General features: G+C 36.8%; 3 protein-coding genes across 5 annotated transcripts; all 3 read right to left on the bottom strand.

Moving 5' to 3' along the window:
* Window positions 1-13,663: 13,663 nt before the first annotated feature.
* Window positions 13,664-31,537, bottom strand: LOC129427225 (inter-alpha-trypsin inhibitor heavy chain H3). 3 transcript variants are annotated; one of them, XM_073876289.1, is made up of 21 exons: window positions 31,385-31,474; window positions 30,507-30,533; window positions 30,248-30,411; window positions 29,922-30,026; window positions 29,661-29,823; window positions 29,449-29,559; window positions 29,211-29,339; window positions 28,986-29,102; window positions 28,479-28,647; window positions 28,287-28,397; window positions 26,252-26,433; window positions 25,982-26,161; window positions 25,744-25,871; window positions 22,670-22,851; window positions 15,785-15,820; window positions 15,646-15,699; window positions 15,367-15,483; window positions 14,484-14,658; window positions 14,234-14,382; window positions 14,044-14,119; window positions 13,664-13,969 (listed from the first exon to the last, which is right to left on the bottom strand). In XM_073876289.1, exons 1-21 carry the CDS (start codon window positions 31,457-31,459, stop codon window positions 13,855-13,857), a joined length of 2,565 nt encoding a protein of 854 aa, XP_073732390.1. In that variant the 5' UTR covers window positions 31,460-31,474; the 3' UTR covers window positions 13,664-13,854. The 3 variants fall into 3 exon arrangements, with proteins under 3 accessions (XP_073732390.1, XP_073732391.1, XP_073732392.1); XM_073876290.1 differs by having other exon boundaries at window positions 15,367-15,480; XM_073876291.1 differs by lacking the exon at window positions 30,507-30,533 and having other exon boundaries at window positions 31,385-31,537.
* A 2,625-nt stretch (window positions 31,538-34,162) lies between these two features.
* Window positions 34,163-46,336, bottom strand: LOC129427221 (inter-alpha-trypsin inhibitor heavy chain H3). The gene is given in 28 exon segments (XM_073876299.1): window positions 34,163-34,467; window positions 34,544-34,619; window positions 34,734-34,882; window positions 34,981-35,155; window positions 35,659-35,775; window positions 35,950-36,018; window positions 36,106-36,147; window positions 36,750-36,776; window positions 37,327-37,344; window positions 37,732-37,758; window positions 37,952-37,978; window positions 38,469-38,495; window positions 39,321-39,347; window positions 39,592-39,609; window positions 39,725-39,754; window positions 40,176-40,356; window positions 41,209-41,340; window positions 41,450-41,629; window positions 41,709-41,890; window positions 43,377-43,487; window positions 43,569-43,737; window positions 44,076-44,192; window positions 44,302-44,430; window positions 44,517-44,627; window positions 44,720-44,890; window positions 44,990-45,086; window positions 45,295-45,458; window positions 46,178-46,336. Coding segments are annotated over 28 exon segments (2,763 nt in total). The 5' UTR covers window positions 46,253-46,336; the 3' UTR covers window positions 34,163-34,352.
* Window positions 46,337-56,770: 10,434 nt separating this feature from the next.
* Window positions 56,771-58,480, bottom strand: LOC141369509 (uncharacterized). Its single transcript, XM_073876298.1, has 5 exons — window positions 58,300-58,480; window positions 57,447-57,621; window positions 57,198-57,346; window positions 57,008-57,083; window positions 56,771-56,929 (listed from the first exon to the last, which is right to left on the bottom strand). Exons 1-5 carry the CDS (start codon window positions 58,463-58,465, stop codon window positions 56,815-56,817), a joined length of 681 nt encoding a protein of 226 aa, XP_073732399.1. The 5' UTR covers window positions 58,466-58,480; the 3' UTR covers window positions 56,771-56,814.
* Window positions 58,481-60,125: the final 1,645 nt, after the last annotated feature.

Here is a 60,125-nt window from a genome sequence, read left to right as displayed (position 1 = left end):
TATATTTAACCACACACATATGTGACCAGTCACAGAAAGTAGGGACACAAGTCGGATCTGGGGCATTTTGAGTTATTCACAGATTCTGAAAGTGCAGTTTCTAAGCTTTCCAACGACGTGTAACACATGGAAATCTGATAAGATTTGGAGAAGTTGTGGCCATTTAAATATAACATATTCAAGAAAGAGAATACCGAGAAATTTGAGAAAGAAAAGTTAACACTTTTCCCTTTTCCCTGCCTGGAGAGACAATAGGGCTCATTTACATCTCATTTAGATGAGCCATACCCCCTGTAAAGCCGTTTTGAGTTACAGATGTTCTAGCATTATGTAGTATTTTGTGACAGAAGTCCGGATAACAACATGCAAAAATAAACAGGGCTGCGTTCCCGAAACCTTCTTAGCTCTACGTCGTTCTTAAGTTGTACCTTAAGCTGTACCTTATCGTTAATACGTGTTTCCCGAAACGTTCTTAGTTACGTATCACTTCTGTAAGTCGTTCGTTCGGAAGGTTGGTCTGGAGCACTCTTAGCTATAACTTATCACACTTGACTCCGCTAGGGGCCATCACTGTGATAAAAGCTTATGTAGATAAAAAAAAAAAGTTGAAGTACACTCCGTGTTAAATTAGGCATTTATTTTATTTAAAGAATAAAATATTCACATAATTAGACATTATTACACTGATGGTTGTTAGATTTTTAATCTTCAAAGGAACATCAGCTTCGAACTATTATTACAGGCCTAAGAAACGATTAAAAAAGAGTTTGGGTGGAGGAGTTGGTGAAACTATGGCAGGCAGCTACACAGCGAATCTTACTAGTTCATTTGTGCATTTCAAATCCGTTAAATCTTTAGTTTACCGGCTATTTTAGCTGCAATAAAACAAATCAAGTAAAATCACAGACCATGGGAGCACATTCATCATGAAATCATAATTGTTGATTTTCCTAGCTCAAACTGATTTTACCAAGTGGCTGATGTCCTCAGGGCAACATATTGTGTTGACCCAAGGACAACATTTTTCTAAATAAAACCTAAACCTACCCCAAACCCCAACCCTAACCATAACCAAAATAATAACTAAAATCAGAGGGACATGATAAGTGAAAAACAATGGTCTAGAAACAGCTAATCCTTGTTGTAAGCTTAAACTTAAAACAAACTGTAAACTTATTCCTGAAATCTGATTGGTTGATTGAAATGTTGTCCCAGGGTCAACATAATGTTGCCCTGAGGACATCAACCACTTGGCAAAACCAGGAGAGCCGATTTTCCTAAATATTATTATTGATGTTAAGTCGACTTTGCATCGAAGTTTTTTATTGTTTTCTAACTTTGAGGCAGCTGCATGCCATATTCTTTATAAACACTCAAAAGAAAATGCTCCACTTGATTATTGCTTGTATAAGGTCAACAAACAGACAGGCTGGCCCCTAGCGGGTCCAGAAATGCGTCCATTAAGCATTATCCGCATTGTAAACGCGCTGCTTGCGCAGTGTCCAAGCACATAAACGCGTGAACTAATGAACAACAACTTGTTTTTATATATTTTTAGTGTAATGCCAAGCCAGGTGACTTGCACGACCCACCTTATTCCCCTGTGCAACGCATTTATTGGGAACCCCTAATATAAATTATCCTTTAAAGTGAAGGAATAATGGATGCATTGGAGCAGTTTATGCATTATACTTTTGGACATGAAGTTGTGAGTTTTGCATGGGTTTGATATAAAATAAAATATACAAGGTTTATATTTAGTTGTTTGCAATTTAAAATATTTTTACCAGATATTCCTAATAAATGTAACTTGAACTATTTCTGAAATGTTTCTTTAATAAATAACACCGCTCTCTCATAACGCAGCGAAACCTATTACATAAAGTGAACAATTGATTGTCGAGCAATCGATATCAACCTATTCAGCACCATCGCCATGGACAGCACCTGGTAACGTCATACGTAAGAAAATATACCTTAAGAAACCCGCTAAGGTACAGTTCGGGAAACACGCCTAGAAAAGGTAAACCTGTAGTTAAGGTTTAACTTAAGAGTCTTCGTAGCGTGCCAAGAGAGAACGTTATCGGGAAACGCAGCCCAGAACTTTTTACCTTTGTGGGGATCACAAGTCGAATCCAGTCTGTTTCAGATGTGTGAATCACTCAATGACCATATTTGTCCACAAATGCATATAATCTGTGAAATATAGATATATAGTATATTGCTTACATCAGATTTCGCATGACGGTCTGGTAATAGAATAGAATATACAATCTGAGGACTATTTACATTGTAACATGTAAGGGTATATGAGATAACACTCCGGTAATTTACCTTCCGTTAAACACATGAACCCGCCTTCAAAGTTTGTATTTAAAATAGGGCGGTAGTATAATAGGTAATCCAAACAGCACCATCGAAAATGTGATGTCCTTTAGAGACATTACCAATCGCTCGCTCGTTCCTCCATCAGCCAATGACTTCGTGGAAAATATTGATAGACAAAACATGTAGCCAATTATATAAATAATTCAACAATCTCTGGGTAACTTGTATGTGTTTGACTTCATGCTGCGCTGCAAGAACTGACAGACAGATGACGTCAAAGTACCGTGAGAGCAAGTCAAAATTAAACTACTCCGTAAGATTTCTTGAAGAGCTCTCGCGGTACTTTGACGTCTTCTGTCTGCAGCGCCGCATAAAGTTGAGCAAGCCAGTGACGCGGCTGACTCGGTTATTTGTTCCGGCCAACTTCTTTTTTTTCTTTTTTTTGTGCGTCCGAGTTCATTTACAATCTGGGGGGACGCACACTGTAAGTTTGAAAAAAAACTTAGCAAACATGTCTGAAGGACAGGTCAGCCGCATCACTACAGTCACGTGACTTCACGCGGTTCACAACAGAACGGAAAGAGAAGACAGATTAAAGTCGTAATTCTTGCTATTTTCGACCAAAATGTATTTTTGATGCTTCAACACATTCTAACTGACTCACTGGTGTCACATGGACTACTTTGATGATTTTTATTAACTTTCTGGACATGGAAACCGTACATAGATTTTCAGTGGTTGGGACAAAAGCTCTCGGACTAAATCTAATGTTAAAACATCTTAAACTGTGTTCCGAAGATGAACGGAGGTCTTCCGAGTTTAGAACAACATAAGGGTAAGTCCTTAATGAAATACTTTTCATTTTTGGGCGAACTATCCTTGTTTAGTAGTCACGCTGTTCCCTTTGGGGGCGGAGGCGATAAAAACAAGCTGCTTATACAGTGTGTAAATATACACAGACCATGACAGCCCCCGCTGCACGCTAGAATCCCCTGAAAAACAAGCCGATTTCAACCGCAAAATGTACACTTTTAAATATACAAAAACTGCTATCTCAAACATGGAGAGGCTTCTTTGTAATCTCAACTAACAGATTCCGCAATAAACGAAAATCACAAATTTTGGAAAAAACACCTTTCTTTCTCATTTTCTTGAAAGTTGTGCTTCCGACTTGTGTCACTGGTTTCTGTGACAGGTCACATATACATATATATACATTTAAGAAATTAAAATGTATTAATTTATATATATATGTATAAATTATATATATATAAGGGGTGGCACGGTTCATGAAAAAAATCCAAACCGTTCGGTTCACTTGTCTCGGTTCGGAGCGCGTGTGCGTCACACGGTTCAACGGTTAATGGCATGCGCAATGTAACCTCGTGCCCTATATGTGACCTCAGATAGCGTGTTTCCCTTTCGCGCGAAAGAAGAGGTAACTGGTTTGGAGTGTAAGTACTGCAGGTTATGTTACATGTAGAAATGCACTGAAAAAACGAACTTTTTGGTGTAGTAATATTTATTAGATTAACTCTCATAATTTCTACATAATAATATTAACATTTATTGAGAACTAGATTTTCCTAAGTAAAATGATGATAAATACACAATTAATTCATGTAAAAAATGAACTGTGTGGGAATAGTAAGTCTTATTAGATATTTTCTTGTATTATTTAACTGTTTTATAGTCACTGCACATAGTCCTAAAACAATTAAGTAAATTTTAATCAAAAACTTTAGCTTATCTTAGTTCATTTTACTTAAAAATATTAAATCCATTACACTAAAAAAATCTAAGTAAAATTTACTTACATTTATTTGCACATGTTGTAAGGAATACCCACAATTCTTTGCGCCTGAATATTTTTATTTTTTAAGCTTTATCACAGAATAAGAACTGATAAGAACTTTAACTACTTAAATATTTGTTAGCAAAATGTCATAAAGGTTTAAGCTCTTATATTATTGATGATGTTTTGTTGTAAATAATAATTTTGTGAAGTCACCGTTCAGGTGATCAGTGTTTCTTTACATGAACCCTGTTCAGAACAGTGTATTGTAATTCTTTCAACAGTGCTGATAATGCATGTCAGAAACACAGTTTGTGTGCGTTTCTGTTCCGAATCAAGTTTATTCAATGACTGACTTGTTGTCAGTCATGAATTGTGTGTTATAATGCCATTTATAACACTTAAAAGAACTATGTCCATATTAATATGTTAAAGAAAATAACAAACAGAAAATACGATTTATTTAATATTATTAGGACAGAAATGCTTCAATTTTTAAAAAAAAAACTAATAGACTTTACCTAAACGATTAAAATAAATCTAACTTCTAAATAAAATAATTAAGTAACATTTAATTAATTATTTAACATATGTTTTATCATGCAATTTTAAGTAAATTTTATTTGATTTTAGTAGGTAAGTTTTACTTATAAAAAAGCAGTAAATTTTACTTAAAAAAAGTTCGTGCAAATTGTTACGAGGATTTTTTTAAGTAAATTTTACTAGTTGTTTTTTTCAGTGTGGCAAGTGGGAGAGAAAAAGAAGGTTGCCCGGAGTTGGAGGATGCACCAGCATCGTATAAGTTTGGTGTGTGGAAACATTTTTTATTTCATGTTACCTATGATGACAGCGGAAATAAAACAACAGACAGAACTGCAGTCTATGGGTTGAATGTGTTCAAACAGCCAGAGGAGACCGCCTTCTCTCAGACCATTTATCCAGCGCTATTTTTAGCCTTTCATTGATAAAACTAAAGTGGCTGATTTCCGCGTAGTTTTATTTTGCTACCGTGTGAAAGTTTCGCGATCTTATTTTATAAATTGCACTTCAAAATAATCAGGACAGAAGTGGTCAATAGTGGACAAAAGAGACGGATTTAAATATTACAGGTGTAAAGGTTACAGTATGTTTCTATCTCGTCCACATACTCTCTACAGTATTTAAGCAGCCTCTCAGTGATAAATCTTAGAGCTACAGTTGGCAGTTTGATAAATGCAAGTTATCTTTGTGTGCTAAAAATGCACATAGAGTTCATGTAGATGGCAATACACATTCCCTTTTTTGCCAAATAAATGAAAAGCATGTTGAAATCATCAATGTCTTCCCTCTTGCTGTATCAAAATCTCACCTGGCTTTTCTCAGGGATGGTCCTAATAATGTGCTTAAAGTCAAATTCAGTTTGTGCATGATTACATGATATAACTTTTTAATACTGTATCCTAAATTATGAGAAATATATATATATATATATACCAGGGCCGTGCACAGACATTTTGAGGGGCAGTGGCCCAAACCAAAAAGGGGGCACAATTTATATGGTTTTAACAATATGATGTGTTATAGATTAGTATCAAATAATATAAGTGATTGTAATGGAAAATAGACTTTATAAGAAGATTTAGAGTGTGACAAAACTTCTTAATATTCTATATGATTTACATGCTGAAGCTTTGAATCAATGTTTGCAATTTTGAACAGCTTGTGCAGCCTCCCTTCCAACTCTGTCTTTTTTTTAAAACATTGGTTTTTATTTTTTTGTCGACAAAGTGTGCCAACAACAGCAAATTTGGTGTTTTTTTATATTAGATCTCATCGGGTACATTACTCATTAGACAATCACTGTAATTCTAAAAATGTTTGCTAAGTTGTTAGCACTTTAAGAAGACAGAGAGCAAATCATCCACAGAAATACAAAAACATAGGAAAGCCGAGAGAGGTCATCCATATTTTCATTTTTGCTGCTTGTTTTCTCATGATCTCGAGATAACAAAAGTTGTTTTCTCGCTATCCAGACATAATAATCCAAATGCCATAATGTAATTTCCAGTCCATAATATTTCATTTATTTTGATGTGGACTGCTGATGCATATGGAGTCTTCGCCGTTACCACGGGTAGCTAATTGTCGATAGACTTAATAAATAAATAAAGTTTGATGTTCGTGAATTTAGGGACCATCTCTAAAGTGCACTGTACACGTTTCTATCTTTAATAGTATTTAACAGTTTATTTGAATAAATATAAAACATCTAAAAAAGTGTGCATTATAGTTGACAACCACGAACACTTTACAGTTGGTTTTGTGACTGTTTGTTGACTTTAAGTTATTCCATTTTAATGCTGCTTAAAGTAGAAAAATTGAGTACTTTAAAGACGTATATGGAGTACTTTAAAGACGTATATGGAGTACTTTAAAGACGGTCCCTAAATTCACCGCGCTATCAAATTGTCAAATATTGGCAAAACTGTTTCATCTTGAACGAATCCCTGAAGTAAAATCTCATTTGTTCATCCATGCTAATTTGCTAAATATGCTTTTGCTGTCTAAACATGATGTTCTATTGAGTACACGTAAGCTTTAATCACATCACAAGAACACAACCTTTGTCATGTCGAGACCACAGCAGCTTGTTTTCTCGTGATCTCGACATAACAAAAGTTGTATTCTTGTGATGTGATTAAAGCTAAAAGATAACGAGAAAATTAAGTAGTGATCACGAGAACACAACAAGCAAAAATAAATCTAGAACACGACCTCTCTTGGCTTTAAACTACCAAATTACTAATTGAGCAGCTTAACATGTGAGGTAATGTAATGAATCTACCTGTTAATACAACAAACTGTCGTCTTCGCCCTTCAAAGAGTGGACACAGAATGTGAGAGATGCTGCTGAGCGGGCGGGAAATCACGAAGTGGATTACCAGAAACAGTGGATCTTTAGAAGAGCAGCAACAGAACACTTTGACTGGGGTTGGCGAGAGGGGCATCTCAGGCGATTAGGGCAGAGGGGCAGTTGCTCTAGCCACCAGGCCACCCCCCTGTGCACGGCCCTGATATATACACACATGTAATTGTTTCTTAAATACATACATGAATGTGTGTGTATTTATATATACATAATAATTACACACAGCACAAGCTCATATGTTATGCAAAAAATTACTTTTATTTTGTATGAGATTAATCTAGATTCATCTATGCCCAGCCCTAATTAATATACATTTCATATATAAAAAGCATTTACTTAATGCTTAATGCCGCCCCCTTAACGTTGGCCAGAGAGGAAAGCTACTTTAAAGCTCCACTGTGTACTTCTTTTAGTTAATTCTTAGCAAAAACCCATGTTTTCTTTCAAAAGTATGTGCTCATTCATGTGTAATTACTTCCACCCCACTAATCAAAGTATTCTCGTAAGTGTAGAATCTGCTATTTAAAATGCATACCGCCGTATCGCTCTCTGGCTGAATCCATGTTGTGCCTCCATCTTTGAAATACATTCGCCGACGAGGGACATTCCTGAAATTCAAGCTCCGCCTTTCGCGCTTTCAGACAACACTGACGCTGGTTGCACGGAGGTTGCATGTGTAGGCGGTATACGTCATCAAGACAGACTTATTTCAGAATATTAACAATTATAAAGCTGACAATTATTCTTAGTTAATTGTAAATTGATGTAATATGCTTATGACTTGCGAATGTAATGCTCAGTTAATTTAAATAGACCAGGCTTGATGACGTATGCAGCCTGCGACCTGCGTAGACTGAATCCTTCGGCCGCACGCCGTGTTACCTGCGATCTAATGCTTTGATTTGAAAGCCTGTTGAAGAACTATTCTCGAGGACATTAAAACAAGTCGCCAAGGAAGCGAAACAGGGATTTTAAACAACAACGCGACAGGAAAAACATCAAGACCAAAGTCAATATTGGAGTTAGTTTTCCAAGATGAGCCTCAATGGACACTGAAGTTGCTAAGTTACTTTATATCTTCACCACAGGTAATTCAGCATATTTGTTTACATCTATACAGTCTATGTTGTAAACTTGAAGTTTTATAGTTCCTTGGCTAACTATAGCATGGTTATGAAGTTAGTGTAAACACGCATGTGGTTTTGTGCTCGAACAGCCACACGCCGTCTCTCCGCCCATTTCTGTAATCTGAGGTACTGAGATAAATGTTTTTCAACTTTTCTGACCTCTAACACAAACACACGGTGTACAGCGCTATTTTAAGCCTTTCATTGATAAAACGCCGCTGATCTGCGCGTCGTTCGTTTCATTTTACAAGCGTGTGAAAGTTGTGCAATCTTATTTCACCAATATCAGAGAAAGCTCTTACATATACACGGACATGTAACGTGTACTTAAAACATTAGCATTGGACTCTGACATATTAGTTTCGCGTCCATGTGATTACTCCAGCTCATAATTAAATGACAGGAGAGGGACTCGTCCACAGACCATCTCCTCAGTAATCTGGAGAGAAGCGGTCGAAATAAAGAGACGGATTTAAACACCAAGTGTAAACGTAATGTGTCTCTCTCGTCCACTTGTGATCTGATCGACGAAAACACATCTAAATACCAAGTGTAACAGCCCCTGTGATATTTTTCCTCGCGTGGATGAAAAAGGAGTGTCTAAGCTACGTTTATGGTTGTTTTTGTATGTGATTTTAAGCGGACATATCATGACAATCAGACTTTTTACATGTTTAACATAAATCTGTGTGCTTTGACGGATCACACGATTGCAAATTGTTCATTTTTTTCATTGCTTTAGCTTTAGCTACTGGAAGCCATGTTAACCTTGACATGACAGGGCCACCGTACTAGTTAAAACGCGTTCCGAATGGTGGGGGCTAGAGCGTAATAATCAGTTGGTTGTCATATAGATTAACATTAACATTTTACCAAAAAGTTAAATATATGATGCAAATTAATACAAAATAAAATTGTGTAGTTGCACTATTTCACTGCTAGTCATGTTATAATTTATTTTAAAAATTAAAAATCAAAACTGAGTTCACTGTGTGTGTGCCATAATGAGTGTCTAAGTAGGTCAGTAAAATGGGTAAAAACACGTGACCTGAGGTTGAGCTCTAATTGGCTGGTTTCAGATCCGACCTGGGGCACAGGACTGTGTGCCCCAAATCCTCCCACTTATGTTGTAAGCGAATCAGTATTGTTTTTAATGTTTTTTACCTCCTGTGATTGGACCGTTCTCAGAGTCTCATAACCGCGTTGCAGATTGCTGTGTTAACTTATACAGTACTGATCAGTGAAAGCAAGTGAAATATCTTGAGATGAAGAAAAAAATGATTTTATCATTACAAAATCACTCTATAGAAGGTAATTAATTGATGAATAAATAAAGGATTAAGAACCTTGGACCAGATCGACCAACGGAGTCAAATGATGGCAATCTGTGTGCTCCACCACTTCTCATGGCAAACGGAGTTGGCTAGCTGGATATCATGTAAGTCTTGAGTTTTAATTTTTTCCCTGTTTGCAGTTTTAAAGTCTGAATGTATTATAGACGTGCACGACATGACATTTTGTGGCGCGTTTGAGCTTGTGTTGCGTGGACAAAATGAGAATGAGAGCTCATATATAATCCGGTATATTCCGTGGCTTGGTCAACTTTCTTGTTGTTCGTTTTGTTGTTGTAGAGTTTAAAAAAGCACCCACGAGAAAACCACTGTTTATAAGGGAACTTCATGAACCGTGCAGATTGAGCTGATGGACTGTATGTACTTAGTCTGTTTTGAGGGAAAAATGTGCTTGTGCTATTGCTATAAAAACAAAAAGAAACGTACAAGCCTGTGATTAGGCAACTTTAGTGTCTCTTTTTGTGTGTGTTTGGTTGCATTAAACGAAAAGTCTTTGACATACTAGAGAGACACAGAGCAAGCTCTGCTAAGGGAAAACGCCTAGATTAGCTCCATGGAAAATACACGTATAGGGAACCTCAAGGGGGTGCTATACGGGGGCCTAGCCAAACACAGGTTTTCAGGAATGCAGCTAGTGAGAGTGCCGATGCTCCGCAATATCAGCCCTTAAGGCGGTGGAGGAGAACAAAAACAGTTTTTGTGACGTTTTTGCACTAAAGGCCTTCCATAGTGGTGCAAATGTGCAGCACCAAAACAGAGGCGGCAAGCCAACACACGAGCCGACCTTCTGTGTTCTTACTGGTTTGAGGAAAGAACCCGAGAGGATACCAGCTCAATATGAACACTATAAAATCTATTGAACATATTAGGTGTTGCCCAACCAGCAGCTCTACAGATGTCTGTTAGCGCACGAGCCAATGCCCAAGCTGATGCAACACTTCTCGTAGAGTGTGCTCTTAGATTAAAGGGGCAAGGAATACCCTGTCTTTCATAAGCAAGGGCAATAGTGTCTACAATCCAATGAGACATCCTCTGCTTGATGACAGCTTTCCCTTTCTGCTGACCACCGTAACAAAGCTTTAGGACTTCAGAGCAGTTCTTTGTCTGAGTTCAATCCACATACACACGTAGTGCACGTACAGGACATAACAAAGCCATGGCTGCGTCTGCATCCTCCAAAGGCATCGCTTGCAAGTTTACCACCTGATCTTTAACCCTTTAGGCGCCAGAGGTTTTTTCCTAAAACATTTAATTTTGACATGTTACTTTCAAAAGGCTATATCTTAAACGTGATAAGAGATAGAGACTTTCTGTAAATTAGAGAAATATTAAGGATGAAACACTTTATGGAGGGAAATAAAATTTAATTAAATTTAATCATTAAATTAGCATATTATGACGTCATATGTGGCAGCCATCTTGAATTTTCATGAAAAGTCACATGTTTGAATGATAAAATGCAGCACTTCTTTCCCCCCAAAATGTCCCTCACCTTCTGTATGCTATATTGCACAATACTGAATGCTCAGGTAAATAGTAGGTAGTAAACAAACTGATCTGCGCGCCGATAGACTAACGTTATGCATAATGGCTCCTCTGCCCCGTGTAATGTAACTCCGCCTCTGCTCCTGCTACGAGCCGCATGGCCAGTAGTGATGGGCAGTCCGGCTCTTTCCATTGATTCGGCTCTTTCGGCTCAAGCGCTGGCTCTACATTTTAGTGATGGCAGTCCGGCTCTTTTAATAGATTCGGCTCTTCTGGCTCGGCTCCCTTAGAAGAGCCGGCTCCCCTGCATGCGTCTGAAGATTCGGCTCTGCTCGTTCGCTACAAAGAATCAGCTCTTAGAGCCGCTCGTTCGCGAACGACCCATCACTAATGGCCAGATCTTCCTCGCATGCGCCCCGAGTGGAGAGAATTTGCACAGCTTGGACTATTGCCTTTACTGTCGCCGTGATTGTGTGCACGGGACGGAGCACTGGAAGTCGTCCGCTCGCCCGACAGACTCCCAGGGCCCGTCGGGAAGACGCAGCTCGCTCTACATTGCTTGCACGGTAAAAAGACTGGACGCGCATATTACCTCCAGCCTCATTCCCCACACCTGTAACACGCCCGCTAACCCGATGAATTCTCCGACCCCGTGTAACATTCCCACCACTGACATTGGGCAAAGGATTCATCATGTGCTTGGTGTATAACTTAGCTACACTTTCACTTTGTCCAGCCGCACGATTGCAAAGCAGGGGCGCGTCTGAATCGTGGTCACTAAATGAATCACCAGCATCTTCTGAAGGCAGATATTCCCCTTCATAATCATTGTCAGCGAATATAAGACCCAATACTTCATTGCAGGTAAGCTTTTTTGATGCCATTATATGATCATGTATTGAAAAAACTCGCTGAGGTTATCGCTCTGATAAAATGACTCACTTGCACACTAGCTTTGCTGTTGCGCACTTCAATGCGCTCTTGCTCTAATAGTTTGTATAGAAGCATGATGTTTTTCTGAGTCGGGTATAAAGTATGACATGTCTGCCATCTAGTGGAGGGGGGATGAACGAAATTTGACACCCTATGTGACAAAATCGGCAGTTACATTCAGTGACGCATCTTGTCGACAAAAGTCGACCGTGGCGCCTAGAGGGTTAAAAGGAGTGGTGGGAACTTTAGGCATGTAGCCGGACCTAGGTCTCAGTGTTATGCTGGATTCAGCAGGTCCAAACTGAAGGCACAAATCGTTGACAAAAATGCATGAAGGTCCCCTATCCTCTTGACAGAAGCCAATGTGAGTTAGAGTTTTCATTGTAAGAAACTTAACACTCACAGAGTGCAGAGGCTCAAATGGGGCGTCCTATAAGGCGATATCGAGGTGGATATCGACGCAACATCTATTTTAATAGTAGAGGGTAACAGCCTTTTCTCCAAACAGTGCTGGAAATATAACAGCACGACTCTGATGGGCATTCTCGTTGAGAAGTACACCAGTCAACAAACAGGTTCCATTTAAGCGCATAAGCCTGTCTTGTAGCGCTGCAAAAATAGTGTTCCAGAGATCGGGACCAGGGTGCCATAATGTACCCCCTTCTTGAGAAAGAAGGTCCTTCCTTAGGGGTATCTTCCAGGGAGGGGCTGTCGCAAGGAGCATGAGTTCTGCAAAACCAGTTTCCGGTTGTCCAGTATGGTGCAACTAACAGAATGCTCTCCTCGTCCTCCCTGACTTTGCACAGCGTCTGTGCGATAAGGCTCACTGGGGGAACGCATATTTGCGCATACCCCGCAGCCAGCTGTGCGCCAGTGCGTCCATGCCGAGCGTTCCCTCGGTCAATGAATAAAACACTCTGGTGGGTGGAGTGGTGCCTTCACCATCTCTCGAAGAGCGATCCCGACCATCTCTAGGTTGCCCGTCACAGGGCCCTTTGAATTTTCTCTTTCCTACTTTTGCGGTGGGCCAAGCGGGCGGGGCGGGAATCGGAATCGTTTGCCGAATCGTGACCTCCCTCATGCAGGTCTCTCAGTGCTTCATCAGGCGATGAACATGAAGCAAGGCCATAGCGTGCAGGGCAGAGGCTGCCTCCCCACAGGCCCTGTAAGCACTCCGAAGAGTGTCTACAGGCCCGTGAGGGAAGGATTGGTCGGTCCCTCCAGGTGGCAGCCACACAGGCCGAACACAACTGCATCGAGGCCGGATGTAACCCTTAGCGGCCCCGCCGTGGTGTGTGTGTGTGCGCGTGCGTGCGTGTGTGTGTGTGTGTGTGTAAATGCATGTTTTACATTCATTAAGTAATCGTGTTATCTTGTTTTTCCCTAAATCATTTACATTTTAATCATTAACATTAAAGGCACACTCTTTTTATGACTAACAGTAAAGGGTAAAAAAATGCCAAAAATTAAAACGGATAAAACGGAATTTGGGAAAAAATAAAACGGAATTTGGGAAAAAATAAAACAGATTTTATAGGGTCCTAATAAAGTAGTATTTGAAGAATGTATAATGCGTGTCGAGAACATTAATATCATTATCTCATTATTGGGAGAGGTGGCTTTGCATTTAAGCTCCTCATATTTAATTTAACCAATGTAAATATAATATTGCTAGAGATTTACAGTAGAACATCTATAAAACTCCAGCAAACATCACACAGATGGCTGGAGCACATTATTGCTTAGTAGATTTTATTGTGATTTTTTGAATACAGTAAAATATGTGTCCAACAGCAAGAGGCATTGGTTTGACTTCAGTATGAAGACAGAAAAGCACATGGATAAAATCAAGCAGATTTTTAAAAAGCAAAGAGGCAAATGGTTAAGGTATGCTCTGTATTATATCACATACACATGCTGTGAACTCTACATGTGAGTAACAGTAAAATCAGAAATCTCTCCGTTCATCACAGCCTGGAACGGCACAAGCCAACATCTGACGACTGGAGCTGAAGCACTTCTGTAGTCTGTCATTTCATCCCTACAATTAGCAGATACATTTTTCTATTAGATAAGTAAATGACAACATATAAAAACACATGAATATTTACGTACCATGACGCTTTCACATCATTGTCCATTATCTTTAGAGTTGACCCTTGAATCTCCTCATAAGAAATTTTGTCTTTTCCTTAAATATTATCCACAGATATTGTGATTAGATCACAGACATGTTGGTTATATTCATACGTGTTGTGTTTGAATGTTAATGTGTAATTATTTACACAGTGTGTTACTTTCTTACCTAAAATACCTGCCAAAGTGACATCTTTTGGTTGTTGCCGAACCGCAGGCCACAGAAACACATCCTTACGTTTCTTATGAAGTACAATAACAACACTGATGTTTCCAAACGTAACATCCATTTTATTGTCCCGCAGAATCAATATGATACTGTTGAGATAAAGTAATTATAATACCTCTTCATAGACTGAAAATAGAAAACTGAATATTTAGTAAAACACTTATTTTGGTGGAACTGTTGTAGTATTTACCCCTCATAATTATGTAGGAAACGTTTCTGGCCCCACAGATACTGAACATTATTCTGGCCATCATTATAATTAATAGACTTTGTATTTATTGTCAGGTGATGGTTTGTTTTGTAATGAATGGTGATTTGTTGGAATCCAGCTTTAGATGCCATAGACTCTCCATTCATAGAGAACCCTAAGACGTACACAAAATACCACAGTAAAGATCAGTTGTTCAATAATGTGTGCTCATTTTTAACCCTAATATTAGGAGGATCTAATGATTGGTAAAAAAAAACGAAAACTTTTGACAACATTGTCATCAGTAGCTGGTATTTTCCAATTTGCATTTGCAAAACATTACAAATGCTAATTAAGAGTGGCCTTTTCAATATTCAAGAAGCTATTTTGTCATCATGACAAGAAAACCATAAAACAGAGCTGAGCTTAATTACCCTGTGTATAAAGCTAAGTTACGTATTACACGTTACCTTAATATTAATATTATTATTAATATTAATAATAATAATAATAATAATAATAATAATAATTATTATTGTTATTATTATTATTATTATTATTATAAGTAGTAGTAGTAGTAGTAGTAGCAGTAGTAGTAGTAGTATTACTGCTATTGGTATTGTTATTATTATTATTATAAATATCATCATTATTATTTGTTTTGGGGAAAGGCATGGTTAATACAAGACAAGAAAACTTATTTTTATTATAATTAATTAAATATAATTTTTGAAATGATTAAATGAGGACATTTGTAAAATGTGTTTGACTTACATTATGACATTTGACATTCTTATTTGTTATTAACCAATATACAAATAATACCCATTTCGTTCATGAAAGAGATACTGTATATGCATGTAAATATGTATGAATGTCTGACCTAAAGCAGAATCCTGTAGCAGTTTTAGTTTGTGAGGAATAGGGACATCAAAACAAAGTGGTTTCGGCTGACCATCAGCAGGCAGCAGGAACCGATTATTAGGAACTGCAGGAACTGCTGTAAAAAAAAAACAATAGAACACCATCAGACTTTTTTCATTTGGCAAGAAAAATTTGAATGCAGAAAATACTTGTTTTGTTATCCTGTCTCCAAGTCTAAATGGGGTAATTATGATATGAAATTCTATATTGCATAATGTCTGAGAGATATTACACTCACCTGATTGAGTAGGTGCACCATATGTAGGTGCCATGTTTGGACCCTCGTCATAATCTATGAACCACAAAAATGTTAACAAATTTATTATACATTTACCAGATTCAAGACAGAATCAAAGTTCATGGATTTTCATACACACCATAGATCATCCCAACGTCAGCCTCACTTTCATAATCTAAAGGAGGACAAGTTATATAATGAGTTTTGAAATAATTGGATCAACAAATGATTCAAATAATCAGTATAGTAAAATGCACCAAATGTTGTTTTGTAATAAGCCGTGAAAACAACAACTGTTTCATTTTATCATCTCCTTTCACAAAACTAATAATGCATAAAATTATTTTCTCTTCAAAACACGATTGTACATTTTTATTCATGAGTCTTGACTAAGTAAAGAGCAATTCCAGTGTGACATTTTCAGTCAAAAATTGTAAGTATAATTTCTCAGAGAATGTACTATATAATGTACAACATACTTTGTAGGAATTGTGTGAATAAAAATGCATAATCCGGTTATACCCATCAAATGAAAAAGGTATAGCTTTCAAATAATCTTTTTTTTTCATGTGAAAAACAGCATTATGGATGTGACATTTCTTCATTATAGACGGTTTCTGCAGTAACAACATGACAATTTTGAAAGCTGCACTTATAAGTATGGAAAATAATAACAATAAAAGAAACATAAGCATTGGTATTATTTAGGCGAAAAATATTGACATCTGAGACATCAGTATGGTTAAAAACATTTGGTTAAAACCTTTTCAAAATTTTCCAGTTGATATTTGCATGGAATATGATGACATTAATTTGAGAAAAGGTACAAAAGAGGTACAAAACTGCACTTTTCTTTCGGTTAATTTTTGTACATTTATGAGTATACATTAAATTGAAATATTTTACCTTGGCTTTTAGGGTACAATATTATACCCAAAGGACCTATTGTGTACCTTAAGTAGCAGAGGTGTGGACTCGAGTCATGTGACTTGGACTCGAGTCAGACTCGAGTCATGAATTTGATGACTTCAGACTCGACTCGACAAAATGTACAAAGACTTGCAACTCGACTTGGACTTGAACATCAATGACTCGTGACTTCACTTGGACTTGCGCCTTATGACTCGAGAAGACTTGCTACTTCACACGAAAACCTGGGGAATTTTTTTTCACACGGGCGCGCCGCTCTCAGTGTATCTGCATCTGTGAAAAAAAATGTGCACAACCTGCATGCAGAGAGCACGCGTGCTGCCTGCACGACAGCCAATCACTGTAGTGTAGTCCCACGTTGGTTTGGATGTTGGGACCGTACCAGCAGTACAGCTCAGCAGTGGTGGAGTCTACGTGATACGCAGGTACGCCTTATACCCACTAGGAATTGTCAAGGAATTTCGTATACCCACTAAAAATAGCGCAAGGATGTGTAACAGGATGGTGACCAGCATGCTACATTTGCTACTTTAGCGGGTTGAAATGAATATACATTTTAGGCTATATATTTGGTGTTTTTTACTTCCTGCCTACTGCGCGATCCGATCGGCATATGAAATTTCTATTGCGGCGCGAAAGTGACTGGGGAGCAGACCGATGTGGCGCCACAGGCGAGTGACAGCAAAGTACCGCGAGAGTGATTCCAGTTATCTCATGGAGAACTCTGCTTTGAATCGCTCTCGCGGTACTTTGACATCACCAAGAGGTCTGCTTAGCGCCAAATGAAGTCGAACCTGCAGTGTAGCTGCTCACACGACACTGTAAACAAACACTCCATATGAAGTGAACGAGTGCTGCAACATAAAACCCGGAGAGTTAACAACGCACATGTGAGTAAACAACATTTAAATCATCAGTCCAGTTTATTACTTTATCTGGAGGTAAGGCTCCAAATGCAATAAAATAAGCCCGTGTTTATGTACTGATGGTTTTTAGCTGCCTTCAGCATGTTTGCTTGTGCTTCACACAGTGTTAAACTTTCCTTCTCTGTGTTCATTTATATATCTACGTTCAAGATGTATATGATCTTAAACTTCTGTTTGGTTTGGGTGTCTAATATTAGGCAATATGATAATCTTGTAACAATAATTAAGTAAAAGCCTATTTTCATTTTTAGACAATGCTTGTATTATATGCAAATAAGCTTTTTATATCAAAGACTATGCAAATTAGAGTTAATTCATGGTCATCTTAAATGTGTATTAAATAAAAACATTTACACCATTAAATTACACATGGTAATATTATCAATCGTTGTCAGATATAGCTATTGAAAGAGTGGATTTTTTTCTCCTTCAATGCATGTTTTAGCCATGGTTTGAAGATTGTAAACAGTTTATTTAATTTTAATTAACAGTTGAGTAGCTTTTGGCCCTGAGTTAGATGTTAATTAACACTAAACTAGTCTAAAAATCAGTCCAGTTTCCCCAGCTGTAAATGCCATTGGCTATTAAAGTCTTTTTTTTTCTCTTATAATAAACTGACATGTTCATACACATTCAGTTTATGTGTTTATGAGCAAACTTTCAGAATGCTCTGTTCCCAGACAGCAGACGACTCTGGGCCGGATCCGCACCGGATCAGCGCCAGAGCTGTTGACTTCGGCACAGCTCCGGAGCGGATCCAGCCCAGAGTCATCTGCTGTCTGGGGTTACATGAATATCTATACTGTGTGCATCTGTGAGTGTAGTGGTGCATATGGGGTGTCGGGCTGGGACGAGTGAGCATAAGGGTCGAAGGGAAAACAAAAATCTAGACTACACCACTGCAGCTAAGTCATTACATTGACATGGCAGAAGGACAGAATGCCCTTTTGTTCTGGGCACTATTCCTTCACTCTTTTAAGTAGCCATCCGAGTCTTGGCAATGCCTCCTTCTAGTTCTCCAGTGGAGCGAGTTTTCAGCCATGGTGGCATCATTCTGCGTCCCTATCACGCACAAATGACTGACAGACTTTTGGTCAATTTGATCTTTTGCAAATGCAATGCAGTATAGGGGCCTCCCTCCACCTGTCCACAGCACGCATTTTATTTCTGTGGTAAGAGGACTTGAAATGACTCGAAAGTAAAATGGTAGGACTTTGGACTCGACTTGAGACTTGTTGGCTTTGACTTATGACTCGACTCGGGACTTGCCTCGTCTTTGACTCGACTTGACTCGGGACTCGAAAGCAAAGACTTGAGACTTACTTGTGACTTGCATAACAATGACTTTGTCCCACCTCTGTTAAGTAGCAATTTTACCGGTTAAATGTTAGGGGTACAAAACAGTTAACTGTACTTTTAAAGGTACGCAATAGATCCTTAAGGTACAGTAATGTTCCCCAAAAGGTACAACATTGTGTTATGTTTTGTATACATGGTGGAACCTTAGGGTACCACCCCAATGACAGAAAATGTACAGTTTTGTACCATTTTTTTCTGACAGTCTTTGCAATACAACCAGTAAGAAATATTTTTTTATTTGTGAATGGGGATTCAATTTAATTTATCCTTCATACGAAAATAAACTGTTTACAAAACCAAAAAATATGGCATACCTGGAGCTGCCGTTAAACCTGAAACATGAGTATAAAATAAAGGGCACAGTTAGGATATTTAGACACATTTCAATAGATAATATTAAATAAAAAAAATGTCCTGCAACATTCTGAGTGCATAGCTTGTCACTATTTTATACCTTACCATAGCCAATTTGAAGAGATATTCCCGGATCTGGTAAAAAAAACATTTAAGAGTAAATCCTATACAGAATTTATATATAATGTATACATTTGGTACAACATGTAGCTTTTAGTTAGCCTACTAATATGCACTCTTTTGTACAGTTTGTACCTCTGAGGTACTACTCTTTAAATGCAAAGATGTACCGTCTGAAAGAGTACCACAGTGACAGTAGTGACACAGTGACATTTTTTTACATCCTAGAGAATATTCGAGAATATATATATATGTGGATTTTTTTTAATCAGTTTATACCACTAGTCAACTTAATGAATATAACATGGAAAATGTGAATGCACATTTATATATATATTCAATAGATTTATAGCATTTAAAAAAAAAAAAAACTTGTCATGGATTTATTGCATTTTGTGGAAAAAATAAAAATCTTTGTTAGCATTAGAAATAAAGTCAGTCCTTAGAATAGCTACATCATTATTTGTTTGCAAATGCCACATTGCTTGGTGTTTTTTTTATAGACAAAACGAACACATATAAAGTGAAATATTTAATTTAACTGTTTAAGCGTTGTTAAACAAGACCTTTGATAAAGGAGCTATTTAAATCAGTAGTTCCCAAACTTTTTCACAAAATTTTTCCCACATAAAATTAAATAGAACTCAGAATGACTAGACAGATGCATATTCACTACCAAAATGGCAAAAAAAGAAGAAAAATCTTGTTTTGTCCAATTTTTAATAATTTTAAAAAGGACATTTCACAAGAATTTTTTTTAGATGTCAAACAAATCTTTGGTGTCCCCAGAGTGTGAAGTTTCAGCTCAAAATACCCCGACACTCTGAGGCTATTTTGGGGATATCCGCCTGGATTTGGCCTACCCAATTTCAAAAGCTTTGGTATCATTTTACAGGAAACTCTTTGAAATTTCATAAAACACTGTTAAAAGTGCTCAACATGGTTTTATGTGTTGTCAGTCCTCTAATAAACACAAAATAAATAGACGCTTTTGATGTTTTTTTTCTAAAGTCTGTATTTAAAAGTGTATAACTCTGGCCCTGAGTGGTAACGAAACCTGCAGACAGTTTTGTTTGATTCCAGTAGTTGCCAGCTTACAGTAGCATAATAAATGCAAAAGTTATTTTACTCCAACTGAAGGGAGGAATAATACCCTTTTTGTATTTAATTTCCGCCTAAAAATATTTGAAGTGCTCCCATAACCACATAGAGTGGAATAAATGCAATATCTTTATATCATTTTGCAGAAAACCCTTTGAAGTTACATAAACAGCTGCTGTTTGTGACAAGTATTGTTATTTATGTTGTTTTTTATATGATGAAAAACCAAATTGTCTTTTTTATGTTGTAAACAATGTCTTTGATAGTGTATAACTCTGGTTCTGTGTTCTGGTTGTTACCAACAGCAGGCAGAAAACACAAAAAAAGAATGAACTCTTTAGCATGACGCATTCAAAAGTTATTCTTATTTTACTGAAGGGTGTGAAAATAAATTTTTCATATAAATATTATTTTTTTTGTTTTGCACATATAAATAGCAAGGGATTATTCCTGCACACAACCAAAAAAATGCTGTGAATGGACTCATTTTTTAGAGTAGGACCTAAAATAAAAGATGGTGTATCATTTGTGGCTATCTTTGCTATCTGAGGCAGTTCACACTCAAGTTCCCCATATGTTTACAAAAGACGATCTACCTCATTATTCGTTCGACGATTGTTGGATATGTGATGAGAAGAGAACAAAAAAACAATGTAGCCTTATTCCTGAGAGTGAGAGCTTTCATGTGGGGGGGTGGTGATGGTGTAAATTAAGTGTAAATAACTTTTTCTAGGTTTATAGAAGCACTGGGTACCCAATTATAGCACTTAAACATGGAAAAGTCATATTTTTATGATAAGTCCCTTTAAGTCATCTTGAGGCCCCCTTGGAAATCTGCTGGGGCCAGGGTTCTAAATTAACTTTTTTGACCACCAGCCAATGTCATTTCCACTAGCCAAATTTTTCCGGTGAGATTAAGAGAAATTATGAGTGCCACTGAATGCAACAATGATTCGTTTTTTCTTTCGCGTACATGCGACAATCCTGACAAAACATGACAACATTTTTGTGATCAAACTAAGCTTCCTTCGTTTCTCTGTCGATATAGCTTTACTAGGGCACAGGCCACTGATTTTTTTGCTGACTTTTTTTGAAAGCCTGCTGTGTGCAAAAAGTGTGCAACAGTATAACACACACATCTGTTGATTTTCTCAGCAATAATGCAATCCTATAGACTTGACAAGAGATTTTTCCTCTAATGTTTAAGACCTGACAGGGTGAGGATGTATGTCTTACCTCTCTTAAACTCATCATCTCTCCTTTCTGCTTTGCACAAAACATTTCTGATGTCAATCTACAGAAGCCATTAATGATCGAGTCAAAATAAGATCAATATTATTTAGAAAAGTACTTCTCGTCATGTCTTCATAATTACTCACTCCCGTGGCGTCACCTTTTGAATGCAGTTGAGCGCTCGGGTGAACGCAAAGACGTGCGTGGACATGGATACATGCGTGCACGCATCAGTGCCACTGCTTCGTCGCTTTTACAAGCGTAAAATGGCTACATTGCATATAGATCTGTTTTTGCCTCTATTACCTTTGTAAAGGAATACACTAGTTAACTGCTAAAATTTAAACTTGAGATTTACAACCTGGGCACAAAAGATTTACACTGGGGCACATAATATTGAATTCGGACATGCCTTGATGCCTTCCTGCCTTGGAAAGCTGCCTCAGAAGGCAGCAATTTAGAGTTTTCGGATGCAGCCTTTAGTCTATCCTCCCTGCTCTGCCCGTTCGTTCTCCTTCTTCTTTTGTGTACGCGCTCAGTTCATTTCCATGGTTTCTTGCGCTGGTTTCGCTGCAAACTGCGCGCAGCCAATTGGAGTATGAAACATCATCACATAGCATTATGGCAAACACAGTGTTCATGGGAAATGTAGGAAGTACTGCCAGAGGGATAAATGAGCGAGAACAGAGCTTTATATCATGCACGCAATGCATCGTGCATCACCGGCCAAACTGGCTAGTAAGTTTTTATTATATTTTTATATCTTAATTTAGAACCCTGGCTGGGGCTCCCTTTTGGCCCCGACCCCCTGGTTGGGAAACACTGATTTAAAGGAGCTATAAGACCTATATATCTTATGTAACCACACAAAAGCAGCTGATTTTAAACTCGCTATATTGCTACTGTTACTTTGTATTTTGTTGTGCAAAATTATGTTACTACTGTAGTGTACTTTTTTGAAAAGAATAAACATTTAAGATATACACATTTTAACTTCTTACATCTAGAAACTGGAGGTCTGTGTGATTCCTTTCCCTCTTTGGGTTTGTCTGCAACCTCCACGTCACCTTCCTGTGGCTTGGTAACAACCATAGATGTGAGAGATGTAACAAACTGATATTTGAGCGAAAGTTTGAGAGCTTCGTTCTTTACAGCCTCTTTTTCTGGACCTTCAAGAAGAACACTGAGACAAAAACAAGGAGAGAAATCAGACAGACAGTCTAGGCTTACAACCTTATATTATTTTAATCACTGTCTTGTTACCTAAAAAATGACATCATTTTGAAACATGTCAGCAACTCTTACTGATAGCTGGGATTGAAAACATTTTTACACAGCGGGTTTAGTTGTAACACAGTGTTACAACTAAACCTCAAGTATACAATGATAATGAAATGAAAACAATGTTGAGTTTCACAGAGCAACAGCCAGGAAGACATAAAGAGCTAACAGGTAAGCACTGCAAACTCTTTCATCCTCTTTAACTTTAAACTTTAAAAAAATGCTGTTTGTCGTGACTCTTCATTTTAATACTGACTCAGTTACAGTAATTTGTGTAATGTTGGACATACGATGAGACAACGCCACATTGACACAGCAATATTGCCTCAGACTCATTTTTATCAGCAGATCAATGTTCATTGAGTTGAGTACACCACAGTTCTGTAACGTTAAGTGGAAAATGTATTCATATATTATGTGTTTTCTCTATCAGTAAGGACTAACGTTGCCTGTCTGTCTGTCTGTCTGTTTGTTCTCAACCAAACAGTCATTCAAGACCTTTTAAAGGTAACATTATCGTGTTCATTCATTCATTTATTTTGTTGTGAGTACATCACAGTTCTGTAAGTGAAAAGTTCATTCATATTTGTGTGTTTTCTCTCTCAGTAAGGACTAACGTTAACTGACTGTCTGTCTGTCTGTCTGTCTGTCTGCTCTCAACCAAACAGTCATTCAAGAACTTTTAAAGGTAACGTTACCACGTTTATTCATTCATTTATTTTGTTGTGAGTACACCACAGTATTGTAAATGAAAAATAAATTCATATTTGTGTGTTCACTATTAGTAAGGACTAACGTTTACTGACTGTCTGTCTGTCTGTCTGTTCTCAACCAAACAGTCATTCAAGACCTTTTAAAGGTAACGTTACCACGTTTATTCATTCATTTATTTTGTTGTGAGTACACCACAGTTTTGTAAATGAAAAATAAATTCATATTTGTGTGTTCGCTATTAGTAAGGACTAACGTTTACTGACTGTCTGTCTGTCTGTCTGTTCTCAACCAAACAGTCATTCAAGACCTTTTAAAGGTAACGTTACCACGGTTATACATTAATTTATTATGTTTTGAGTGCACCACAGTTCTTTAATTGGAAAGAATTCATATTTATGTGTTTTCTCACAGTTTAGCACAAACGTTTCCCACACAAGTTTGAATCTAAGGACTAACTGACTGGCTGTCTGTTTTCAATTAAATGGTCGTTCACTCAAAACCTTTTATAGATCATGTTGCCGGATCCTTTAATTCATTTATTATGTTGTGAGTACACCACCGTTTTTTAATTGGAAAAATAATTCATATTAATGTGTTTTCTCACTGTTTAGCACAAACCTTTCCTGGGCAAGTTTAAATTTCTCTCAGTGAGTACTGACGGACTTCACTCATAAAACCTTTTAAAGGTAACGTTACCACATTTATTTATTATGTTGTGAGTACACCACAGTTCTTTTGATGGAAAATTTATATTTTCATTTGTGTGTGTGTGTGTTTTCTTACTGTTTAGCACAAGCATTTCCCGCCCAAGTTTGAATTTCTCTCAGTAAGTACATCATTCACACGCAAAAACTTTTGCCACATTTGTTTATTATGTTGTTAGTATAGAGGGGTTGCAAGTTTACAAACATTGCAGGGTGCGCGCGCGTCCAGGAGGCAGAAAGCCCGATTGGTGAGCTGATCCGCTACTGCAACAACCTGAAGCGTTCTTTATTGTTTGTATATAAATAAGACTTGATTTTAGTTGGATCTGTTTTTCTGTCTTTATTTTTGCAGTGTTACTGTGATACATGTATGAATTATAATGTTATAATTATAATGCTAGTAACGTAATAGTCGCATCTACTGGTATGTTAACATCAGGCACCCAGCACTGACTCTGTTGGTACTATTTTCCACGCAACAATTTCTTGGCATTTTGACTTACAGACACCACTACTAGCATACAACACAATGCACGTCTCTTCTTTCTGCCTCTCGGTTGCGCGCGCAACCAGTTAGTGACGTCGCCGTGCAACCCGTCTATACTACAGTTCTGTCAGTGGAACATTTTTACACCCTGTGTAATTTGGAAATTTCATGGGAAAAGTGTATGTCTTAAAGGAATAGTCTACTCATTTTCAATATTAAAATATGTTATTACCTTAACTAAGAATTGTTGATACATCCCTCTATCATCTGTGTGCGTGCACGTAAGCGCTGGAGCGCGCTGCGACGCTTCAATAGCATTTAGCTGAGCCCCATTCATTCAATGCTACCATTTAGAGATAAAGTTAGAAGTAACCAAACACATCAACGTTTTTCCTATTTAAGACGAGTAGTTATACGAGCAAGTTTGGTGGTACAAAATAAAACGTAGCACTTTTCTAAGTGGATTTAAAAGAGGAACTATATTTTATGGTGTAATAGCACTTTTGGGAGTACTTCGACTCGCCTGAAAAGTCCGCTCCCCTTCTCACTCTCATAATGGGAGAGGGAGGGTGTTGAAGTACTCCCAAAAGTGCTATTACGCCATAAAATATAGTTCCTCTTTTAAATCCGCTTAGAAAAGCGTTACGTTTTATTTTATACCACCAAACTTGCTCGTATAACTACTCGTCTTAAATAGGAAAAACGTTGATGTGTTTGGTTATTAAATATTAAATATTTTTTAAATGATAGAGCCAAAGCCAAAAAGCGTTAGTTTTTTTACCCCTCTCTATTTGTAGGTTCAAGCTACTGTATTAGATTGGGTTTCATTATAAGACAGAATATTGTCACAGTGTCCAGCTAAAAAAACGTCTGTAAATTATAAACTTACTGTTTGTCCAGAAGTTGCTTCACTGTAAGGTAGGCCCACAGTCTTTCCACAAAATCTTCATGTTCAGATGGGACATCAATTACATCTTTTGTTGTTACAGTGTTTTGGTACGTCACCTTACTGCCTTTCTGCACCGCAATAGTTAACATTGTCGTCATGAATACTGTTATATAAGGGGAAACTTTATGAACTGCTTTAATCCAGAAATATCGATTTAAAACACGAGCCGGGATCTTACTGATATTGCGATGACTTCAGTGCTGATGCTCTCCACATTGTTGTCTGTAATTTGACCGGATACCACAATTTCAGAGCCGTTGAAGTACAGGGCAAAATTGGTCTGGGTAAGATTTGAGACTCCTATGTAGTTAAGTTGAATATCAGTTAGGAGCGGGACGGCAACTTCATCATAAAAGCCCTACCAAACAAATAAAGAGTTAAACATGCTTCAATAGATGGCATAATTCAGCATTGTTGGTGAGTTTACAAATGATTCACTGTTTTGCACCTGCAGCTGTAGATCGGCATCAGAATCCTCATATATTCTGCGAGCAACTCCATTATTTTCCAGTGACATTTTTGTTAAGAAATCAAAATTCACATCATATCCGAAACCAAGACAATAGAGGGGAAACTTTGACCCAATGGCCTTTCTCACATTAGACATAATCCTTTCTGTGTTGGTTTCACCTGTAAGAGAAGGAAATTCCCGTTATAATAAATATGTTTTAATAATGTGAATTTGTGACTCTTTACACTAAGGGCCCTATCTTGCACCCAGCGCAATTGACTTTGTCAGTGACGCATGTATCATTCGTATTTTGCACCGGCGCACAGCGGGGTTGTCCCTCCACCGACACACATCGGCAAACAAGGGAATGATCTTGGTTCAGCGCAAAAAAGGTGGCGTGTTCCGGCGCAAACCATCCCTGATGCTATTTTACAGTTTCAAAAAACAATTGCGCCACTCACCAGAAAAAAATAGTCTAAAGTAAATAATAATTAAAATGTTTTCATAAGAAACCTTAATGTATGTGAACTTAATTTGTAAGTTTGTACTTTGGGGTTGGACTGCTTGCGTTTCTTGACTTTCAGCGGTGAGGGTGGACGCAGCGATGTCCTCTGCTGGTGTCTGTGTAGAGGCAGATCTACCTCCTGTTACACAGCGTGCTCGATTTATGCTGGCAAGCTTGGGATTCCCCCGTCTCCTGACATCATTGTAGCGCTTGCGGCGCAACGTCCTGTCGATGGCGGCTGATGAGACAATTGTGGCTATTTCCTCTCAAGCCTGTTTAACCGACGCTGATTTGGCCGGGTTTAAAAGGGAATGTTGGATGACGTTCTGATTGGTTTATTTGACGTTACGCCCAAACCACACCTATGAATAATGAACCTACTTCAGACCAACCCCATATTGATTTGCGCCTGGAGCAAGAGTTATTCTCCCACCGGGAAAATAGCAGCAGCGCCCAAGATCCGCCCACAAAGTCACTTGCGCTTTGCGCTTCATACTTTCGTTTCAGATCGTTAAAAAAGGCCCTAAGTCCGTCCATCTAAATAAGAAAATGCGCTGCATTAAATTCTCCAACCCAGTATCACGAAATTACGTACAGTACCTATAGTCATGTAAATGTGTGAGTCTTCCGTGACACTGACACTTTTTTCTGCCTTTTTGCGTGACACATTTCTGTTTACGTGGCATTGTCACGTATTTGTTACTTAACTGTTTTGTCCTATTTTCTTACCATTGTCGTTTAGGTTTAGGGTTAGATTTACATAAAATGACATCCTTACCCAATCACCAAATGTAACCCTACACCACAGGGTCAAGGGTTTGAAAATAGGACAAAACAGTTGAGTAACAAATACGTGACAATGACACATAAACAGAAATGCGTTACATGTTCACTCAAAAGGCAGAGGGGCGTGTCGGTGTCATGTAAAGGACTCGCAGATTTGCGTGACTATAGGTACATAATTTCATTATACATGGTTGAATTATCACTTAAATATGAGATTACCGGATAACACGGACCACTGTGTGGATACTCATAAATGTCTGATAGTGTTAAGAGGATGGACATTAACTCTTTCCCCACCATTGACAAGTTATCTTGTCAATTAAGAGAAAACCTTTCCACTAGATGGCGCTCTTACCCAATTTATAAAAAATTAAGCAAAACCGAATTTAATTAATTTTAAACTCTTAATATTTTGGTAATCATTCTGAATATAATCTCTATAATTTAGTTTTTTTTTTACACAAAATTTTGTAGAAGAAACCTACCCATATTTAAGAGGTTATAAAAAGAGAACAAATGAAGGATGATTTTTTTTCTCGTTTTGTTTGTTTGTTTCTTTGTATGAAAGCAGAGGTTCTGTTCTTTCATTTGATATATTTGTGTGTTTATATATTTATAGACAAAAATATTCCTGGAAGGCATTTTGTGAAAAAAAAGGCTGGTTGGGAATGAGTTAACTCTTTAGCTTGTGTTCAGTGGCTGAATGTTTGCAGTGATCATGTTTATCAGTGTATTGTTTGCCTGATGTTGGATCTCCATCGGTCAGAAGAATAAGGATTGAAGCAGATCCAGCTTGTGGCTGCCGTTTGAACATATTTACTCCTTCTAACACCGCAGCATTTATGTCCGTGGCTACAAGAAGATAAAAATATTTGTGTCATTGTTCATTAAATAACAATTTTCCAATATTGCCATCTCACATTGAGAACTGACCTCCTCTATCTGTAATCCTTCTCACAAATGATTTTGCGTCATCCAGGTTTGTCTTGGTAGCTTTAAGGAGTTCACGCTTCCACAAATCAACTCGACTGTCAAACGTGATCAATCCAAAGTGATCGTCCTCAGAAAGATCACTCAAAATCTTTAGCAGTGCCAAACGTGTCTAAAAAAATTCACAGAATTGGAAAATTACTGAAATTGTCTTTAATGCCGTAAATTCCAGTCCTTTTTTAGGAGTCTGACTATGAAATCATTAGTAATTTTGTTGTAATAAATGTATATTATGTACTGTATACGTATTAAATATTTATTCCAACATTTTTGCATATATGATAAATATAAAAACTGAAGCTCTTTTGCTAGGCATGGATTATTAAAACAGTACAAAAAGAAGGATTTGTGACAACGTTTGCAAAGATATTTAACTTGTTATAATCATCATGCTCTCTAGCAACTAATCTAAAGCTTTCATAGGTGGTCAGTAATTCACATTTAATATACCTGCTCAATTTTTTTGCCGCTCATGGAGCCACTTCGGTCAATGATAAAAACCACATTTTTGGCAATACGTGGAAGATCTGAGGGTGCAAAGTTGTGGACGAAATACCCATTTGATACCTGAGAGAAATTAAATGGGATTCAGGATTACTCTTGCAATATTCTTCAGGCAAAATAAGTTAGTATGTTATATAGACACAAATTTATTTTCCACCCACTGAAACTCACTTTCATTTCACCATTAGGATTTTGTCTCTCAACATCATATGTAATGAGCAGGTCTCCTTTCAGCCCATTTTTATCACAGTCTTTGCATTTGGTCTGCTGCTCTCGAGTGGGGTAAAAGGTCACCCATGCCTGAAATGTTCGGATTGATCACTTGTTCACATTGTGAAGTGTACATGAATTATGAAATAACTGTATTTTTATCTATTGTTTACATCTATTGTTTAAATCTATTGTTTACATCGCTGTCAGCTCTGGTAGTTTTGATGGCATTGGCCAGATCATTGGTGCTCAGACCTCCTGTCACCTCCAAGAAGGAAATTCCTGGTTTCTCATGGATGTGTACGTCAATCTAATATAAAGACATACATATGCTTAAACGCATATAAAATAAAGAGTTGAAAACTCTGTATTCAATGCACCACATATAATGTAATAATATTTTTGTCATACCTTAAAATCTGCCACCGTCTGCATTGGTTGTGCATTGATGAGCAGCTCATATTTGCCAAGGCGACGCTTTAGCAGTTCCTCATAAGTCAACTCAAAGGTGACTTTACTGAGAGCGGCCACATTCACTGATGTTTTAAATTCTTCTAAAGTCCTTCCAACAGACCTGAGAGGAAAATTACACCCATCATATTACTGCTCTTCCTATAAAAACATACTTTATAGATGTGTGAATGATATGTGTTTGTTTCAAATGATCAATACTTGATGAGTCCAGCACTTTGTCCTCGTGAAACTGCTTGACTGTACTGCTGCTGAGCGTCTGCTTTCTCCTTCACAACTCCATCATAGCTCTTTCCATCTATGGTCCTGCAGGGAAATTTGCCATTATTTGTTAAAATATTTTTTTATAATTTAACTGTTATACATTAGGGGACAAGTAATTTGCTCATTTTACTTTATGTCATGACAACATTATTTGAATTTTGTTCTTATTTGGTAAAATCATCAGCCTAAATTAAACTTCGACCCACATGCTAGCAATGACTCTCTATTTCTCTTCTCTCGTATTGTGTAATATATTTACCCACATTCTGAATTTGCTGATGAAGGCATTCTTGGGTATTTTCACTTCAAAGAAGATCTCCTGAGATTCATTAAGTCTGTTTGCCACACGGCTTGTGATGATTGTGGTGGCGTAGCGACTGGTCACAGTAGAGTTAATATAGAAACTGTAAATATTCACATCTTGTGTCTGTGTTGAGAAATCAAAAAGTATCATTAAAGTGTAGTCGTGTAGAACTGGGTGATATATATGTACGCCTTCTTTTTACATGCACAAATATTTACTTTTCGGGTTTCTTTTCCAGTAAATATCTGGTCAGAGGACAAATACAGGTTAATGGTTAAATCTCAGTGTGGTGACACAAAGTTCAGTTTTACTTTTTGGTAAACAATGAATTTCTCTTGCTTACTATAGAAACTTGGAACCACTATATGATAATTATGCTCATTATTTGTAAGTCACTTTTTATAAGCGTTAGGGTTAGAAAAGAAAATGTATGACTTAAAACATACCAAAACTTAAAATCTGAATTAAACAAAACATATTAAATTATTTAATTAAGTGCTGTTTGTTTAGTGTATTTGAAGAGTTTCGTTGCAAAACGAGATAAATCCATTTTTTAACATTTTTGTCAAAACATGGTTATTATTATTTTATCATGTTATTATTTTTTTTTATGGTGCTACTTAGCTGTATTTTTTAAGTTATGAAGGTTTTAAATCAAAACAAACCAACTGCAGTTGCATTGAAATTAATTGGAATGCACAACCAAAAAACGCGATTTCTGAACAATTAAAAAAACGATGGTTATCTCGTTTTGCAACGAAACTCTTCATTTATTTTCAAATATTTAATTACACAGAATTTATGATAAATTAATTTATTTTATAAAATGTCATTAAACCGGGGCCCCTTACAGCACCCAGTTTAAGAACCACTGTGCTAAATGAATAAACATTCAGAGCAACCAAACAGATTAAAGTAATGCTCATCTTTTTAGTGAAAAGAGTTCAAAAATACACAATGAATAGATATTTAACAATTCTTATATTTTAAAATAATGTTATGATCTAAAGAACATCTATTTAATTCATATTTCTGTTTGTTTTAGACTACTATTTTATTATTTTTGACTTTATAATTCATATGCAGTGACCCTCACCTTTTTAACAGGAGCTGAAGAGGCAGAGATGAGAAAGAAGCCCAACAGAATCAATCTGAGTGCTGGACGAGTCATTGTAACACTGAAGGAAAACTCACAATGTCTCAAAACATGATGCGTAGCTACAGGACAGAGGGGGCAGGCGAATGTCAAGACCCCATGGTACGCTGATTCTCCTTTGATTGGTTATTATCAAGAGGATGCAGACCCCCCCCCCGCTAGTATTTGTAATAATGTTGTTTCGTTCAGAGGTCATCATCTCTACCCTTACGAAAATATACTTCAAATTAATTTTATTAATATAAAAAAGGGCTGGGCATACACTGAAAAAAATGATTCATTGAATCCAATCAATTTCTCCAAGGCAAGTGGCCGCAACCAACCCACTTAAGCTACATTTAAACAAAAGTTTTATATTTTACTTTGCTTTACTAATCTTTTTTGTTTAAATGTAGCTTAAATAAATTGATTGCAACCACTTACCTTAAAAAAATTGATTAAATTCAATTAATCATTTTTTTCAGTGTAGATGAATCTAGATTAATCTCATACAAAATAAAAGTAATGTTTTGCATAATATATGAGTTTGTGCTTTGTGTTAATATTATGTATATTTAACCACACACACACACAAATACATATACATACATTATATATATACACACATGTAATTGTTTCTTAAATACATACATGAATGTGTGTGTGTTTATATATACATACACTGAAAAAAATGATTCATTGAATTTAATCAATTTTTTTAAGGTAAGTGGTTGCAATCAATTTATTTGAGCTACATTTAAACAAAAAAAGATTAGTTAAGTAAAATAGAATAAAAAACTTTTGTTTAAATGTAGCTTGAATGGGTTGATTGCAACCACTTACCTTAAAAAAATTGATTAAATTCAATGAATCATTTTTTTCAGTGTAATAATTACACACAGCACAAGCTCATATGTTATGCAAAAAATTACTTTTATTTTGTATGAGATTAATCTAGATTCATCTATGACCAGCCTTAATTAATATACATTTAATATATAAAAAGCATTTACTTAAGTAATGTTGGAGTATATTTTAATTACACTTGTAGTTGTAGTAGTATACTTCCTAGTTCCTTAACCCACAATAGTGAACTAGCAACTGGGAACCGAATCCTACCTGGGCGGAGACAGGAAGCACTTCGGAGCCAACCCTAGAAGAGATAACCACTGGGTGGCACTGGAGCCAGTAGGTCTATAAATAAAATCTCTAAATATAACATACTAGAGAGACGCAGAGCAAGCTCTGCTAAGGGAAAATGCGGTAGATTAGCTCCATGGAAAATACACGCATAGGGTACCTCAAGGGGGCGCTATATGGGGGCCTAGCCAAACATAGGTATTCAGGAATGCAGCTAGTGAGAGTGCCGATGCGGCGCAATATCAGCCCTTAAGGTGGTGGAGGAGAACAAAAACAGTTTTTGTGACTTTTTGCTCTAAAGGCCTTCCATAGTGGAGCAAAACAGAGGCTGCAAGGCAACACACGAGCCGACCTTCGGTGTTCTTACTGGTTTGAGGAAAGAACACTATAAAATCTATTGAACGTATTAGGTGTCACTCAACCAGCAGCTTTACAGATGTCTGTTAGCGAGGAACCACGAACCAATCCCCAAGATGATGCAACACTTTTCGTAGAGTGTGGTCTTAGATTAAAGGGGCAATGAATACCCTGTCTTTCATAAGCAAGGGCAATAGTGTCTACAATCCAATGAGACATCCTCTGCTTGATGACAGCTTTCCCTTTCTGCTGACCACCGTAACAACGCTTTAGGACTTCAGAGCAGCTCATTGTCTGAGTTAGATCCACATACACACATAGTGCACGTACAGGACATAACAAAGCAATGGCTGGGTCTGCCTCCACCAAAGGCAGCGCTTGCAAGTTCACCACCTGATCTTTGAAAGGAGTGGTGGGAACTTTAGGCATGTAGCCGGACCTGGGTCTCAGGGTTACGCTGGATTCAGCAGGTCCAAACTGAAGGCACGAATCGTTGATAGAAGATGCATGAAGGTCCCCTATCCTCTTGACAGAAGCCAATGCAAGTTAGAGTTTTCATCGTAAGAAACTTAACACTCACAGAGTGCAGAGGCTCAAATGGGGCGTCCTGTAAGGCTTTCAGAACCACGGACAGGTCCCAAGGAGGAATAGATGCAGGGCGCGAAGGATTCAGCCTTCGAGCACCTCTTCAAAACCTAATGACCAGATCGTGCTGACCCACTGATCTACAGAGCACTGAGATAATGTCACATATAATTTGTCTGTGTATCTGCAGACTCAAACACAACATCAAATGCTAAACTTGATGATTACTTGATAAACTATGATTTGATTTATAATAATCCTTAACCTGGCTGTGAGAAGGGGTGATATTGTTAATGCATAAATTATGTCTTATATATGTTTTATATCCAAGTCATGCATATTATGGCCTACTACAAAAAGTACAAGTACTGTAGTATACAAAGAGTTCAGATGCACAACCATTTATTATTCAGACTCTTAATGGACTCTGCCAACAAACTTTATTTCTGAATGACCTGCAGCTGGGATAAAGTAGTATTTGAAGAACGTATAATACGTGTAGAGAACATTAATTAATTCAGATCATTTTTGGCAGAGGTGGCTTTTGCATTTGAGCTCCTTATATTTAACCAATGTAAACCTATATAATATTGCTAGAGATTTACAGCAGTACATCAATAAAACTCCAGCAAACATCACACAGATGGTTGGAGCACATTATTGCTTAGTAGATTTTATTGTGATTTTTTGAATACAGTAAAATATGTGTCCAATTGCAAGAGGCATTGGTTTGACTTCAGTATGAAGACAGATAAGCACATGGATAAAATCAAGCAGATTTTGAGGAGCAAAGAGGCAAATGGTTAAGGTATGCTCTGTATTATATCACATACACATGCTATAAACTCTACATGTGAGTTACAGTAAAATCAGAAATCTCTCCGTTCATCACAGCCTGGAACGGCACAAGCCAACATCTGACGACTGGAGCTGAAGGAAATCTGTAGTCTGGCATTTCATCCCTACATTTAGCAGAAACATTTTTCTATTAGATAAGTAAATGACAACATATAAAAACACATGCATATTTTTACGTACCATGACGCTTTCACATCATTGTCCATAATCTTTAGAGTTGACCCTTGAATCTCCTCATACGAAATTTTGTCTTTTCCTTAAATATTATACACAGATATTGTGATTAGATCACAGACATTTTGGTTATATTCATACATGTTGAGTTTGAATGTTAATGTGTAATTATTTACACAGTGTGTTACTTTCTTACCTAAAATACCTGCCAAAGTGACATTTTTTGGTTGTTGCCAAACCGCAGGCCACAGAAACACATCCCCACGTTTCTTATGAAGTACAATAACAACACGGATACTTCCAATCGTAACATCCATTTCATTGTCCCGCAGAATCAATATGATACTGTTGAGATAAAGTAATTATAATACCTCTTCATAGACTGAAAATAGAAAACTGAATATTTATTAAAACAATTATTTGGGTGAAACTGCTGTATTTACCCCTCTTGATTATGTTGGGAAGGTTCCTGGCCCCACAGATACTGAACATTATTCTGGCCATCATTATAATTAATAGAGTTTGTATTTATTGTCAGGTGATGGTTTGTTTTGTAATGAATGGTGATTTGTTGGAATCCAGTTTTAGATGCCATAGACTCTCCATTCATAGAGAACCCTAAGACGTACACAAAATACCACAGTAAAGATAAGTTGTTCAATAATGTGTGCTCATTTTTAACCCTAATATTGGGTGGATCTAATGATTGGTAAAAAAACGAAAAGTCTTGACAACGTTGTCATCAGTAGCTGGTATTTTCCAATTCCAAATTAAGAGTGGCGTTTTCAATATGCAAGAAGCTATTTTGTCATCATGACAAGAAAACCATAAAACAGAGCTGAACTTAATTACCCTGTGTATAAAGCTAAGTAACGTATTACACTTTACCCTAATAATAATAATAATAATAATGGTTAATACTGGACAAGATAACCTCAAATGATTATAATTCATGAAATATCATTTTTGAAATGATTAAATGTGGACATTTGTTAAATGTGTTTTGACTTACATTATGACATTTGACATTCTTATTTGTTATTAACCGATATACAAATAATACCCATTTCATTCATGAAAGAGATACTGTATATACATGTACAAATTTATGAATGTCTGACCTAAAGCAGAATCCTGTAGCAGTTTTAGTTTGTGAGGAATAGGGACATCAAAACAAAGCGGTTTCGGCTGACCATCAGCAGGCAGCAGGAACCGATTATTACGAACTGCGGGAACTGCTGTAAAAGAAAACAATAGAAACCCTTAACACCTTCAGACCTGATTTTTTTTTATTTGGCAAGTAAAATTTAAATGCAGAAAATACTTGTTTTGTATTCTGTCCCCAAGTCTAAATGAGGTAATTATGATATGAAATTCTATATTGAATAATGTCTGAGAGATATTACACTCACCTGTTTGAGTAGCTGCCACAAATTTAGGTCTCGCATATGTAGGTGCCCAGGCTGGAGTCCTAGCATAAGCTATGAACCACAAAAATGTTAACAAATTTATTATATACATTTACCAGATTCAGGACAGAATCAAAGTTAATGGATTTTCATACACACCAATCAACCCATCTTCAGAATCATCATCACTACCCAAAAAATCTAAAGGAGGACAAGTTATATAATGTGTTTGAAATAATTGGATCAAAGTGTTATTTATGTACACACTCACACACATAAATATCTAATAATTACTTGCAGGATATGGATGTGGACATGAATTTTAGGAATTTTGTTGCTGAAGATTTTAGATTTTAAAGTAATTTAAACAAGCAGCAATAATCATTTTTTTGTGTAAGAATACAAATTCATTTACCCTTAATTAGCAGCTCACACTAAACATGCCAAATAAAATAAGAACGGCACATATGAGGAATTTTAATAGATAATATTAAAATAACTCCATGTAACATTTTTACATGAATTGTCACCATTTTATAAAATAAATATTAATAATCCCAACACAAAATGATTAAGATAACTTAATTTGTTAAATGTAGTTTAAACATGATGACATTAATTTGAGACAAAAATTTTAGGAGTTGTGTTGATTTTAGATTTTTAAATAATTTGAACAAGCAGCAATAATATATTTTTTCTGAGTAAGGATATATTTCATTTATCCTTCATTTGCAACACACACTAGACATGCCAAAAAATAAAACAAGAATAAAATGTGTACAAAACCAACAAATATGGCATACAGTCATAGGATGGATGAGCTGGACGACCTAATTTATGAATCAAGAAAACAAAACAAATAAAAGTGCACATTTCAGATATTTAGGTATATGAGAAATTTCAATGAATAATCTTAAAATAACTAAATTCCATGTAACATTCTTAAAACATGAATTGTTACCATTTTATGAATATATTAAGATGACTTCCTTTACAAATTTAGTTTAATGATGACATTAATTTGAGAAAAGGTACAAAAGCTGTACAAAACTGCACCTTTTCTGTCGCTGGGGTGTTACCCTCAAAGGTTAAATTTTACAATATTATACCCAAAGGACCTAAGGAGCTATTTTGTAGTAGTTTAATTTTAGGACTACAAAACAGTTAACTGTACCTTTATATGTATAGAATGGATCCTTAAGGTACCCTAAAAAGGTACAACATTGTATTATGTTTACCTGTAAAGGTGGAACCTTTATGAGTCCCACCTCAGCGACAGAAAAGGTACAGTTTTTGCAATACACATGCTAAATAAAACCAAGTATATTTACTAGTATATAGAATAATAAAAGGTGTACAAAATAAACAAATATGGCATACCGTGCCGCCCTGGAAGACCTAATTTATGAATCAAGAAGGAAAATAAGTGGCACATTTAGCAAGGGGCATATGAGGATTTTCAATAGATAATATTAAAATAACTTCATGCAACATTCTTAGTACATGAATAGTCACCATTTTATGGATGAATGATGAATACTTTAAACACAAAACAATTAAGAAAACTTCCAAATTTAACGAATTTAGTTTTAAAATGATGACAATAATTTGTGACGAAATGTTTAGAAGTTGTGTTGCTTCTGAGGATTTTTAAGTCATTTGAACAAGCAGCAATAATCATTTTTCAGAGTAAGGATACAATTTCATTTATCCTTCATTTTCAACACATGCCAAATAAATAAAATAAGACTAAAATGTGTACAAAAACAAACAAAAATGGCATACCTGGAGGACCTGGAAGACCTGGAAGACCTAATTAATGAATCAAGAAAGAAAAACAAATAAGTGGCATATTTAGCAAAGGACATATAAAGATTTTCAATAGATAATATTAAAATAGCTTCATGCAACATTCTTAGTATGAATTGTCATCATTTTATGGATGAATGATTAGACATACCAAATAAATAAAATGTGAACAAAAACAAACAAAAATTGCATATACCGGGATACGCTGGAGGACCTGGAAGACCTAATGTATGAATCAAGAAAGAAATACAAAAAAAAGGGCACATAAAAGGGGATATTTAGGCACATTTCAATGAATAATCTTAAAATAACTAAATTCCATGTAATATTCTTAATGGTTGAATATTGAAGACGACTTCCTTTTTAGGGGGAAAAACTGCACATTTTCTGTAGGTTAATTTTTTTACCTTTATGGGTATAAAATAAATTCAAATGTTATCCTTTTGGGTGTACAACACTATAACCAAAGGACCTATTGTGTACCTTAAGGAGAAATTTTGTACTGGTTAAATTTTAGGGGTACAAAACAGTTAACTGTACATTTAAAGGTACACAACAGATCCTTAAGGTACAGTAATGTTCCCCAAATGGTACAACATTTTATTATGTTTTGTATACATGTAAAGGTAAAACCTTAGGGTACCACCCGAGTGACAGAAAATGTACAGTTTTGAACCTTTTTTCTGACAATGTTTGCAACAAATATGGCATACCCTGCTGCCCTCTACGACCTGAAGCACCTAATTTATGAATCAAGAAAGAAATACAAATTAAAGGGCACATGGATATTTAGGCACATATGAGAAATTTCAATGAATAATGAATAAGATTCTTAGTACATTTTATGAATACGATTAAGATGACTTCCTTTTTACAAATTGAGTTTAAACATGATGACATTAATTTGAGAAAAGGTACAAAAGAGGTACAAAACTGCGCCTTTTCTTTCGGTTAATTTTTGTACATTTATGGGTATACATTAAAGGGATACTTCACCGATTTAGCATTCAGCTTTGTATCTGTAGAAACCCGGCAGTATTACTGAATGACCATGTTTCCCTCCATCATTTCCCCCTGAGAGGAGAGATATCTGCATTTTGGTTCTGCAAAAAAGTCCTCCGATGATGCAAAAATCGTCATATTACATCATCGGAGGACTTTTTTGCAGAACCAAAATGCAGATATCTCTCCTCTCAGGGGGAAATGAGGGAGGGAAACATGGTCATTCAGTAATACTGCCGGGTTTCTACAGATACAAAGCTGAATGCTAAATCGGTGAAGTATCCCTTTAAATTGAAATGTTATCCTTTTGGGGTAACATTATACCCAAAGGACCTATTGTGTACCAATTTTGTACCGGTTAAATTTTAGGGGTACAAAACAGTTATGTGTACCTTTAAAAGGTACGCAATAGTTCCTTAAGGTACAGTAATGTTCCCCAAAAGGTACAACATTGTATTATGTTACAGAAAATGTACAGTTTTGTACCTTTTTTCTTACAGTGTTTGCAACACACATGCAAAAAAATGAATAAAATGTGTACAACACCAACAAATATGGCATACCGTGATGCAGTTGAAGACTTGGAAGACCTAATTTATGAATCAAGAAAAAATACAAATAAAAGGGCACATTTTGGATATTTAGGCACATATGATAAATTTCAATAGATCATTTTCAAAATGTTCATGATTTGTGTTGCTTCTTAACATCTTATTTAACTAATAAAGTAATTTAAACAACCAGTAAGAAATATTTTTTTGTGAGTGGGGATTCAATTTAATTTATCCTTCATTTAAAAATAAACTGTTCACAAAACCAACAAATATGGCATACCTGTATCGGCTGTAAAACCTGAAACATGAATATAAAATAAAGGGCACAGTTAGGATATTTAGGCACATTTATTAAATAACACAATTCCCTGCAACATTCTGAGTGCATAGCTTGTCACTATTTTATACCTTACCATAGCCTATTCGAGGAGGTAATGGCGGATCTGTTAAAAAAAACATTAAAGAGTAAATACAGAATTTATATATAATGTATACATTTGGTACAACATGTAGCTTTTAGTTACTAATATGCACTCTTTTGTACAGTTTGTACCTCTGAGGTACTATTATGAACTCTTTAAATGCAAAGATGTCATTTTTTGACATCGTAGAGAATATGGGGAATATATATATATATATATATATATATATATATATATATGCTCTAAAAAATTCTGGGTTGTTTATATATATGCTCTAAAAAAATACTGGACTATATATCTTATGTCACCACACCAGAGCAACTGGTTTTAAACTCGTTATGTTGCTGTTACTTTGTATTTTGTTGTGCAAAATTATGTTGCTACTGTAATGCACTTTTTGGAAAGAATAAACATTTGAGATATACACATTTAAACTTCTTACAACTAGAAACTGGAGGTCTGTGTGATTCCTTTCCCTCTTTGGGTTTGTCTGCAACCTCCACGTCACCTTCCTGTGGCTTGGTAACAACCATAGATGTGAGAGATGTAACAAACTGATATTTGAGTGAAAGTTTGAGAGCTTCGTTCTTTACAGCCTCTTTTTCTGGACCTTCAAGAAGAACCTGAGACAAAAACAAAGAGAGAAATTAGACATACAGTCTAGGCTTACAACTTACAATCGATTTCTAAGTTGGGTGTGTAAGTCATCAAATCCAACCTTGTATTATTTTAATCACTGTCTTGTTACGTAAAACATAACACCATTTTGAAACATGTCAGCAACTCCTAAGAACTGATAGCTGGAATTGAACCTTTTTTTACACAGCGGGGTTAGTTGTCACAGTGGTACAATTAAGCCTCCAGTATAATTAAAAATGAAAACAATGTAAAAACTATCAATCAAAATGTGAACTGTTAATACAATATCAGGGAAGATAACTCACAATTATGATTTTTGTCTTAATTGTGAAGCCCTTTCAAATAATCTATTTATATGGAAAATTAAAGAATGGTTAGATGAATGATCATGGATGGATGAATGTGTGGATATCTGTCTATTATCGGCAGATATATAAACTATATCCACATTTAGTATACATAGACAAAATTTTATTGAATTTTTTGTGTTTAAAAAAAAATTGTTGTTACAACAAACCCTCTGTTTGTTACAATGAACCCCACCTATGGGGTAAGTTGTCACGTTTGCACTCCTGTCACTTTCAGTGTAATTGTATGATAACGGTATCTCCCATAAACAAACTTTAAGGGTTTATTTGTAACAGAAATGTGTGTGTTGATTGTGTAAAAAATTATTAATCTAACTTAAATATTTGAATGATAGAGCCAAAGCCAAAAAGCATTAGTTTGTGCCCCACACTATTTGTTTTTTCAAGTTACTGTATTGGATTGGGTTTCATTATAAAACAGATTATTGTCACAGTGTCCAGCTAAAAAAACTTCTGTAAATTATAAACTTACTGTTTGTCCAGAAGTTGTTTCACTGTAAGGTAGGCCCACAGTCTTTCCACAAAATCTTCATGTTCAGATGGGACATCAATTACATCTTTTGTTGTTACAGTGTTTTGGTACGTCACCTTACTGCCTTTCTGCACCGCAATAGTTAACATTGTCGTTATGAATACTGTTATATAGGGGAAACTTTATGAACTGCTTTAATCCAGAAATATCAGTATAAAACACGGGCCGGGATCTTACTGATATTGCGATGACTTCAGTGCTGATGCTCTCCACATTGTTGTCTGTAATTTGACCGGATACCACAATTTCAGAGCCGTTGAAGTACAGGGCAAAATTGGTCTGGGTAAGATTTGAGACTCCTATGTAGTTAAGTTGAATATCAGTTAGGAGCGGGACGGCAACTTCATCATAAAAGCCCTACCAAACAAATAAAGAGTTAAATACGCTTCAATACACGGCATATTTGAGCATTGTTAAATGATTTACTGTTTTGCACCTGCAGCTGTAGATCAGCATCAGAATCCTCATATATTCTGCGAGCAACTCCATTATTTTCCAGTGACATTTTTGTTAGGAAATCAAAATTAACATCATATCCGAAACCAAGACAATAGAGGGGAAACTTTGACTCAATGGCCTTTCTCACATTAGACATAATCCTTTCTGTGTCGGTTTCACCTGTAAGAGAAGGAAATTCCTGTTATAATATATATGTTTTAATAATACAATAAACAGTTTTATATTATTATTTGTGCCTCTTTACACTAAATCCGTCCATCTAACTGGAAAAATGTGTTGCATTAAATTCTCACCCTTTGATTTACTCATGAGATTATGGATAACACGGACCACATAATGGATACTCATAACTGTCTGAACTAGTGTTAAGAGGGTGGACATTAACTCTTTCCCCGCCATTGACTAGTTATCTCATCAATTAAGAGAAAATTTTTCCTGCTAATGACACTTTCCTGACAAGATTTTACGGTAATCCGCTATTATCAACTAGATGGCGCTCTTACCCAATTTATAAACAATTGAAGCAAAAATGAATTTAATTAGTTTTAAACTCCATGTATGTTTTGATAATCGTTCTAAATATGATCTCTAACAAAATTCCTTTACAAAAATGCAATTATTTTAGCTTTTTGCTCAAAAGGTTGTAGTAGAAACCTACCCATATTCAAGAAGTTCACTCAAAAAAAATCCGTAAAAAACGTACAAAGTACTGTGTAAATACGAATGAATTTTCCGTATTTATGTTTTACAGGCGTTTTACCTGTTTTTTTTTAAATAACATGTTGCATTATGGGTGCAATAACCCCTGCTGCAATCTTTCACTTTTGCCTCTCTATCACCATCTCTGTTTGAAACCAAAAATTACAACTTGCTTGCAGAGTTATTTTCTAACATGGATGATGTTTAGCTTCTAAACAAATGCTGTCAGAACAAGATAAACTATTCCAGCATCAACACATGTGATTTAGTAGACAAATCTTCTTTCTGACGTGACGTGTAACATTTATCACATTAAATGTACAGTTTGTGTTTCTTTTAGATTTCTTTGAAGTCACCACTATGGTGATTAGTTGTGTCAGCTGTGGTTTTTGCTTCAGAGACATCAACACTTTGGATACAAATCTCAACAATGGTGACAGTAAATGTTAAGAAAGAGTTTCTACAATCCTGGTACCCAGCATGCATTGCAGCATGAAGCTTTGTTGTTGATTGTCACCGTTGCGTTTCATAGGCGGATTGAAGTGTCCCTAAAGTCTACGGACAATGTTCTATAAATCTACAGAATGTTCAGTTTTTGATTAAACGGAAATGTCTGTAAACATAACGGAAAAAGTACGGAACGGAAATTTTCTGCCAGGACATTATCCGTTTTTTTTACAGATTATTTTTTTAGAGTGTTATAAAAAGAGAATAGGATAGAACTTTTTTCCCCCCGGTTTGTTTGTTTGTTGGTTTGTTTGTTTGAAAGCAGAGGGTCTGTTCTTTCATTTGATATATTTGTATGTTTATATATTTATAGAAAAAAATTCTTGGAAGGCATTTTGTGAAAATTGTGAAAAGTCTGGCGGGGAATGAGTTAACTCTTTAGCTTGTGTTCAGTGGCTGAATGTTTGCAGTGATCATGTTTATCAGTGTAATTTTTTGCCTGATGTTGGATCTCCATCGGTCAGAAGAATAAGGATTGAAGCAGATCCAGCTTGTGGCTGCCGTTTGAACATATTTACTCCTTCTAACACCGCAGCATTTATGTCCGTGGCTACAAGAAGATAAAAATATTTGTGTCATTGTTCATTAAATAACAATTTTCCAATATTGCCATCTCACATTGAGAACTGACCTCCTCTATCTGTAATCTTCCTCACAAATGATTTCGCGTCATCCAGGTTTGCCTTGGTAGCTTTAAGGAGTTCACGCTTCCACAAATCAACTTGACTGTCAAACGTGATCAATCCAAAGTGATCGTCCTCAGAAAGATCACTCAAAATCTTTAGCAGTGCCAAACGTGTCTAAAAAAATTCAAAGAATTGAAAAATTACTGAAATACTTATCGTCTTTAATGCAGAAATTCCAGTCCATTTTTAGGAGTCTGACTATGAAACCATTAATTTTGTTTTAATATATTTATATTATGTACTGTATATTAAATATTTATTCCATTATTATTTTGCATATATGATAAATATTAAAACTGAAACTCTTTTGCTAGGCATGGATTATTAAAACAATACAAAAAGAAGGATTTGTGACAACGTTTGCAAAGATATTTAACTTGTTATAATCATCATGGTCTCTAGCAACTAATCTAAAGCTTTCATAGGTGGTCAGTAATTCACATTTTATTTACCTGCTTAATTTTTTTGCCATGCATGGAGCCACTTCGGTCAATAATAAACACCACATTTTTGGGAATACGTGGAAGATCTGAGGGTGCAAAGTTGTGGACGAAATACCCATTTGATACCTGAACGAAATTAAATGTGATTCAGGATTACTCTTGCAATATTCTTCAGGCAAAATAAGTTAGTATGTTATATACACACAAATGTATTTTCCCACCCACTGAAACTCACTTTCATTTCACCATTAGGATTTTGTCTCTCAACATCATATGTAATGAGCAGGTCTCCTTTCAGCCCACTTTCATCACAGTCTTTGCATTTGGTCTGCTGCTCTCGAGTGGGGTAAAAGGTCACCCATGCCTGAAATGTTCGGATTGATCACTTGGTCACCTTCTGAAGTTTACATGAATTATAAAATAACTGTATTTTTATCGTCTATTGCTTACATCGCTGTCCGCTCTGGAAGTTTTGATGCCATTGGCTAGATCATTGGTGCTCAGACCACCTGTCACCTCCAAGAAGGAAATTCCTGGTTTCTCATGGATGTTTACATCAATCTAATATAAAGACAGACATATGCTTAAACGCATATACAATAAAGAATTTTATTTAATGCACCACATATAATGTAATAATATTTGTGTCATACCTTAAAATCTGCCACCGTCTGCATTGGTTGTGCATTGATGAGCAGCTCATATTTGCCAAGGCGACGCTTTAGCAGTTCCTCATAAGTCAACTCAAAGGTGACTTTACTGAGAGCGGCCACATTCACTGATGTTTTAAATTCTTCTAAAGTCCTTCCAACAGACTTGATGAGGAAAATTACGCCCATCATATTACTGCTCTTCCTATAAATACATACTTTATAGATGTGTGAATGATATATGTTTGTTTCAAATGATCAATACTTGATGAGTCCAGCACTTTGTCCTTGTGAAACTGCTTGACTGTACTGCTGCTGAGCGTCTGCTTTCTCCTTCACAACTCCATCATAGCTCTTTCCATCTATGGTCCTGCAGGGAAATTTGCATTTATTTGTTAAACTATTTTTATAATGTTAACTGTTATACATTTTAGCAGAAGGTAGACTTTATATGTCATGACAACATTATTTGAATTTTGTTCTAATTTGGTTAAATCCTCAGCCTACATTAAACTTCGCCCCACATGCTAGCAATGACTTTCTCTCTTATCTGTATATTGTGTAATATATTTACCCACATTCTGAATTTGCTGATGAAGGCATTCTTGGGTATTTTCACTTCAAAGAAGATCTCCTGAGATTCATTAAGTCTGTTTGCCACACGGCTTGTGATGATTGTGGTGGCGTAGCGACTGGTCACAGTAGAGTTAATGTAGAAACTGTAAATATTCACATCTTGTGTCTGTGTTGAGAAATCAAAAAGTATCATTAAAGTGTAGTCATGTAGAAATGGGTGATATTTACGCCTTCTTTTTGCATGCACAAATATTTACTTTTCAGGTTTTCAGTAAATATCTGGTCAGAGGACAAATACAGGTTAATGGTTAAATCTCAGTGTGGTGACACAAAGTTCAGTTTTCCTTTTGATAAACAATGTATTTTCTTGCTTACTATAGAAACTTGGGACCACTATATGATAAATATGCTCATTATTTGTAAGTCACTTTTTATAAGTGTCTGTTTCCCTTCAATGCCCCGCAAAGAAAATTTATGACTTTAAACATTACAAAACTTAAAATCTGAATTAAACAAAACATATTTAATTACTTAATTTAGTGCTGTTGGTTAGTAGCCTTATTTTATTCAGATTTTATTACACAGAATTTATGATAAATTAATTCATTTTATAAAATGCCATTAAACCGGGGCTCCACAGCCCCCAGTTTGAGAAGCACTGTGTTAAATGAATAAACATTCAGAGCAACCAAACAGATTAAAGTAATGCTCATCTTTTTAGTGAAAAAAGAGTTCAAAAATACACAATAGATATTTAACAATTCTTATATTTTAAAATAATGTTATGATCTAAAGAACATTTATTTAATTCATATTTCTGTTTGTTTTAGACTACTATTTTATTATTTTTGACACACATTATAATTCATATGTAGTGACCCTCACCTTTTTAACAGGAGCTGAAGAGGCAGAGATGAGAAAGAAGCCCAACAGAATCAATCTGAGTGCTGGACGAGTCATTGTGACACTGAAGGAAAACTCACAATGTCTCAAAAAATAATGCGTAGTTACAGGACAGAGGGGGCAGGCGAAAGTCAAGACCCCATGGTACGCTGATTCTCCTTTGATTGGTTATTATCAAGAGGATGCAGAAACCTCCCCCTTCAGCTAGTATTTGTAATGTTGTTCCATTCAGAGGTCATCATCTCTACCCTTACGAAAATATATATACTTAATTAATTGTATTAATATACACTTTATATATAAAAAGCATAAGTAATGTTGCAGTATATTTTAGGTACACTTTTAATGTAGTAAGTGTACTAACATCTATGTTGTAGGAGCATAATTGTAAGTGTACTACTTGAATACCACTTTAAACTAAATTGGCCCACTTTTTATTATATAAAGTATCCTTCTAAGTGTACTATAAGTGTAAGAGTAGTCAACTTTAAGTGCACAACTATTCCACAATTACGTTTTTCATTTGTACTACAAGTAAACTCATGAGTATACCAGCAGTTTACTACTGTTATACTTCTAGTAAATGATTAGTTTGTAAACATACTATTTTACTAGTTTTATACTGCAATTGTACTCATAGTCAACTAGTAGTTTGCTAAACTTATACTTCAAGTGTACATGCAAGTGTACTCTTAGTAAACTAGTAGGTTATTAATTTTGTGCTGCAAGTACTTGCAAGTATTATTTTTTATACTTTAAGTTAACAGATAGTTTACTAGTCATATGCTATTAGTGTACGTGCAAGTGTTCTGTTAGTAGAACTAACTGTTAGTAAACTAGTAGGTTACTAATTTTGAGCTTCCGGTATACTTGCATACTTTTACTCTAAAATCTATTCCACCCCAAAGTTTGTTACTAAAGTATATGAACTTGATCAGGTAGGTTTATAAGACATAAGGTAATATTATGAGAAAAAAAACTATATTTATTAGACCACTCAATCAAAAAAATGTATAAAACATAATTATACTTTGAAGTATATGTCAGTAAACAAGTATAGGCCAAATATACTGAGACATTTCTGTCAGTATGAGGTCAATTACTTCAATGCAATTTTAAGTATATTTCTCAGATGTACCTAAAGTACATTTTAGAGAAGTACATAAAAAGTAAACTGAAAGTATACTTTCTTATTTTTAGTTTAAAATAAGTATACTCAAGCACACTTGAAAAAAATATTTTTCATAAGGGTATGCCCTGTTCCCTTCAGAGGCTACATTTCACAGAGAGAGAGAGCTTTGGGGGGCTCAAAAATAACAAACACAAACATTTTCCTTTCAATCCCATTTCATGGGAAGTTATGTTTAACATCGTTGTTGTTATGATTCTTCTTCTTTGAAATGTCTTTCAGATTCATTAAATGTGTTTCCAATCTCTGCAATAGCAAGAAGACTGTTGTCTATTTATGCTAAATATATTTGAAATAAAACATTTTGTTATTTAGTTAAATTTAAAAAAGCATTCATTATTAACAGCTAAAGCAGATTACAAAAAATCATCATGATACAAGTTTCTAGTCAAATATTTTCCATTCAAATTTTTTTAGCTTTCTTTATAATTTTGCCCTTTATTAAAAAAAGTTTTTGTGCAGTATTTTTGTTATGCAAATCAATCTGAATTATTTGTATAACTTACCCACATTCTGTTCAGTTTCTTTCGCAAACTGATATTTTTTCATGTGACTTCTGGATTCAGGGTAGCTAGAAGGGATACAGCAAACGCCGATTTGTCGTGAAATCACGACAGCGCTAGCCTGTTTATATCCCAATCCTACCCCAAACCATAACCCTAAACCCGACATTACAGGCCGTATCTGTTTCCCATCTAGCCAGAACAGCTGTTTCATCCCAACCCTCCCCATAAACCCAACATCTCGTGAGATTTCGTCGCTGCTGGGTCCCTTCTAGCCGAAACGAGTGGAATTTTGCGTTGCCTTCTCTGTGGTACGGTTGGTGTCTGTTTTTTATGAATCACCGGTTTCAGCAAAATCTTACTGTTCCACTGAAGAATAATACAATCTAAATCTTGATGGCATGAGGGTGAGTAGGCCTAAATAAACAGCACATTTATTTTTCTGTATATTTTTCTACCAACTTCTTGTTTCCTCAGAAGTTTAGCCAACCGTTGGAGTTTAAAATGCGAAATTCACGCGTTGTGTTATTAATAGCGCAGGATCCGAAAGGCAATGTTTTTACCCTTTATGTTGAACATCATTTTTTGTATATTTTTAGAAGTTAACAGTCAAAAATAACATTACTACACAAGACGACTGATTGGGACTGCTTGTCAGTTTACAAAATGAAGCCCTCAAACTGCATAACGTTACGTGTAAGTTTCTTGTTCAATTTAAGTAGATAAGCCTATGTACATTTCAACAAGACAAAAACACTCAAATAAATTGTATAAATTAATGAAAAACACAATAACCCTAGTTCAGACACTTTTACATAAAACCTTTTGCTGTTAAGTAAGTTAACTACATCAAATATTTCATCTAATTAAACAAGTTAATATAATTCTACATGTAGGCCTAGTCTCTGTTTTAAAGTATTGTGTGTTTTGGAAAACACTGTTAATTTTGGAGCCTAAGCAGCGGTGTGTATCTCTTTACTAGGGATGTGCCATGCGATGCTTTTGAAGCATTGACGCTTCTACAGTCAAACTGGTTTGAAGTTTCGAAGCTTTTGACACTCTACTCCACATCACCATCTGGTGGTCAATAAATATCATACACAACCAGCATCATCCAGATGTTTTGTATGGCCACATAATTTCAAGATACATAGCAGTATATTACAGTATGTGTCATTTTATTGACGTCAAGTTTGTTGTGGTTTCATTGCACTGTTTGCTTGGCTATTCTTGATTTCTAATATTATTTAATTAGGCTTGCACTATGGATAAAAAAGTGAAAAAGTAATGCACATGAATGGAGGTGTTTGTGTTCCTGACTACACCATATTATATACATGCATTGTTTTGAAACAAAAATTCACAAATACTCAAATACACGTTTTTATGCCATATTTTTATTTAAGAATATAATTTGCTCTGCTGTGCTGGGGCTTAACCGGCTTCTTTTTTTACTGATCACATCCCCAGCTTTGGAAAATATGCGTTCACATGGAACAGATGTGCCAGTAAGAGCCAGATATTTACTGGCCAGGACATAAAGGTGCGGATACACAGCCTTATGGGCTTGCCAGTATTTTAGAGGGTCTTCTGTTTGAAGGAGATATGCATCATTTAGATACCTCTTGACCTCTATAGTGGCATTTGCATTGCAGCTCTGGGTCTTCTGGGTCTCACTGACCCGCCTGTCCAAGAGCTCCCAAAGGTTTCCTGAAGAAGCTGGATTTAGGCCTCCCTGCAAGGTTGATTGCTCTGCTTGTGAAGTAGACTGACTGGTTGACCGGATTCTTGTAGTACATTCACCTGTCAACAGCCAATCAGCTTCACGGGCATTGTCCTGATTTAAAACCCAAGGGTCTTAAAGTGGGGGTCCAGCAACGTCGCCAGAGCTAATATACGTATTGACTCCACATTCCGACATCGTTTGATGACGTATTGCTGCAGAGCCATCCCTAATGATACAGCTGCTCGGTTGGTTGACAGGCCTGTTTTTCAGCCACTTTGTGCTGAATCATCCTGATTATTGGAATCACCTTCGAAACTGACACCCTCTTCTCCTCAGAGAGCTCTGTTGTGGCATGTTTAAAGGGTGCCAGCACTTCGAGGCTTTGCGAGATAATTTCAAAGTCAACACTTGAAAGTGGCATGATGTCACTAGACAGACTGACCAAGGCAGCACCAACAGGCTCTCGGAGGTCGAGGAGTCTTTGCAGCATGTCATGGGTGCTGTTCCATCTCGTTTCAACTTCCTGCACAAGCTTCAGAGGCTGCTTACCCATCCTTTCCTGTGCAAGGATAAGTTTATCGTTGGCCTTTGCACTACATCTAAAATAAGTTAACATTCTCCTTGCTCTGGTTCAAATATCGGTCAATGCCTCATGTTCTTGAACTGCCTTTTTGACAATGAGGTTAAGAGTATGGGCAAAGCATGGTAGATGGCGTAGCCCCAGCTTTTCAGTGGCTGCTATCATGTTGGCCACATTGTCAGTCACAATTGTAGTCACCATTTCAGTGAGGCTCCAGTTAGAAATGAGGTGCACTCTTAGAAAGGATGTGTTCATTTTTTACACATCTTTGTGTGTTAAGTTTTAAGTGTGTAATTTTAACACAGTATGTGTCATTTTTTGTTGATTTTGTGTTAAAATATAACACAAGTTGTGTTAAAAGTCTCTTTCGTGCATTTTCCATATTTATTAGTCAGATAGCGTCTACTTTACAAGCAGCAAACAGTACTGTGATTGAGGTCGGACTTTTATTCTTTATTGAGTGATGGTTGAGTCGGCAAAGTGTTAAATGACACTCAAACAACACGGTCATTGTGGTTTTATTATTACTGTTTAATGAACAACAATACACATGCACATACAATGTTAGACATTGATACATTATAATTATTTAATGCTTTAACATGAACACATCACGTGCTGTGAAACCTGCATGACATGTCAGTGAGGTGACGAAGCTTCGTTTCCATAGGTCACGTGACAGCCTCATTTCAAGCTAGGCTCCGGAGCACTGTTTCAAAGCAGTAGTGTTTCAAAAGCTCAGTACGTGTGTCGGGACAGTGTTTCGAGCGACCCACCTCTATCAGAATCAGAGGACTCGCTGGCTGACATCCCACCAAGCCTGTTTTTAAACCATTTTCGCTTGGGTTTAGGGTTAGATTTTAGATTTGCTTAATGAGGTTATTTAATATACATGTTTCTCCATGTTTTTGTCCATATTTAAGCCATGGTCGCTTGGAGTTGGGGTTAGAGTTGAGGTTTGGGTTAGGATGTCATTTTTATATAACAAAAATTTATTCTAACCCTAAACCCAAGCAAAATGTTAAAAAAAGCAAAAAAATTGAGAAACCAATAAATACAACTACAAAAAAGATGCACCGTTTAAGTGAATGGGAAGGACTGGCGTATCATATGCCGCCAAAGCTAAAATCAGAGAGGTCGTCGAGTGGCCAACCCCCGACTCTCGTAAGGAGGTTCAACGATTTCTGGGTTTTGCTAATTTTTATCGCCGATTTATCAGAAATTTCGGTCAGATTGCTAAACCTCTTACAGCACTCACTTCCTCTAAGGAGAGTTTTTGCTGGAACAGGGAAGCTCAGGAAGCCTTTGATATGTTAAAGTCCCGGTTTATCTCTGCTCCTGTGCATTCTATTCCAGATACTACGGCTCAGTTAATTGTTGAGGTTGATGCATCAGATGTCGGGGTAGGCGCCGTTTTGTCCCAGCGGTCCTCTAAGGACGGAAAGGTGCCTCTGTGTGCCTTTTTCTCCCACCGGTTAAGCCCTGCCAAACGCAATTACGACGTAGATAATCGGGAGTTGCTGGCCGTCAGACTGGCTTTAGGCGAATGGCATCACTGGTTGGAGGGTGCCTCGGAACTTTTCCTGGTCTGGACTGATCACAAGAACCTTGAATACATCCGTTCAGCCAGGAGATTAACCTCGCAACAGGCTCGTTGGGCACTCTTCTTTGACAGTTTTAACTTATCCCTCTCGTATCGGCCGGGTTCTAAAAACACAAAGCTCGATGCCCTCCCTCGCTTGTTCGATAGCCCTAGCGCTAAGAGGATCGAAACCAACCTCCCCGAGGGGCGGGTGGTGGGTGCCCTCTGCTGGGGAATCGAACAGCGGGTGAGGGAGGCCGGCTGAGAGAGGGAAGTGCCAGATGGGTGCCGACGGGTTGGTTGTGGGTTCCAGCTGCGCTCCGTTCCGAGGTCATCCGGTGGGGCCATGAGTCCAAGTTTGTTTGTCATTCTGGAGTTCGGAGATTGTTGGCTACCGTCTGCCAACGATTTTGGTGGCCTTCTATGGCGTCAGATGTCAGACAGTTTGTATTAGCCTGTCAGGTGTGCGCTCGCAATAAGACTTCTCATCAAGCTCCCGTTGGTCTGTTAAGTCCCCTTTCTGTTCCCTCCCGCCCCTGGTCACATTTAGCCGTAGATTTTGTTACCGGCTTACCTAATTCTAAAGGCAACACCATTATTTTTACGGTGGTGGACCATTTTTCCAAGGCGGTCCATTTTATTCCCCTCCCTAAGCTGCCCTCTGCCAAGGAAACGGCCCAGGTATTGATTGAACACATCTTTCACTTACATGGTCTGCCTACTGACGTGGTATCTGATAGGGGTCCTCAATTTATTTCCCGTTTTTGGCAAGAGTTCTGTAGACAGATCGGCGCCATCGCCAGCTTATCTTCAGGTTATCACCCTCAGATAAATGGGCAATGTGAACGGGCTAATCAGGATCTCGGTCGGGCGCTCCACTGTCTGACATCTCAATTTCCGAGCTCCTGGTGCCAACAGCTTCCCTGGGTTGAATATGCACATAACTCTCTCCCTGTTTCTTCCATCAACATGTCCCTTTGCAGGCTTCGATGGGTTTTCAGCAACCTTTGTTCCCATCACAAGAATCCGATGAGGCGGTTCTGTCTTCTCTAGCCTTTGTTCAACGCTACATACGCACTTGGAACAGAGTTAGAACAGCTTTAATTCAGGCAGCCAGATGAACCAAAGCCGTGGCCGACAGACACCACCGACCTGCGCCCCATTATATTTGTGGGCAGGAAGTATGGCTTTCCTCCAAGGATCTCCCTCTCCGAGAGCATTCTTGCAAATTGACTCTTTGGTTCCTTGGTCCAGACAGTATCATTAAGGTCGTCAGTCCGGTGGCGGTTAAGCTCAGATTGCCTCCTGCTCTCGGTCGGGTTCACCCTGTTTTCCATGTGTCCAAGGTTAAGCCTGTGTTCTTTTCTCGTATTAATCCTGTCCCCTCCTGCCCCTGCTCCCCATCCCTCTTCTAGTGGACGGCTCTCCTGCCTATTCAGTGAGAACTTTACTAAATATACGCCGACGGGGCAGAGGTTTTCAGTATTTAGTTGATTGGGAGGGTTACGGTCTGGAGGAGAGGTGTTGGGTCCCGGCCCGGGACATCCTGGATCCAGGGTTGATCGCAGATCTCCATCAGCGACTAGGTAAGCCTCTCAGGTACCGCCTGGTGGCGGTCATTGGGGGGGTACTTTCACGATCTCTGTCTTTCGACCGTTCTGTTTCTTTTTGTTCCTGCTCTGTGTTTGTGTTTTGTGTTTTGACAGTTTCTCACGTGCGCACCTGTCACTGGAGCCATCTCATCATCACTGATTTCCTTCACCTGCGTCACCCACCTGTTCCTCATTTTCTCCCCAATTCGTTTGGTATTTAATTGCTCCTTGCGAGTTCGTCATTGTTCTGTTCCCTTTTGTCTAGTCATGTCAGGTTTTGGTTGGATTAACATTTTTTTATTCAAGTATTGTCATCTCTCCTCTCCTCTCTTTGAACCATCTACATCCAGCTGGGCGTGTGATCTCCAGTGTACTCCTGTGACTTCTCTCTTCTATCCAGCACGGCGGTAGTGATCGTCGGACTGTGTATTGTGATTTTTTTCAGCCTGGTGGTTGTTGATCTCCAGTGTTATCTCCAATTTATCTCCATTTTTGCTCCCTGGCTTGCCCAGTGGTTTTTCTCTTTTTATTATTTGATCTTTATTAAACATTTGTGTTATCTGCAATTGGATCCTTGCCTCTGAGTTTTCTCTATACCAGTCCTGACACAAATAAATTAATAATAAGTAGAACAAATGTTAATTTTAAAAAATCCCATAGCCAACGGTTTTTAATCAGCAACAAAGAAACTGCGCCTTTTGCCTATGACAAACACCTAAGAAACTCCTAGAATTTATGAATATTTACGCTCACAATATGATTTTATTTCCTTACTACAAAAGTATAACATATTTCAGTGAAATTTATTCAACAACATTGCATACTTTTTATCGTGTTTCATACCATGTAAAGGGAAATATGATAATATAAAATGTAGCCTACAGTAATGCAGAAAAGCGCATCAAAACCATGTTAAAGCTATTAAAACGTTCAGATGCAAAAATGAACTAAATGTAAAATTAGATAAACTAATTAATGATATTGCTTAAATGCTCTCGGTCTCTTCAAAGGTCTTCGCAGATTATTTTGTTATACAGTAAGACTCCGTTATCATACCTCACGTCTCTTCTACTGTAAGTACACGGAAAAAAATAAGACTGTGTTTAAGTCGGATTTTTATGAAGAATATGTGACTGTTTATGTAACTGGCTAAAGAAAACTTCGCCAACGAAATTTTTGCCAAAAAGCGTGCATTTGTATGACATCAAAGTCTATCGCCTAAACACAGATAATACGTGTTATGTGTTACTTCAATATCATACAGTATATGCTCAGCATGAAGTCGAGCACACAAATTGTCATCAGTATGGCCTACATGAAACACGACTGCACTCTACAGGTTTTTGTATTTCCTGGGTCCCCCACCGAACCCCCTTCTACGGAATCTCGCACAATTCTGGAAGACACGCATTTTTAATGGCCACATCTGTAAGCACGCTCCGTTACGGCGCATTCACACAGGGCGAAAGCGTTAACGCTTGACGGAAGGCTTGTCTGAAGCGTGGCCAACAGCCAGTCACAGTGGCCGCACACATGCTCCGGTCTTCCATAAACGTAATTGGCTGGCTCTGCCTATGTTATTTGCATAAGGCAATCAGATTGGCTGACGCTCGCGTTGCCGCATGAAAAGTTGAGAAATGTTCAACTTTTGGCGCGAGCAACGGCAGTGATGCAGCGCCGACGGACCCACAATTCAGTTCGCCAACGCTTGACGTCACCCATTAAAAGTGAATGGGAAGTGTTAACGCTTACGCCCCGTGTAAATGCGCCATTAAAGACGAAGAGTGTCTACAGGCCCGTGAGGGAAGGGTTGGTCGTTCCCTCCAGGTGGCAGCCACACCGGCCGGACACAACTGCATCAAGACCGGCCGCTCTACACTCGGGATACCGATGTAACCCTTAGCGGCCCGCCGTCGAGGGAGGTGAGGGGTGATGGCTAAAAGGGTCGACTCAGAGATGAAAACAGGGTTTTCCACGACCTCGTCAGCTCATCGTGCAGCTTGGTGAAGAAGGGAACTGCCGGTTGAGAGTGCGTTGTTCTGGCAGACCCAAAGTACCAGTCATACAAACGAGACTGAAGGTGGAGGTGGTGTCCATTCGATCCCGACCGCCTCGGCAGCCCTTCCCAGAGAAACGCCACCCGGATGCGCAGATCCACACGAGACATGTTCTCACAGATGGAACATGATCCCACACGAAACGCTGACTCTGAATGGTTCAAGCCCAATCACGAAACAACAGGATCGTGACCATTATAAGGGTTCATGTATTTGCTGCATCCAGACGTAGCACATGGCCGGAATGCCATCTTTAAAAAGACGCACTCGACCATAACACGAGAGGACGGCTGTCTTGAAAATGACAGAAGTTCAAACTCATGCAGCTTTTTTAGAGGATATCACTTTTTAGATGTTACTGTGAGTTAATGAAGCACACAGGGAAGATGCCACGCACACACTCCATAAATAGAAAAAATAAAGAGGTGGAATCAGTCGCAGTCTCCGCTGAGGTGCTATAGCCCAACCAACTTTGACACAGGAGTTCTCCAAGAACAGGAAAGCTTCTCGATAGCAGACAAGTGCAAATATCTGCATGCCAAGATCATTGGCGTTTTAATAGTTTCTCGAAGCAGATAGGTCGCCGCGAAGTGGTTCCCAATTCGTCAGCCATGACGTGACATCGTAGTGACCGGCTGAAAGGGAACTCAAGTTTACAGTGCATGATGAAATCAGTATAAAACATAGCACTGAGATAATGTCACATATAATTTGTCTGTGTATCTGCAGACTCAAACACAACATCAAATGCTAAACTTTAATTCATGAATTACTATGATTTGATTTATAATAATCCTTAACCTGGCTGTGAGAAGGGGTGATATTGTTAATGCATACAGTATGTCTACATACATTATGTTTTATCTCCAAGTCATGCATATTATGGCCTACTACAAAAAGTACAAGTACTGTAAGAGTTCAGATGCACAACCGTTTATTATTCAGACTCTTAATGGATTCTGCCAACAAACTTTATTTCTGAATGACCTGTGGCTAGGATAAAGTAGTATTTGAAGAATGTATAATACGTGTCGAGAAAATTAATATCATTATCTCATTATTGGGAGAGGTGGCTTTTGCATTTGAGCTCCTCATATTTAACCAATGTAAACCTATATAATATTGCTAGAGATTTACAGTAGTACATCTATAAAACTCCAACAAACATCACACAGATGGCTGGAGCACATTATTGCTTAGTAGATTTTATTGTGATTTTGTGAATACAGTAAAATATGTGTAAGATATAATATAACAGCAAGAGGCATTGGTTTGACTTCAGTATGAAGACAGATAAGCACATGGTTAAAATCAAGCAGATTTTTGAGGAGCAAAGAGGTAAATGGTTAAAGTATTCTCTGTATTATATCATATACACATGCTGTGAACTCTACATGTGAGTAACAGTAAAATCAGAAATCTCTCCGTTCATCACAGCCTGGAACGGCACAAGCCAACATCTGACGACTGGAGCTGAAGGAAATCTGTAGTCTGGCATTTCATCCCTATACAATTAGCAGATAGATTTTTCTATTAGATAAGTAAATGACATCATATTAAAACACCTGAATATTTTTACATACCATGACGCTTTCACATCATTGTCCATTATCTTTAGAGTTGACCCTTGAATCTCCTCATACGAAATGTTGTCTTTTCCTAAAATATTATCCACAGATATTGTGATTAGATCACAGACATGTTGGTTATATTCATACATGTTGTGTTTGAATGTTAATGTGTAATTATTTACACACTGTGTTACTTTCTTACCTAAAATACCTGCCAAAGTGACATTTTTTGGTTGTTGCCAAACCGCAGGCCACAGAAACACATCCCCACGTTTCTTATGAAGTACAATAACAACACGGATACTTCCAATCGTAACATCCATTTCATTGTCCCGCAGAATCAATATGATACTGTTGAGATAAAGTCATTATAATACCTCTTCATAGACTAAAAAAATAGAAAACTGAATATTTAGTAAAACACTTATTTGGGTGAAACTGCTGTATTTACCCCTCTTGTTCATGTTGGGAAGGTTCCTGGCCCCACAGATACTGAACATTATTCTGGCCATCATTATAATTAATAGAGTTTGTATTTATTGTCAGGTGATGGTTTGTTTTGTAATGAATGGTGATTTGTTGGAATCCAGTTTTAGATGCCATAGACTCTCCATTCATAGAGAACCCTATAAGATGTACACAAAATACCACAGTAAAGATCAGTTGTTCAATAATGTGTGCTCATTTTTAACCCTAATATTGGGTGGATCTAATGATTGGTAAAAAAAAAAGAAAAGTCTTGACAACATTGTCATCAGTAGCTGGCATTTTCCAATTTGCATTTGCAAAACATTACAAATGCAAATTAAGAGTGGCCTTTTCAATATGCAAGAAGCTTTTTTGTCATCATGACAAGAAAACCATAAAACAGAGCTGAACTTCACTACCCCATGTATAAAGCTAAGTTACGTATCACACTTTACCCAATAATAATATTAATATTAATATTATTATTAATAATAATAATAAGTAGTAGTAGTAGTAGTAGTAGTAGTAGTAGTAGTAGTAGTAGTACTGATATTGGTATTATTATTATTATTATTATTATTATTATTATTATTATGATTATTATTATTATTATTATTATTATTTGGCATGGTTTAAACAGGACAAGAAAACTTTTTTATTATAATTCATGAAATATCATTTTTGAAATGATTAAATGAGGACATTTGTTAAATGTGTTTTGACTTACATTATGACATTTGACATTCTTATTTGTTATTAACCGATATACAAATAATACCCATTTCGTTCATGAAAGAGATACTGTATATACATGTAAATATGTATGAATGTCTGACCTAAAGCAGAATCCTGTAGCAGTTTTAGTTTGTGAGGAAGAGGGACATCAAAACAAAGTGGTTTCGGCTGACCATCAGCAGGCAGCAGGAACCGATTATTGCGAACAGCAGGAACTCCTGTTAAAAAAAACAATAGAACACCATCAGACTTGATTTTTTTTTTCATTTGGCAAGAAAAATTTGAATGCAGGAAATACTTGTTTCGTTATCCTGTCCCCAAGTCTAAATGAGGTAATTATGATATGAAATTCTATATTGCATAATGCCTGAGAGATCTCACAAGTGTCATATATGTAGGTGCCAAAACTAATCATGAATTAAATTATTTTCTCTTCATGACACTATTGTAAATTTTTATTCATGAGTCTTGACTAAGTAAAGAGCAATTCCAGCATGACATTTTCAGTCAAATATTTTAAGTATAATTTCTCAGAGAATGTACTATATAATGTACAACATACTTTGTAGGAATTGTGTGAAGAAAAATGCATAAACCAGTTGCGGTTATACCCATCAAATGAAAAAGGTATAGCTTTCAAATAATCTTTTTTTCATGTGCATGCAAAACAGCATTATGGATGTGACATTTCTTCATTATAGACGGTTTCTGCAGTAACAACATAAACAAGCGGCTTTTGTCTATAGACAATTTTGAAAGCTGCACTTACCTAAGTATGGAAAATAATAACAATAAAAGAAACATAAGCATTGGTATTTAGGCAAAAAATATTGACATCTGAGACATCAGTATGGTTAAAAACATTTGGTTAAAACGTTTTCAAAATTTTCCAGTTAACATTTGCATGGAATTGCTCATTAATTAACAATAATTATTCATTATTATTGCAGTAAAGAATGTTGAACACAATCATAGGGCAACATTTATGATAATTAATAAGACATATGAGGAACTTCTATAGATAATATTCAAATAATTACATTCCCTGCAACAATCTGAGTGCATGAATTCACATTATTTTATATCTTACCTAACAGGCCCATAATTACTCCAACACCTAAACCCCAATGACAAACATGAAAGAGATTTAAGTGTTATGTATGTACAGTACACACACATAAATATCAAATAATTACTTGCAGGAGATGGATTGGGGGTGGGCCAATCCGATATTAAGTATCGATATTAGTCCAATATTGGCGAAAATGGCCAGATCGAATATTGTAGAAGTCGGGGAGTACAATCCGATCCAATACCAACACGGACCTGAACCGTCATGGCAACTTGGTGTAAAGAGCGACTTGCTGAGTCACATGAATTTGCACAAAGTTGCACTTTAAATTGTCCAAAGTTAAATTTAATTTGACATTTTGGTGGTGACTAACTAAAAATGTTGCTACTACAGTCTGTTTAAATAAACATTTAAATAAAAATGAAGCAGCAGTATTTTTCGTCCCAGGGAGAGTCAGACAACTTTGGCTTAACTTAGCACTTTACTGTATACGTTACATTATTAATATGCTCGCTTGTACGGTTTAACCGCTTTCTCTACTTCTTATATTATCTATTGATTTTCTGTGTTCTCCTCTACATCTTCTCATAGCTGCTTTGCAACAATTAACACTTGTGAAAAGCGCTATATAAATAAAATTGAATTGAATTGAATATTGCTTGTTTCATTGAGCCTTGAATTTGCAGAGTCATTTTTTTGCACAGTAAAAGGTTTGAGTTCTGTAGCTCTGTTTAAGCATGATGCTTTTTGTAGGGCTAACAGATGTATTATTTGCAGCTTAATTGAGGCAATAGATGGTATTGGATTGGTATCGGTATCAACAGATACTCAAGGTTGTGTGTCAACATCGGTATC

The sequence above is a fragment of the Misgurnus anguillicaudatus genome, chromosome 14 (assembly GCF_027580225.2).
Source record: "Misgurnus anguillicaudatus chromosome 14, ASM2758022v2, whole genome shotgun sequence".
Taxonomy (NCBI): Eukaryota; Metazoa; Chordata; class Actinopteri; order Cypriniformes; family Cobitidae; genus Misgurnus; species Misgurnus anguillicaudatus.
The sequence above is the reverse complement of the archived record's forward strand: the minus strand, read 5'-3'. Positions and strand labels throughout refer to the sequence as shown.

Excerpts from the sequence above, each read along its gene's own strand:
- LOC129427225 (XM_073876289.1), bottom strand. The coding sequence starts at position 31,459 with ATGACTCGTCCAGCACTCAGATTGATTCTGTTGGGCTTCTTTCTCATC. Across the intron at positions 29,560-29,660 it reads AGACGGTGGCAGATTTTAAG|ATTGACGTACACATCCATGA; the intron begins GTATGACAAAAA and ends TCTTTATATTAG. Across the intron at positions 15,484-15,645 it reads TGGTGCACCTACTCAATCAG|CAGTTCCTGCAGTTCCTAAT; the intron begins GTGAGTGTAATA and ends TTTTTTTTACAG.
- LOC141369509 (XM_073876298.1), bottom strand. The coding sequence starts at position 58,465 with ATGAAAAAAAAAATCAAGTCTGATGGTGTTCTATTGTTTTTTTTAACA. Across the intron at positions 57,347-57,446 it reads TCCCAACATGAACAAGAGGG|TATCATATTGATTCTGCGGG; the intron begins GTAAATACAGCA and ends TTATCTCAACAG. Across the intron at positions 56,930-57,007 it reads AATGATGTGAAAGCGTCATG|GGATGAAATGCCAGACTACA; the intron begins GTATGTAAAAAT and ends CTAATTGTATAG.